The sequence below is a fragment of the Cibotium barometz genome, chromosome 2 (assembly GCF_041138505.1).
Source record: "Cibotium barometz isolate CiBa-2024 chromosome 2, ASM4113850v1, whole genome shotgun sequence".
NCBI lineage: Eukaryota > Viridiplantae > Streptophyta > Polypodiopsida > Cyatheales > Cibotiaceae > Cibotium > Cibotium barometz.
In genome coordinates this window covers 44,593,947-44,666,035 of record NC_141047.1, presented here as the reverse complement: position 1 = coordinate 44,666,035, position 72,089 = coordinate 44,593,947, and the positions used below count along the sequence as shown (strand labels likewise).

Sequence of the window (72,089 nt, the reverse complement as noted above, 5' to 3'; positions counted from 1 at the left end):
GCAGCCTTTGTAGAATGCCTCGGTAAAACCATTGGAAGACTTCCTTCAGACTATTTGCCTTTTGACTCCCTCCATAGTGTTGTGTGTGTCTGAAAAATGCATTACGTGCCATGTAGTGAGACTTCTCCATGCCTTGGGTAGACCAAATTGCTGGGCATCCATACTTTTTGACAAAATAGGGAAGGTGGTTGTAGATGATATGCTGTTTTCACAAAGACATAAGAATGCATAGTAAGTTATAAAAGAAAAGAGGATCACACTTAAGTAAAAGAAGAAGACATCACTTTACCATGTAGTGAGTTATATTGCAGGCTGTCCATGCATCTTTCATTGACTTCCCAAAATGTTTTATTGCCTCTTCAAAGTTCTTGTAATCACTCTTTGTCCATGTTACATTGTCACAGAACATGAAGAGTTGATCAAGAGACCTCCACACCTCTGCCTTCACATTTCGTGCTTCCCCATCTGCCTCATGATCTTTCACGGCATTATGGACTTGCTTCCACAATCCATAACTAATCCTTGAAACTGTTCTACCTTGCCTTACTTGCTTACTATTGTGTTTGGGTCGAGACAAGAATTCGTCTCTTTTGTGCTGGAGCATATTGTTCTTCTAAGTCGATGTGAAGATGATATAATCGCTTCTTCTGAGATTGTACTTCACTAGTATCGGCCATTTTTGTGCTTCTGAGGTTGCAAAGTTGGCTTGTCAATCTCATAGTCTTTTTGTAACATGAATTGTGGAAGTGCGGCGGTATCCATACAATCATTAAGTTCAGTGATGGATTCTTTATGAGAGGCCTGCACACGTCGTCAAAAGAGATGCGAAATCTTCGAGAAACAAAAAAAAATTAAGGAGATATTTAATGCAAAATCGTGTTAGACAAAAGATTATCTTATTCTTTTCTGAACTGACAGTTCAGTGGTCCTTACTGACAGTTCTGAGCCACGTTTCCATATTTTATTATTTTTGAGATCTTTTAGGAGAGAAATAAATCGAAAAATAGTGAATTTCTTACAAGGCCCCAAAATGAGCTCCGTTTTTCCCTAATGATTATTCTCTATCTCATCCACCCTCATTCTCACCCTTTCTCTCATTATCCCTCTCTCTCATTGTTATTCTCTATCTCACCCACCCTCATTCTCACCATTTCCCTCATTCTATATCTTTCTCTCACTCTCATCTTCCTTATCTTCACTTAGAATGTCTTCATTAAATGCCCCTAACTCTACTTTTAACGATACACTTGAATCTGTGTGTAAGGATTTGTGCAAGAAGTTAGGTAGATATGTGAAAGAGCATCTTATAATTACATTAGCATGATAAAGGGCAAGCAATGTCATGCAAATGCAAAAAAATACAAGTGCATGCAAAGAGTATTGAAAGGCATGTACTTACATACAAAGGCATGTAATGACATACAACACTATACGCAATCACATGCAAAGATTAATAAAGGGAAAATCCAATCATACATGGACATACAAGCGTATGCAAAGGATAATAAATGGTATGCACTACTATAAAAAGGAATAGAAAAAGGAAATGTAGTAAGAGAGGGATAGAGAGATAGCAAACAAGAGAGAGAGAGAGAGAGAGAGAGAGAGAGAGAGAGAGAGAGAGAGGGTAAGATGAGATTGGTAATATGGGAGAGATCGAGATGAGGTGAGAGAGACAAAAAGGGAGGGACGAAGAGAGAGAGAGAGAGAGAGAGAGAGAGAGAGAGAGAGAGAGAGAGAGAGAGAGAGGATGGGAGTAAGGTGATGTGAGAGAGTGACAGAGGGTGGAGAAAGAGTGAGAGGGAGGGTGGGAGCGAGGGAAGAAGGGGAGAAGGAGAGACAATGAGAGAGAGAGAGAGAGAGAGAGAGAGAGAGAGATGGGAGTAAGAAGGGGAGAAGGAGAGACAATGAGAGAGAGAGAGAGAGAGAGAGAGAGAGAGAGAGAGATGGGAGTAAGATGAAGTGAGTAAAAGTGAGAGAGAGGATGGGAGAGGGAGATAGCTAGGCTAGAGGGGAGAAAAAGGGCTAGGCTAAGAGGTAGTGGGAGGAGATGGGAGGAGGTAGTGGTGGAAGGATTGGACTGAGAATGTTCACATCTAATAGAAAGAAGGGTTGCCAGCAAAAGCTCCCTCCACCAAGCTCCCCCAAAAAAGAAGGGTTGCCAGCAAAAGCTCCCTCCACCAAGCTCCCCCAAAAAAGAAGGATTGGACTGAGAATGCTCACATCTAATAGAACGAAGGGTTGCTAGCAAAATGTCCCTCCACCAAGCTCCCCCCCCAAAAAAATACTCTTCCTAATTGTGTAGCAAGTTGTGCTCTTCTTATCTTGACTTTTTGGGCTTGTCCTGGCCTCTTCTCTCTTGCTCTTGGTGGTTCCCCTTGTAAGAAATTACGAAACAATAGAAGCCAAGATCTTTGTAGACAAGAGAAAACACAGAGATATGGAGAATCAATAATTTCTGATTACTGTATGAAATTACAATAGATAGCTACCGCTTCCTAGCCGTGTGCTTCAGTGAAGAAGCTTTGATAGCTTACTAGAAGAAGTGAGAGTGAAGGCTGTAAGCAAAAAGCGTGGGTGAAGAGTGATTTTAGTGGAAAAGACCGTCTCGCTAAATAGAGCTTTGCGTGCATGATTTTTCATCATGCAATCATAAATGACCACCGAATCTATATTCCGGTTGGCCCGCAAAGTCCGCATGGAGTTTAGCGTAAACGGCCCTTCAGATGACTCCCCCCCGGACCCCCTATAGAGAGGGGCTCATGCCCCCCTCCACACCTTCCCCCAAGTAGGCTGGTGTGAAATTGTGCGTGGCAAAACGGACCCAAAAGTTACAGCCCATATGTAGTAGGTGTATAATAACTCACTGCATATGCATGTAGCTTGGTTGGCAGTGTGCCAACCTTCTCTAGAATCATCTCATGCTATCTGGCCACAATCGGCCACCATGCGGTGTTTAAACCGAGACCTACCAGGCGACCCGTGCTACTCATAAATGCCTTCTCCTCATATAGGGGGAGCTCACAAAGTAGAGTTAGCTGGTGCCTACGTAGTTACCTGAGGGTGGAGCAGTGATATCCAACACCCCTTCTCTAGGCTCTTTTGGCTTCTCTTTAGACTGTTGCCATCCTTTCCATCTATCTAACATGTCTTCTTTGTAGGTTCGTTTGGCCTCCTTCTTTCCCTTGCCTTGCATTTAATTGAGTTGTTCCTTTAGACTTGATTAGTTTCCTATCTTGCCTTGGATGCTAGATTGCCGTTCCTTTCGAGTCTTTATAAAATTTTTGTTCTATTAAAAGCAAAGCATCTGGGTGGCTATCTTCATCCCCTGCAGCGTGGCAATTACCTATATTTCCACTTCATCTAAGGTAACTACAAGGAGGTTCATTTGCTCTAGACAATAGTGTTTACTAGTGGGATCTTTGGTTTGTACCAAATAGTCTTGTGTGAAGTGCCTTGCTTTGTGTAAAGTAAAGCATCTAGGTGGCTATCTTTATGCCCTAGGTGGCAATCTATTATGTCTATTTTCCCTTCCTCTAAGGTAACTACAAGGAGGCTCTTTGATTTTTACTAAATAACCTCCTTATAGTGTTAGTTTTTACTACTAGGATCTTTGGTTTGTACTAATAGTCTTGTGTGTGAAGTTTCTTGCCTTGTTGTAGTTACCTTGTCTTGAAGTGTCTTGCCTTGTTGTAGTTGCAATATATACTTCTTGAAGTGTCTTGCCTTGTTGCTTTTGCTGTAGTATATACTTCTCCCTAGTCACCTTCCCTGCAAACATGACCAATTTTACCACATTTAGCACACTTTTATTCTGGAAACTCTTTCTTTTTCCTTGTCATCTCAACCATTTATTTCCTTAAGTTGCCACTTGTTTCTTTAATTTGCTAAACTTTTCTTCTTTTGTACTGCTAGAGTGAGTTTCATTCCTCTTCCAATCTTTCCTAGTCTTATGCCACCTTCTCTTTTCCTCTTCCTTACTTCCGTAACTAGAGTTGCATCATTTGTTCTTCTTATACCTTGTGGTTTTCATCTCTAAGTTCCTTCACTATCTTGGCTTTAGCAAAGTATTCATACTCCTTCACCCACTGTTTCTTTAGCCGCTTTCATCATCAATGAGGATCTATGTGGCTTAAGTGTAGGTGGATTTGTTGTTCTTCCACAATTTCTTAATTTATATTAAGAAATTATATTACTGAATCTTTTCTCTAAACCTCTTCATGAATTATTTCTTCATTAGAAACTTCTTGAGCGGGTACCCATCATACCATTTATTAGCTTTTGCCTTCAAAGATTATAGTGGAAAATATTCGACTAGCTCATCTTCTTCCTTTTTTGTTAGACTGGCCCATTCTTGCATGCTTATATATGGATTCCTAAGAAGAATGCAGGGGAGAGGGTGATCTTGAGCTCCTTGTAAGCAAACACACACACACAAGAGTAGACAAGAGTAGACAAGCACACAAATAAAATGGATGGCTGAATTTTCTTTTATTCTCCTCTTCTCTACAACCATAACATAAAGGTAAGAGTATATACTATATAGGAAACTAGTCTCCTACTCCATAACATACAAAGGTTGGTTAATAGTGTGAACCCGACTGCATGAGTTGGCATGCTATGACTATGCCATAACTCTAGTAAACCAAAATGGTTGACACAACCTGTAAATCACTAGCGGCATATTACCCATAAGCTCACCAACCATGCCAGTCATGTAAGTGTGGAGTTATCATCTTGGAGCGTATTACAGGACCTTTTCTCCAAGTACAAGATTTCAACAAATTTTATAAATTACTTTAAATAAGTTAACTACAAGTTAATACATCAACCTTAGAAGAAGCATTAAACGAAAAACTTAAACAAAAAAATATTTATAAACACGAGACAAAAGCATTGGTCCAATTTGACCCCCATATGTAAGACCCGCGGTCTCACATAATATGAGTATTTCAATGATTTATTAAGATATGAAGTAGTTTGATACAATCATACATCTCATCAGAGGAGAAAAGAGAAGAGAGAAAGAGAAGAGAGCTTCATCCAAGGAACCTATAATTCTTACAAAGCATGTTTAATCTCTCTCTCTCTCACTCACTCATGAAATAATTAAGCCATATAAGGAAAACAATAAGTGAACTAACACTCCCCCTGTAGACATTTGCCTGTCTCAGCCTGTTTTGGCTCCCTGTATATAAGTACAGGCTTGCAACTTGTAGCCACTGTATCTCTCTGGTTTTTCTTCAGAATATAGTCAAGTTGGTATTTAAAATTACGGGAATAGGCCTGGTCCACAACTCAAAGTAAGCCGTTTCTCTAAATTCGATCGTCGTTTCTCTAAGTTCAACCGTATACAAAAACCGACCTACTTTTTGGGATCTCTATCCACATAAAGATGCTATTTTTATCTGATACCACTATTACAGGATCTTTTCACCAAGTATAAGATTTCAATAAATTTTACAAATTACTTTAAATAAGTTAACTACAATTTAACACATCAACCTTAGAAGAAGAATTAAATGGAAAACTTAAACGAAAAAATATTTATGAACACAAGACAAAAGCATTGGGTCCAATCTACCCCCCCATATGTAAGACTCGCGGTCTCACATATGAGTATTTCAATGATTTATTAAGGTATGAAGTAATTTGATACAATCATACATCTTCTCAATCAGAGGAGAAAAGAGAAGATAGAAAGAAAAGAGAGCTTCATCCAAGGAACGTGCAATTCTTACAAAGCATGTTTAATCTCTCTCTCTCTCTCTCTCTCTCTCTCTCTCTCTCTCTCTCTCTCTCTCTCTCTCTCTCTCTCTCTCTCTCTCTCTCTCTCTCTCTCTCTCTCTCTCTCTCTCTCTAACTCATGAAATCATTAAACCATATAAAGAAAACAATACGAGAACTAATACTCCCTGTAGATGTTTGCCTGTCTCAGCCTGTCTTGGCTCCCTGTATATACAAGTACAGGCCTACAACTTGTAGCCACTGTATCTTTTTGGTTTTTTGTCAAAATATAGTCGAGTTGGTACTTAAAATTCCAGGAATAGGCATGGTCTACAACTCATAGTGGAGGGGCGTTTTGCTAAATTCAATCGTATGCAAAAATCGAACTACTTTTTGGGGATCTTTATCATAAATATGCTATTTTATCATAAATTTATTTTCTTTATATTTCTCTAATTGTTTAGAGATATTCATATACTCTTATCTCTAACTATATTTTTATTGAATAAATATAATTAAATTTTCAAGAAAGTTCTCTCACATAACAGTCCTCCCCAGTTAAGAACACAATTGCCCTCAGTTGCGTAGCTTACAATACCTAGTTTAGAAATTTGACAAAAGAAAAGTCCAACAAACCAGTAGGGTTGTGCACATGGTACATTAAATCATACATTACCAATAAAATGTGTTTGGTGAGTCTTACTAAAACCATCAACAATAAAGTATGCATGTTGTTAAATATATTTCTTTTTTTCTTTAAAAAATAATAACAATTGATAAGAAGCATACCCGTTATACCAAAAGCCCGATATTGTTGTTAAGATATCAACCATCTTGATCCATTATCTTATATTCATACCATATTCACCCTGGCTAATGAGAGCAACACATGCTCACACTCTCTCCAACTATACTAGTTGTCCACCATCACACAATGTCAGCAGCTCACAACTACTAACACCGACAGCACAATCATGAGTACTAACCCGTACTCAAGTCCAGTTTTCTCTAAGCCATAGGCATCCCCAATGACCCCAAAGGGTGATTAAACACATCAGATCAGTGCCTCTTTCCCAAGAAAACAACTGTCATCCAGTGTGTGGCTGAGAAAACCCTTCCTCGGTAATTACTCACATCATATCACCACCATCACATTCCAGCCATTTCTAGCTTACGAGCACAAAGCCCGTCAATCTCACCAACCTACACAAGGTTGTCCATTCAAATGCATTCACATTAGCAACACATGCTAAAGTTACACGGCATCACATAAGTATTAAATCTAACACTTAGTTCCAGCCATCCCTGATTTCATATGTCCTACACATGGAATATTCAGAATCACCCAAGTGTCATGCTTTGAACATAGTGGTAATTAGGCATCCCCAATTAACCACAGAAGGATGGACGGACAAACCGTGACATCCCTCCTGCCAAGAATAGCAACTGTACTTAGTTGCATCATATCAACTGGCCTGTGTTTGAAAGTAAGATTGGGTGAGGTTGGAATAAGTGGGACAAAACTGTTCAAGTATCCATTTAAGAATTGACAAATGGAGTATAACTGTTCTGGAAGATAATGCTTATTTTATTGTAAAAATAAAAGAAAATTTAAATGATGTGAATGGTTGGTTAAATAAAGTCAACCCATACCTCCATTGTTGTGGTGTGATTGAAATTATATGTCAAAACAATTAAACACTCCAAGGAGACGTGAATCATTATGGTTTCTATGAATAAGCAATATAAAGTTCTTGAACATAATTCGTAAGAAACTTAACATCATAACAATGAAAGATAAATTGATTATGGATACAAAATAATAGATACTAACCTTGAGTGTTGAAAAGTTATCTGAGGAGGATGTGAGATTATAAATAAACAATAGACAAAAATGACTTTGCAATACATTACAAGTTTAAATACAAATATAAATATGAATGACTAGTAACAATTCTAACAGTCTTGATTAATAAAATGAAAACTTGAATTTAACTATTTAATAATAACTCACTCTTATGAATGAAAAATAACAAAGTTCAAGACATAAAAGAAAGATAGGTCAAATTAAGCCGAACAAAATAAACTTTTACAAAATGTAAGGCATAATTTCAATGAGGCTTGTATAAATACCTTTATAAGATATTTATAGCAAGAATCTCTCAAATTTGAGGAAAGACATCCTTAGGTTTGAAATGACTCAAATCAACAAGTCTAAATATATGTGCTTACCTTAATGTGTTTGGCAAGTCCAATCTGCCCCCCCATATGTAAGACCCGCTGTTATGTGAGTGAACTTTCTTGAGAATTTAATTATATTTATTCAATAAAAATTATAGTTAGAGATAAGAGTATATGAATATCTCTAAACAATTAGAGAAATATAAAGAAAATAAATTTATAATAAAAATAGCATATTTATGATAAAGATCCCCATAAAAAGTAGGTCAATTTTTACATACGCTTGAATTTAGCAAAACGGCCTGCACTAAATTGTAGCCCAGGCCTATTCCTGTAATTTTAAGTACCAACTCGACTATATTCTGAAAAAAACCTAAAGAGATACAGTGGCTGTAAGTTGCAGGCATGTACTTGTATACAGGGAGTCAAGACGACAGGCTCAGACAGGCAAACGTCTACATATATTCTGATAAAAAACTAGAGAGATACAATGGCTGTAAGTTATAGGCCTGTACTTGTTTATAGGGAGTCAAGACAGGCTGAGACAGGTAAACATCTACAGGGAGTATTAATTCTCTTATTGTTTTCCTTATATGGTTTAATTAGTTCATGAGTGAGAGAGAGAGATTAAACATGGTTTGCAAGAATTACAGGTTCCTTGGATGAAGCTCTCTTTTCTTTCTATCTTCTCTTTTCTCCTCTGATGAGATGAGAAGATGTATGATTGTATTAAATTACTTCATACCTTAATAAATCATTGAAATACTCATATGTGAGACCGCGGGTCTTACATATGGGAAGGCAGATTGGACCCAATGCTTTTGTCTTGTGTTCATAAATATTTTTTTGTTTAAGTTTTTTGTTTAATTCTTCTTCTAAGATTGATGTATTAACTTGTGGTTAACTTATTTAAAGTAATTTATAAAATTTGTTGAAATCTTGTCCTTGGAGAAAAGGTCATGTAATATGGAGATTGCACCCAATCTTGTCCTTGATGGTGATGTTATTTTCTTTCCTTTGCTTTTGTGTTATGCTATGTTAATTAATTTTAATTTAATTCAAGTGTTTGTTTTAATTTTTTTGATGTATTTTGTGAGTATTTAATTATTTCTTCAAGAAGATTAAAGGGTCTCATGATAGTGGTATCAGAGCTTTGGTTTAAGAATATAGTCAATTTGGTACTTAAAATTACGGGAATAGGCCTGGTCTACAACCCATCGTGGGCCGTTTCGCTAAATTCAACCGTATGCAAAAACCAACCTACTTTTTGGGATCTCTATCATAAAGATGCTATTTTTATCACAAATTTGTTTTCTTTATATTTTTCTAATTATTTAGAGATATTCATATACTGTCATATCTAACTATAATTTTTATTGAATAAATATAATTAAACTCTCAAGAAAGTTCACTCATATAACAGTTCTCTCGGTTAAGAACGCAACTGTCCCCAGTTGCGTAGCTTGTAAAACTTGGCCTAGAAATTTGACAAAAGAAAAGTCCAACAAACTAGCAGGTTTGTACACATGGTACATTAGATCATACATTACCAATAAAATGTGTTTAGCAAGTCCCACCAAAACCATCAACAACAAAGTATGCATGTTATTAAATATATTTCTTTTTGTTTTAAAAAATAACAACAGTTGATAAGAAGCATACCCGTCATACTAAAAGCTTGATATTGTTGTTAAGATATCATCCATCTCGATTCATTGTCTTATATTCATGCCATATTCACCCTGGCTAATGAACAACACATGTCACATGCTCACACTCTCTCCAACTATACTAGTTGTCCACCATCACATAATGTCAGCAGTTCACAACTACTAACACTGACAGCAATCATGAGTACTAACCCGTACTTAAGTCCAATTTTCTCTACGCCATGGGCATCCCCAATTACCCCAAAGGGTGATCAAACACATAACATTAGTGCCTCTTTCTTGAGAAAACAATTGTCATCGAGTGTGTGGCTGAGAAAACCCTTCTTGGTAATTACTCACACCACATCATCACCATCATGTCCCAGCCATTCTGGCTTATGAGAGCACAAAGCCCGTCAATCTCACCAACCTACACAAGGTAGTCCATTCAAAAACATTCACATTAGCAACACATGCTAAAGTTACACGATAGCACATAAGCATTAAATCCAACACTTAGTTCCAGCCATCCCTAATTTTATATGTCCTACACATAGAATATTTGGAATCACCCAAGTGCCATGCTTTGAACATAATGGTAATTAGGCGTCCCCACAATTAAACAGAAGGGTAGATTAGACGGACAAACCGTGACATCCCTCCTGCCCAAGATAGCAACTGTCCTCAGTTGCATCATATCGACTGGCCCGATGGTTTGAAAGTAAGATTGGGTGAGGTTGGGATAGGTGTGGAAAAACCGCTCAGGTATCCATTCAAGAATTAACAAATAGAGTATAAATATTCTTGAAGAGAATGCTTATCTAAAAATGAAAGAAAATTTAAATGACTTTGGTGAAAATGTGAATGGTTGCTTGAATGAAGTCAACATATACCTCCATCGTTTGTGGCGTGATTGAAATTATCTATCAAAAAAATTAACACTCTAAGTAGACGTGAATCATTATGGTTTCTATGAATAAGCAATATTAAGTTCTTGAACATAATTTGTGAGAAACTTAACATCATAAAAATGAAAGATAAATTGATTATGGATACAAGATAATAGATACTAAACTTGAGTGTTGAAAAGTTATCTGAAAGGATGTGAGATTATAAATAAATAATAGATAGAAATGACTTTTCAATACATTGAAAGTTTAAATACAAATATAAATATGAATGACTAGCAACAATTCTAACAATCTTGATTAATAAAATGAAAACTTGAATTTAACTATTTAATAATAACTCGTTCTTATAAATGAAAAATAACAAAGTTCAAGACATAAAATTGAAGATAGATCAAATAAAACCGAACAAAATAAACTTGTAAAAAATGTAAGTTATAAACTTGTACAAAATGTAAGTTATAATGTCATTGAGGTTTGTATAAATACCTTTATAAGATATTTATAGCAAGAATCTCTCAAATTTGAGGAAAGAAATCCTTAGGTTTGAAATGGCTCAAATCAACAAGTCTAAATATATGTGCTTACATAGATTCGATTGCAATGATGTTCTACAAAATAGCAAAAGCACTATAGTCCAATTATTAATAGGTTAGTCCATAACCCACATCATTGATTTTCTTTCCCTAAGCATGTGAAAAGATCTTGTACTTGGCATGTAGCTCTGATACCACTATTACATGACCTTTTCTCCAAGTACAAGATTTCAACAAATTTTATAAATTACTTTAAATAAGTTGACTACAAGTTAATATATCAACCTTAAACGAAAAACTTAAATGAAAAAATATTTATGAACACAAGACAAAAGCATTGGTGGGTCCAATTTGCCCCCCCATATGTAAGACCTGCGGTCTCACATATGAGTATTTCAATGATTTATTAAGATATGAAGTAGTTTGATACAACCATACATCTTCTCATCAGAGGAGAAAAGAGAAGATAGAAAGAGAAGAGAGCTTCATCCAAGGAACCTGTAATTCTTACAAAAGCATGTTTAATCTCTCTCTCTCTCTCTCTCTCTCTCTCTCTCTCTCTCTCTCTCTCTCTCTCTCTCTCTCTCTCTCTCTCACTCATGAAATAATTAAACCATATAAGGAAAACAATAAGAGAACTAATACACCCCGTAGACGTTTGCCTATCTCAGCCTGTCTTGGCTCCATGTATACAACTACAGCTCTACAACTTACAGCCACTGTATCTCTCTAGTTTTTCTTCATAATATAGTTGAGTTGGTATTAAAATTACGAGAATAGGTCTGGTCTACAATTTTGCGCGAGCCGTTTCGCTAAATTCAACCGTATGAAAAAACCGACCTACTTTTTGGGATCTCTATCATAAAGATGCTAGTTTTATCACAAATTTATTTTCTTTATATTTTTCTAATTGTTTAGAGATATTCATATACTCTCATATCTAACTATAATTTTTATTGAATAAATATAATTAAATTCTCAAGAAAGTTCACTCACATAACAGAGTGTCACCCATATCCACACTAGTTGATCTTGACATCTCAACACTCCCCCCCCTTAAGCTCAACTCCACACCTTGGAGTCTAAGTAAGCTCATAAACTATGGAGCTTCTCTGTATCTAATACCTTTGTGAGCTCGACATCTCAACACTCCCCCTTAAGCTCAACTCCATACCTTGCAATCTAAGTAAGCTCAACTCCATACCTTGCAATCTAAGTAAGCTCATAAACCGTGGAGCTTCTCTGTATCCAATGCCTTTGTGAAGATGTTAGCTATCTGATCCTCTATGATTACATATACCAAATCCACATCACCTTCTAGAACCTTATTCGTCTCACAAAGTGATAATGCATCGCAATGTGCTTTGTCCTAGTATGATACATAAGGTTACTTGTTGTTACTCGTTGCCACCCACTGCATGTTGTCACAATAAATGATAACAACTCTATCCATGGGCTCACCCATACCTGCCACCAATAGCTTCTATAACCAAGCTACCTCACATGTTGCCATAGAAGCACCCCTATACTTAGCCTTTATACTTGACAAATCTTGCTACTCTATCTAACAGAAACACTCTTAAAAGAAAACATAAAGCTGTTAGTAGATCTCTTGTTTGAGATACTACTAGTCCAATCTACATCTCTATATCCATGTACTTCATTAAGTAAAATTTGGACTCCAAAAGGGCCCGCTAAGAAGAAGAGCCATGTCATTACTTTGCTAGAAAAAAGAGGGTCATGGTGGTAAACCTTATGTTTCTTACATCCCCAAAACCCCTACATGTGACGTGTCATTGGAAATTCTAATCTACCAGCTCCAACAAATTTGGAGTTGATATGCTCAAGTCAAGCTTTCCCCCTGCACTAAAAGGTAGATTCCAACAATTATGGCATCTACCTTTCAATGTGGGGAAGGTATAACTTGAGCATATCAACTCCAAATTTGTGGGAGATGGTAGATTTAGAATCTATTTTTCTGGGGTTTTCCAACGGTATGCCACATATGGGGGCTTTAACGTAAGATTTTCCTTTTTTTAAAGCAAAGTGATGACATGGCTCTTTTCATTATGTTCAAGTATGGAGTGTAGCATTAACTCGATATATATAAAGAATTATCTCTCTTATCATTTCTTGATAATTAATCATCAAGAAAAACATGGATGATAGGTCTTCTACAAAAGGCCATCATGCTTGTCCTACTTATGGACCAAAACTTGATTTGAAATGGATTGAGAACTTAAAGAAGTGGGTATATCCATTTTATAGGAGGTTTTGCCCATGCATCACTCGTTTAGGACTATTGGGGAAATTTAATGGCAAAATAAAAATCAAGCCCTGCCCATTTTTGCCCATGGATCACCCGTTCATGACTATTGAGGTACTAAAGTTTAATGGCAAAATAGAGAAACGAGCCCCATCTATTTTTGCCCATAGATCACTTGTTTAGGATTACCGAGGTACTCAAGTTGAATGGCAAAATAGAGAATCGAGCCCCACCTCATAGGATGACTCCATATGATTGGTGTTTAGCATGAAAAGAATTTGAAATTTGTAGACATAAAATCCAAGGAACTAATCCAAATGAAGCTCAAAAAGTTGATCTTCTATGGAGTAGAGTATTGGAATAAGTTGAGACTATGCACATTTTTAAGAATGTTGCAGGTTCCCTCTGGAGGCATCTTACAAAGCTGACAAGGTTTAGAAATGATCTTGTTAAGTCCAAAAATAATATGACCTCAACAAAAATCAAAAGGGACTGGAAGATTTTATCACCCTCCTCCATGGATTCTTTCGAATTGAGAGCACATAACAATATTAGAACGAATCAAGTAATTCCAAACACCAACTAGATATGGAGCTTTTTTTCAAAACCTTTTCACCTCAAAGAACAACAAGTTATCGAGACTAAAATCCCATGATTCAAACCTATATTTCTTACAATTTAAGCATAACGAAGCCCTAATCAAACCTATATTTTTTGTTTTCTTATGTGTGCTAGTCTAATTATCACTCACTTGATACTTTATTTTGCAGCATGTTCTACCATTGGTTATTCAAGGCTGCTTGACTCCTAGGATATGTGATATTATTTATCGATTAGAAGCACTTTCTCGGTACGAGAAATACTTCTTCAAAAAATGTTTTTTTAACATACATATTATTTGAAATATTTATGATATTGCCAATTATTACAAGTTCATTGTTGCCAAAAAGATTGACCTCATTGATTTGCCGAAGACGAAAGAAGATAATGTAATACTTTTGTGCCTTATGAAAAGGAATTACATAGAGGCTTCTTCGACATATACAAGTGCATGTTTTGATCCATCTTGTGGATGAAATATCACTTGTTGCAGGTGTTGAGACTAGCCGATGGATGTTTTTTTTAGCGGTTCATGAAGGTGGTCAAAAGTTATGTTCGTCAAAGATCACAATCGGAGGGATACACATGAGAGAGTTGGCTTTAACAAACACCATTTTACATAACCGAGTACATGGTATGGATTGTATTGCATCAAGATTATGGACAAAAGAACAATCTAATAAAGTCATGAGGGAGTGCTATGTGGAAAATGTAAGGCGATAAAGTTCTCCTATGAGCTTCACCAACAGCTTTGTATTGTATAATACGTAATACATGGCAAAGTGGGTTGACTTGTACAAGGAGGAAAAGAGCACGAGATTCCTTGCGAGAAAGATACTAAGACATCGCCACTACAAGCATGCCTAATGCACTTGATTGGGTTTGTTTGACTTTGGACACAGTGGTGACAGTGAGGGGACAAAAATTTCTCGTGAGACAAAGTTGAGAAATCTCATGGGTGCAATTTTCGCGTAAGATACATGTATTTGCAATTTCTATCATTATGTAAACAATTTTACTTCATATATAATGCCTAAACTCATACACTATCACTGTTTGGACAGGCATGATGATATTTTAATATATGGGCTTATGCTTGACATCTTTGGATCACGAGAATTGATTTGCGGTGCATCACAATGGATTTTAGCATTGTTGCCTGATTTTAACAATAAAATCGTGCTAACAGTATGTAAACTCAGCTATGTTGGTGTGCTCAAAGACATCATTGAGGTTGATTATAGGTCCTTTAAGTAAGTGTTGCTATGAGTTAAATGGTTCCAGACATAGTACCACCATGGACATAATTCATCTAAAGTATTGCATCAAAGAATTGAGCCATTCGTATGAATAAGCATTCTTTTTCCCTAATGTACATGATGAACAATGGATGTATGTTATCCACATGTCACCTTGTGGGGGTAGGCACATATTTTAAGAAAGGCCAAGTAAAGGGGATGAGATTATAGAACAAGATAGCATGAGAGAGAGGAACATATCTAGATGCGGAGCAAGGACCGGAACCCCTCAACAACAATGAAGAAATTGCTACAATATAGACATAGGCCTACCTAGGACATTGAGGATGACTTACCACCAGAAAAGCTGATGAAGATACTAAAGTACCTGATGAAGAAGATAGTTCAGGCTTGCATGTTCTTCTTCCCATTGAAGTATATGAGGCTTCACTTGATAAGAACAAAAGACTTTGAGCTAGAGTGATTATAGGCCTTATTTATTGTCATGTGCACCATCATCCTAGGGTGCCATGTGGGACATACTATTGCATGTAAGATATGCAAATCAACTTTTTTGATGGCCCTTAAGCATATTGTGAGCCCTAGTCCAAGGACTTGTTTCCAGGTGCCATCTAGGTCTAGGGTCCATTTAACCCTCTTTGTAAGTTGTATTTTATGTCGACTCAAATGTGTCACGTGTGTCAGGGCATGTATAGCCAGTAAGTTAATCATTATACTTAAATTTATACCTTATAAGAAATAAGAAAATACACCAAAAATGGTGGGGTCCCTTCAGAGGGTTATTAGGAACGACCCAATCTCATGTTATGATTCTCTCTCCCTCTATCCCCAATCTCTCTAAAACTCTCTCTTAATCTTTCCCATCTCTTAAGGCTTCAATGTAAACTTAAGATCCTAGTAGATTACAAAACTACTTTGATTACAACGTGTCATATTATTAAACTTTGAAGATTGATGCAAAGCTACACACACATATACATTTCTACTAATTTTTAAAAAAAGATTATTCTACCTAGCGTTATCATGCCTATGTCTGACGAGACACACATATACATTTCTACTAATTTTTAAAAAAAGATTATTCTACCTAGCGTTATCATGCCTATGTCTGACTAACTCGCGCATCTCTTTGTTTATCATCTTTTTTAACTAGCCGCCTCTAAACTCAACCTCCAACTGCACGACTACTTTCCTTTTTTCCCCTACATCTTGTTTCTTGCATTTAAAAGTAATCATTTTGTTAGACTATAGCAAGAACACAAGATTATCAATTAAAGAACTTATATCTAAATTTTTAGTCTAACAGGGTTCTAATAAGTGAAGCATCCCATTAATTGAGGTTCATGTCCAATTATCCCATGATAATTTACATAATTGATGGAGACATAATGAAAGAGTTGTGAATATAAGTTTAGACAAGTTGGAGTTGGCTTAACCACCTCTAGTAAAAATAGTCCCAAAAGTCGCTTCAAAAAGTGATCTTTGCGCTTACATGTTTAGTAAGAAAGTAGTGACCATGGGATATTGGATATAAAAGTACATACCAAGGCAAGGGTGGCAAAGAAAATAGAAACCTTCCTAGATCAAAAGTAGCCTTAGGCCACAATGCTCAAAAAACGTATTACGAATATATGACTATATCATTGCTCTACTTAATTGGACAAGGTTCCTCCAATGTTTCTTTTGTAACTTATAAGAAACCCTTTGCTAGATTTTAAATCAAGAGTCTACATGGGACTTTGCCTTGGTTCTACTATAATCGCTTTGAGCTTCTTAATGATATACAATATTTAATGGACTCATGTGTTTGACCCCATCTATTGCCTTAAAAATTTCAAAGCTATCTCACAGCAATAGAGGGATCCATCACATTGCTAATTTATGGTTGGTCCACTCCTTAGGTGGAGGGATTATGATCAACTTTCCTGTTTGATAACTCCAAATTTGATAAAGAGATGTTACAATTTGTTCACTAAAGAATGCAAGGTGTCCTACAACACCATCAATAATTAAGATACTTGGATCAAGGACTTGGACTAGGTATATAAAGCTCCCTTCTACCTCCATATGATTGCTAGGGTATACAAGTGGTTGATGGCTAAAGAAGATGATTCTATACATGTCAAAACGAGGTCAAAACCTAGGTGTTAGTAGGCAAGCAGATCTGTAAGACTTTGGAACTTTGAAGCTCCATGACAATATCATGAAAGAATTTTGTTATGGAAGGTAATGGCATGAGCCTTACACATGGGATGCAAGATGGTGGCCAAAAATGTCCCTTTTGGGGGATGCCCTAAATGCTTGACTACCAAAAAAACCTAGTGTGGCCTTTGGAGCTATCTAGCTCTAAGGCATTTCGAGTCTAGATGGTGTAAAGAGGTGTCTAGGGCTATGATATCTTGGTCTCAATGCTTTCTAAAAATGGAATCCTCAGAGGATTGCAACTGCTTTCTCATAGTCAGATTCACATGTTTATGAAAAGGGTGGATCTTTTGGAATGCACTGGTCTTTAGAGTCTCTCCTCAACAGGGCCAGCACTTTGAGGCAGAAGTTTATTTGATCAAATCCAGCATTCTGAATTTTGTACAAGTGAACAATATACATATTCTTCAATAAGAGCCCACGCTGCAATCTAAGTTAAGTAAAATGGGTGCACTAATGGGGAAATGAGGGTTGAGAGATTTATTTGCTTAGTGGATTAGGCCCAAAGGCTATGTCTTCTATCTTTGTAGAATGATAGGCTACTATAGGGCTATGATATCATCAATATGTCAGTACCGATCACTGAGACGTACTAGTTTTGTGCTCATTTTGATCTTGGATAGGAATGCTTTTCATGGTGGTGTATTGCTTTAAATGAGAGGAATGTTTTGATTCTTTAAAGTACTATTCACTTGGATTTGAATGGTGTATTGTTCTTAAAGATGCATTCGCATGTACCAATAAGATGTGTACTTTTATATTGTTTGGAGATGTGTATGCATATACCAATGAGATGAGTATGGGACAAGTATGTAATACGTATGTATCTTTTCAAGTTGCATATGTGCATATTCATGAGATATGTACATTGTATGCACTAGTGGAGTGTGTACATCTTTGCTTTGGTGCTTATGCGGTGTGTACATTGAACTAGGACCTAATTTGGTATGGGATGTGATGAGCTACATACATTGTATGCACTTGCTAGTGGAATGTGTACATCTTTGCATTGGTGCTTATGTGGTGTCCATAATAGAACTAGGACCTAATATGGTGTGGCCTACTAGATGGAAAATGCCTACTAGATTGCATTTTCCATCCCTTCCAATCACATTTGATGGACAAGGGTGTCCGTGAGAAGGAAACCAAGGTCCAATAAGGACAAATAAAGCTACAAAAGCAAAATAACCATATATTTTATGAAAAGCTGGGATACTACTTCAAAAGTGATGAAATAACTTTGTGTTACATGTCATTTATAAAGGCACGATGGTCTTTATAATCTTGGATGGTGGCCTAGTGATTATGCTGTGTTAGCATAATCACTAAGGATTATTGGGAGACCTAGGGAAGCCCAGTAGTAGGAAAGCCTACCACTCATAAGCACAAGCCTCATGGTCAAGCTTTCTATGATAGGATCATAACTAAACATTTGGGAGTCCATCAGGATGCAAAGATTAAGAACTTTGGGCTAAGCTTCCACCACACATTTGTGGTGATGGACTTTCAAAGAAGAGTATCGTACACCATGATCCTCGAAAGGCCTTGCATGAGAGATACTAGGTTGGATGCCACTAGCTGAAAAGTAAAGCTAAAACAAAAGAAAAAGCTTGAGTTGTCCATCTTTTTTGTAAAAAACGTTATTTTAAGAGATTGTGAAGTCATGATCCCTTCACGTCCTTTGTTTCCACATGGCTAATTTTCCTCATTTAAGATTGTGTGTAGACATCTCTCACATTGCTTTTGTTTTTCTTTCCATGTGGACAATGGCCCTCTTTTTGTACCCATCTTAACCCATCTGTCACATTGCCTTTGTTTTTCTTTCTATGTGCACAATGGCCCTCCTTTTGTCACCCCTCTTAACCCACCTACAAACATATTGAGAAAAGACTCTTCTAGGTTGAAAATTTATATCTTCAACCTCACAACTATGAGAAATGAACTAGCATAAAGAAAAAGTTATGTTTCTTGATTAAAAAAGCATATTTTGTACTTTTGGTTTATCTAGTTCGTGCTTAAAAAGAAAAGAAAAGAGAGAATTGATGATGTATATACATGCATTCTAAGTTCTAAGGCTGTAAGCATATGATATGATGAAGGAGGTACCCCGAGTAGTGATGAGTGGATTGATCAAGAAATAGTGGCATGCAATAGATCAGGGTTCAGGAAGAGACGAGTTTGCTTCATCCTAGAGTGCGTGAAACCGCTGAAAAATCGACCTCATCTGAAACGAAGAAGGAGAAATGTGTTCCAAATTTTCAAAAAATAGTAGCAGATGTGGGATGAAACTATGAAGAAAATACTTGTTCAAAAGTGCATGGATTCATGTTAAGTTCACTCAAAAATGTATACTAGGGAACACTATGCAATAAATGCTACTTGGAGTGGGTTGAAATTTGAAAAGCTAAGTGACAGGAGAAGCTTTTGAAGGGTTGATTGAATTGAAAACAACAATAATTCTTGTGCGAGCCCTAAGCCTGGTACTAGGAGTAGCACTTGGAAGTTTGCATGTCATGTGCCAGTTGCAGAGATGCTGGGGAGGGGGGACTATCGTCTGGTAAAGCAAAACCATGTGATGTCACACCAACGGCTGTGTGCAGAGAAGCTCTAAAATATCAATACATATCTTTGCAGTAAGCCGTCCAAGGTCTAGAGCGGCCGCTGAAATAGACGACGTAACAATTCATGTGCGACTCTGCAAAAGGAAAAATCATAACACTACAGTGAGTGACCCGACCAGTGATCTCTACTTCTACAGCTGAATATGGTGTCTCTCTACTTCTACAGCAGCTGATGGTGTCACAGTGGTGCAATGTCAGATGTTGAAGAAGCTGATGGTGTCACAGTGCGTGATTTCCAATCTCAGATGTTGAAGAAGCTTACTCCTAGCTCTCGTGCAGCAGTGCTCATCCACTGTGTCTCCGTCCGTCCGTCCGTCCGTCCCTCGAGTTGCTCCTCATTCTGACGTATCACATCGTTAAAGTTAATGGAAGTGACCTTTGAACCCATCCATGATCACCATTGCTCTTCTTCTTCTCCAAGTTGATCTCTACTGTAGCAGAAAGTCTTTCCCTGACATAGTGGTAATGCACCTCAATGTGCTTAGTGCGAGCATGAAACACTGGGTTCCTTGCAACTGCTAATGCGCTCTGGCTGTCAGTGAAAATCATAGTGCTAGAGACGACTGTCCAACACCCAAATCAACCATAAGACATCTAAGCCACACACACTGAATTGTAGTTGTAAAAACTGCCCTGTACTTAGCTTCACAGCTAGAAGTGGGGGCCACTGTAGGTTGCTTCTTGCTGAGCTAGGATATACATGAATCACCAAGGCGAAAGAAAAACCCACTAATGGACACTCGTGTGTCATAACATCCAGCCCGATCTGAATCACTGAAAGCATGCAGCTGTGACTCACCCCCCTTTGTATAAAATAATCCAAAATACTGAGTGTCATGTAAATAATGAAAAACCCGCTTAAAAACCTACCAATGCTTCGTACATGGGCTATGCATATATCTGCTCAACTATCAGACCGCATACTATATATCTGGCCTCATGTTGCACACATAAAGAAGGGATCCAACAGCCTGTTAATACAAACTAGCATCAAAAGAATATCCTACATCTTGAAGACTAAGTCTAGTACCTACCTCCATAGGTGTAGCCACAGGTTTACAGTCTTCAAGATTAAACCTCTTCAATAGCTTTTGTATATATTTAGACTGCAGCATAACAATGCCATCATTGCGCTGCATAAACTGAATCGCTAAATAGTAATGCAAGGGCCCCAAATCTGACATCTCAAATGATGATTGCAAATTAGCCTTAAAGGCTAATTTGATCTATATCGGGAAATTTGATCTATATCGGTTCCCATGGGCAGCATGTCATCAACATATAGAACGATGACCAAAAATGTGTCCTTACTTCTCTTCACATAGAGGGTACTCTCTGTTGGACTCTTGCAAAAATCATTTGCAACCAAGTATGCATGAATCTTCTCAGATACCATGCTCTAGGAGCCTGCTTAAGGCCATAAAGAGCCTTTTTCAACCTACATACTTTAGAATCTTCTTCTTTCACAACAAAACCAGGAGGCCATATACTCCCCCCCTCAATCTGAATGAAGGGTGCCAACTTTAGATTCACATGAATTTTCAGCCACCATGGATACAAAGTGCCTAAAACACATAAAAACCTATGACTTCTACTTTAATGGATATACCCAGCTATATCTGGAGTAATCATCAATAAAAGTGGCAAAGTAGAGATATCCCCGAATAGATGGTGTCCTCATAGGATCACATACATCACTATGTATTAGTTGTAATTTCTTAGCAGCTCTCACAGATCCATCCTTTGCAAATGATGCCTGATGCATTTTACCAAGAATATACCCCTCACATACATGTCTAGCAAGGGTCTCAAGAGTTGGAAACTCAGACACCATATCATGCCTTTGAAGGCATAACAAACTACCATAATTTAGATGGCCAAATCATGCATGCCATAATTCTTCATCACTCATAGCACGAGTCATGGAGACTGAGCAAACATCATGCTGCAACTTCTCAAATACATCCATCTTGTATAGGTCATGAAAAGAAGGTACCTGAGACAATGATAGAATAACCATCATTTCTATCCTGAACTGTACATCTATCATCCACAAATTTCACCCATCAAGCCTGACAAGGCTAAGGCTGATGCCTGGCACATATAAAACTTTAGAAAGAGTAAATGCGTCCCCATTTGTAGCAATGAGGACAACTCTACCAACTCCTTTGACAAGATATGAGGAACAATTTGCACATGTGATGGTTCCTGCACTTGGGACAAATTCCAAAGATGAGAACAAATTTTTTTGTGAAGTAATTTGTTTACTAGCACCGTTGTCAAAGTACCAAGCATTCGATTCTGCCAACTAACATGCATACATCATGAATAGAAGGGTCATTGCTGTAATGTACAGTCCATGCCTGATCATCTTGAGCAAAATTTATAGATTCCTTCTTCTCTACACTTGGTGCAGATGCATCAGCCACACAACCATGCTCGATTCCTTCTTTTTCTCCTTCTCTAGCCTTTTTTTGCACTCATTTATGTAGTGCCCTGGTTTCTTGCAATAGTGACACTTGCCCTTCTTTTTAGGCTTATCACCTTCTTTCTTTGCATCCTTACCTGAGGATTCTAATTTTGGCTTATAGCCACCATGCGAAGAAGCTTTACCTTTGCCTTTATGACTAGCAAAACAAAAGCTTGGTCACCAACTCGCATAACAGATCTGTTTTGCCTAGACTGCTCTTCTTGCAAGAGTACTGAAAGTAGCTCATCAAATGTAAGGGTATTTGGATTTCCCTTCATGATGAGTCTAAGGGTAGAGGCAAAACTCTGATAAGAATCAAGTAATGCATTGAGAACTGTAGGCACTAATGTCCTATCAAGATATATCTCATCCACACTAGTGAGCTGCTCCTTAAAATCTTTGATCTTGGTCAAGAAATTGTGCATTGAGTCTCTCTCATTCATGTGCTCAGACTCCAACTATTTGCGCAAATATGTAACACGTGCTTCATTACGCACCTGGTATAATGCAGCAAGTGCATCCCATGCCTGTTTTGAAGTCTTATATGACCAAATATGAGAAATAATGCTTCGCTTCACAGAAAGTGCAAGCAATGCATGTGCTTGTGCATCTCTTCCATCCCATCTCATTTGAGTAGTAGCAGTGGGAGGTACTGGTGGTATATGTGGAGGAGCCACATTTGTATCAGATTCTACTTCAGATGTACCTGTTCAGATGTACCTGCAGCACTTGGTTGCACCTGGTTGCACTCTGGTAGTTGTGAAACAGGACGAGTTTCACTACCACTGACCACATTCCAAAGGCCTTTAGCAACCAGTATATGCCTCATCATATAGAACTACAATGGGTAGTTAGTCCCATCAACAGCAGACAACATGTTGAATACATCACTATTGCCAGCCATAACTATCTACCAAATGCAAAATCTTTCAACACATTGTAAGTGCTTAGTATTCACTGAATGCAACCTCGGATGGCTGCCAACTAGCTGAATCACCTGCAAAGTGTATGAAAAATAACACAGAGTAGAGAATAGAGTGTTACTGTGGTCGATGTTGTTGAAGACATTGTAGATGCTGCTGCACACCAAATCTTTGCTGCTGTTGTGCACAACCTAAACATCCAAAATCGAGCAGAACCGATTCAAAATGACACCTCTCTAGAACGTCTATAGAAACCTTGCGGTGCCCAAAACGCACCCGAATCACGTCGCGGATCCCAAAAACGTTGTATACTTTGTCTACAGAACACTATAGTATATACCTTTTTCTCCTAAGAGGGTATCTCAATCGAGGATAGAAAAATAGGGTCCTGAGGAGGGAGGTAGACTACTAGATCAAATGTCAAGGAAGCTAGCTCTGATACTAATTATTGGAATTAGGGTTAGGGTTGCAACAATGCACACACAAGATAGAGAAGCTTGAGAGCACACAAACTCACTAGAGTAGAATGAACAAATGTGTACCAGATACAAAAGATAAGTACAAACCCCAAAATGAGTAGATAAGAGGGTGTACATACGCACGGGAAAAAAACCTCCTAATGAGGGAAAAAGTACCCCGATCGTCCTAAGTGTGTTCACACACATCACTAACATATAATGCTACAAGCTTTGATACCAATGTTGGATGAGATAGAAGATTCTTTGCACACACACACACACAATGTGACAAAGAAGATCAGAGAGCAAGAGAGATGAAATTCGATTCTAGAAAGTACTCGATAATAATGATGATAAGAAATGAGTGGAATACATGAATAGAAGCCCTAGCCCTAGGGCTGATGTGGCTAAGACACAAGAGTGTGTTCATGAATAGAAATGAGTGGAATACATGAATAGAAGCCCTAGCCCTAGGGCTGATGTGGCTAAGACATAAGAGTGTGTTCACATAGGGGAAAAAACCCCTGCCAACCAACACAAGGTAAAAAGTGCCCATGTGTAGGGTTGTTAACACTAAGGACTGTGAGGCTAACCAAGCTAACAATGACTAGTTAATGCACTAGATCAACCAAACTTAATAGTAGTCCAACCTCTATTCCTAGTCTTAAGCAAGCATGTACAAGAAGTCTTTAGACTTTCCCTACTTAACATTAAGCATAAGATAAGGCTGCTTTATATATTCTAGTGCAGATAAGTGCACGTTCGAAAAAATTCAAATGGGTAAGATGGCAAAGCACCTTATTGTTGTAGATCTCGGGCAAGTGAAACCATGTTAACCTATGGAGTGTAGTTAACATGGTCACTATACTTGTAGCACTTCTATTTTATAGCTTATAACTCTCATAAACTATAGGATATTTAGCATATATATCAAGTGTTAAAACGTAACAAGATGCTCTTTACTCTGCTATGAAATGCGAGATCTATTTGAAAAATCTAGTCATTTAAATTATCATGTTTTTAGATTACTAATTCTCTAACAATGTTAGAAAATATTTTACTTGTCGCGCTATTTTCAACTAATTTTATCTAAGGTCATGTTCACCAACTTCTACTATCTCATAAAGTAAACTCGCTAATAAGAATATGCAGTCCAAGAAATAGGGTTAAGGATACACGGTTATTGTCTAAATAACCATAGGGTCAAGGATATACAATCATTGTCTAAATAACCAATGGATTTTTTTCAACTCTTCAAATCAAATCAAGGTCTCAATGATGGATATGTATGAGGTTTTAGGCCTTATATCATGATAAAGTTTTTAAGGACTTTTTTATACCTCCAAAATGATAGCATATATCTAGCTATAATGAAATCACAAAATCACTATATCTGGGGTTTTATTAGATTGTATAACATGATAAAATTTCTTCAAGACTTATATTATACTTTCGACAATATCACATATCTAGATATATCGATGAAATCGCAAAATCACTAATATAATATAAGGAAAGGATAGAAAGCCCCCTTGTCATCTACTACAAATTTAAATATGTTGGAATGCCGTTAAGATTAGCAACAACTACACTATGCAAAAGGCTTAGTATGCTTCCTACTCCACATTCTGATAAAATATAATATCAAGAAAGTGTGAAATCTTGGTATGGTATCCTACCACTATAAGTGCCTTGATGTTAATCACATACTAAATTGAGAGTTATATACACTAGCCACTAACAATCTAGCAAAGATTCAAAAATATGAGTAAAGTTGAGAAACTAGTAAGCTTGTTAGTCACAGAAGCATGAAAGTATTCTCTTGATCAAATGTTGTGCACAACTAGAGCCACTTTTCTTACTTTAAATGTATGGAGTAGCTATTGAATAGTGGGTGGTAATGGATTGTCCCATCGTAGTAGGGAGAATTGGCAACATATTTGCCTACATAGATGCTATTAATTGATGGTGCTAGAGTTGAATAGGAGGAAGAGGAGAAAGTTTTTTGAAGATAAATCCCATTATGTTATTAGATTTTTAACCTTCCATAAACAAAGGTTAGAGTTACACATTCTTTTTTTGTCCAAGGGCCCTCCCCTTGCTTTTCCTTTGCCCAAAGGTCCAAGCCTTGTTGCCTAGATGTCCTTTTCTTCACACAATATGTGTTGCAAGTGTTTTCTTTTCCCTTGCTATCTCTAAGCTCCAAACGTATGGCCTTCTCTTTGTTATTTCAAATCCTTGGTTTTTCTCTTCTCCATGTGAGCGTACGTAACTCTAATATCACTAAAACATCATTGGGGTTGTAAAAAATAATAATTATACATAAAAATATGCAAATACAAACCATAGGCAAGAGATGAAATCAAAATATAGAGAGAACAATACAAGAGCATTGGGTACAATCTCCCTCCCTCTATGACCTCTCTCCCTCACATGGATATTTAAATATTGTATTTTTAAATTTTACTCTTGGAGCCAATAATATTGAAAGAAAGCTACCTTTAGATTAACATAGATTAGCCTGGATTAGAGAGAAAGCCAAATATGTCTAAAGGTATCAAAAGATATCAAAGGTCATAAGGTGTCAAAAAGGTGAAAAAGGTATAATAGCCTAGACGAAGGTCACTCATAAATTGTGTGGCCATTTCACACTAGCTAGCAATATGCCCATGCCCCAAATCTATGCCCAATAGACCCAAGGTCCATGTGCCTAGGCCCAAACTCATACATGTGAATTTATAATTGCTTCTTTTACAAATATCTTAAATATCTAAAATTGGGTCTTTACTTTTACAAAAATGACCTTAGTGCCAAGCACACTTGTTTAAGCACTTAAAAGTAAATATGAGACAATATACACATGGCCTATAGATGTGATATGTATCACTTATAACATCCAACTAAATCCAAAATAAGGTGTGAAACCAAATCAATTACTAAGACTGGCACGTGAGCGGCTTAAATATAACGCTATGCTCGACACCATAAACGATGTTCATGGGCTATGTACAACACCACTATCCATGTGACACCTCAATCAAGAACATTGCACTACTCATCACCTATTACTCACATAAAACATTATTTAGAACAATTAATTAGACCCCTAACCCAACATGATTACGTTCAATAGGCACCAATACATAATACCAATAACACTAGCTCAATATTTAATAAAGTCTCCCACAATACCAATAACACTAGCATGGCCCCAAATTTGCTCATTGTATTAATGTAGTATCGCTCACGATACCAACTACCAACATGTTATAATAGTATCTCAGGCACCCCGATCAACCATAGAGTAGTCTATCTATATATATACTTACATCTACATGTATAGTATGTATGTTAACCATGAATGTTTACTTACACTATTTGCACTTGGTGTATGATCTCTATATGTATAATATATATGTGCATTTGCTCCTCCTAATCTCAGTTTATATATCATGTGTAAATCTTATTCGGTGTGATATATCCTCCATATAACTATGTATGCATGCTATTGTGTATCTTGCTCAATCGGTCTACATGATGATACATTGCTCAATCTGTCTACATGATGATACACACACTACCATCTACATGTATAAGATACGTTTACATATACTTATGGGATGTATGAAAACCATGTCTACGTGTTTGCATTATTTATACTTGGTTTAATCTCTATATGTACCATGTATGTATCTTACTTGTTTTCTTCTTTTGATCTCAATTCATATATCATGTGAAAATCTTACCTAGATAGATGCATCTTCTTATACTACTATTTATGCATACTATTGTGTGTATCTTGCCTAGTTTGATCTTTGAATGTATAATATTTATCTGCATACATACACATCATGATATATAGAAAAATTTTCTTCATTTTTCTTGCACAATAACTCTATTCAAATGCATCATGTCATAAAAGTATAATGGTTTAAGGCCTACATTTATTTAGTTTTTCAGATAAAAGAAAAGTTGTATATTGTATGGTTAAGCTTATAAAGCAATGATCTTATAACATAACATAAGCTTAAAAAAAACAAACCCCTTTATACATGGCATTTTTTGCATGTTTAAGAGTCAAGCATTAAAGTTAGGCTTTGGAAACTCTATGAAATAGAGCATTCTAGCTATGCAATATAAGAAATATTTTTGCTCATAAGAGGGAGACTTTACCCCTTCCTATGATGTGTTTGTTGAGATATCAAGACCAACTAGTGCTACAGCGAACATTGATGACCCGCGTGGGTGATAGTATCCACACTTATACCACTAGCATAGTTGGTGAGATTATGGTTGATATGCCACCAGTGATAACAGGCTATGTGACAGCCACTTTGGAGTACTAGAGTTATGGCATAGTTATAACGCCAACTCAATAGTCGGCTTCACACTATAGATCGACTATTGTATGTTATTGTTGTAAGAGAGTACTTCCCCCTATGTATGTACTCTTATCTTTTAGTTATATGTTTGTAGAGAAGAGAAGAAGATAGAAGAAAATTTAGCCATCCATTACTCGTGTGTGTGTTTATTTGCTTGCAAGGAACTCAAGATCTCTCTCTCTCTCTCCCCCCCACACTCTTTATGGTACCAAAGCTCCGGTTAATGTGAGAGCTAAGGAGACAATCAAGAGACAAGAACAAGCAAGCAAGGAAGCGGTACACGAGTAAGAGCATCATCATCTCTTTCCCTTCTAGTTTAGGTATAACACTACCTCGGTAGCCCTAGGAGCTACACATCTCTAATTGAGCAGCTAGCTTCATAGGCTTGGAGATACATGTGTGGTACGCAGTACTTTGTACTATAATTTTGTGGCCAAAATCGCATTTCTGGCACATTTAGGTCTCCGTTCGATCACTGCAAGGTGTTTTCGATATTTTTAAAAATTTCTGGTAGAGAACTGTCTCTGGTCGTATTTGGTTATTACGATGCAGCAGTGCATTTGGGGAGTGCAGACAATGTTTGCATATGTATCCTTGATATTGGATATATGTACATGTACTTTGGTCAAATTTGGTGACATACAGATTGTGCTAGGTACCGCTATACAGTCACAAAAGATATTGTTGTGTTGCAAGTTGTATACATAAATTGTTTGTTTCAATAAGAAAAATTTGGGCTCAAATTGAGCCCTTCAAGGATTTGTACACATTCTCTCTCTACAAACGTGGGCTCATGGTAAAAGTTTGGCAAATAAACTCAAAAGTAAGCGGAGTTTGGATATTAAGAATCTACTATTCAAGACCTTTCCAATGATATATAGCATGATAGATAATTTTGCATATTCAAGAAATCTCCAAATTTGGTATGACCATATGGCATGTAAAATTTGGTGATAATGTGACATGTTACATGCCACATCATCACCAAATTTGGAGACTTCTTGAATATGTAAAATTTTCCATCATGTTATATACATTGGAAAGATCTCGAAGAGTAGATTGTAAATGTCCAAACTCCGCTCACTTTTGAGTTAATTTACAAAATTTTCACCATGAGCCCATTTTTATAGAGAGAGAATGTAAACAAATCCTTAAAGGACCCAGTTTGAGTCTAAATTTTCTCTAATGGCAAGTTTTTGATTGTTGCGAGCTAATATGTCAGATGGAATCAACCACATTGTTAGTGAGAAGCTGTGGACAAGAACAACTTCTATGCCTAGAAGTTCAAAAAGATCGATTTTCTAATAGGTAAAGGATTTTGAGACTATGTCAAAGGAGACAATGAGAAGCCTCCAGAGTTATCTGAAGAGAATGCCACTCTAATAGATATAAAGGCATTCAAGGATTGGAATCACGATGCAAGGAAAGTCATGTATTTGCTTTCGATAAGTGACACAGACACAATGATAAGACACATACATGATGCCAACACTCCAGCAGTTGCATGGTAGAACCTGGTGTAGGTGTTCAAAACTAATACAAAGGCAAGAAAACTGTAACTAAAACAAGAGCTGCATATACTGGAAAAGAAAAGCATGTCTATTGATATGTATGCTTTAAAGATCAAGAGTATTATTGGATCCCTTGGGTCTATCAATGAATATGCTTTAAAGATCAAGGATATTGTTGAATCAAGAGTATTGTTGAACCCTCTGGGTCTATCAATGTATAGATAGAAGATGATGATTTGATAAGTGTCTATTTGAATGAGCTTAGCAAAGAGTACAAGCCATTTAAGACCCCCATTGCAGTTAGAGAGGAATATTCCCAACTTTCGGGACTTCGTATCTTCATTGATCATAGGAGAAAAGTCTCTAGGTGAGGACTCCTTCACAAAGCAAGAACACATCAGAATATGACTTTTACTCTAATTCAGGTAGAGACAAAGGCAAAGGTAAAGGTCGTGATTAAGGCCAAGCTAGTGCCGTCAAGGAAACCATAATTCTGGACAACAACAATCCAATAATTCGTAACACCAGCAATCACACAGGTGGAAGAGGCCAGACACAGTCTAGAGGCAAGGAGAACTAAAGGGACCGAGGTGGTTGGCAAAGAAATCAAAGTGCAAGTAACATAGAGTGCTATTATTGTGACAAACCAAGGCATATGGCAAAGGACTGCTATAAAAAGCAAAATGATATTAAAAGTGAAAAGTTGCAACAAGACAACTATGCATCATCTAGTAAACAGGGCGGTGATGATGGCATAAGTAAGTAGCTGTTTGTGATACAGCACATGCTCAGTTCCACAATATGAGATGTGTTAAGAACAAAAGATATATGGTATATGGATTCTGGTGTCTCTAATCACATGACCAATCATGGTGAGTGGTTTAAAGACATGTAGAAAATGAAAAAACCAGGTTATGTAGAAACATGTGATGACACTACCCATCTCATTGCGCATTGTCTATGTAAGATGACAAAATTAAGTACTTCGGAGATATACTTCATATTCTGAATATTACAAAGAGCCTAATTTCTGTTGGACAGATAGTTGAGCAAGGTCTACAAGTGAGGTTTAATCCTCAAGGATGTTTTGTGGAAGACTTCAAAAATCAGTCACTTAGTTGTAAAAGATAACAGAAATGACAGGATGTTTACTTTGGATGTGAATATAGCTAAAGTAAAGACGGCCACGTTTGCGCATGGCACAGGTGTCATTGCAGATATTGACATAACATTGCTTTCTCACATGAAAAGCATGTCAAAGCAAGGCCATTAGATGTTATGCATTCAATTGTATGGGAACCTACCAAGACAGCAACAATTAGAGGTTGCAGCTGTTATGTTACATTCATTGATGACCACACTAAGAAAGTGTGGTTTTACTTCATGAAAAAGAAAAGTGAGGTGTTTGCTCATTTTCAGAGATTTAAAACCTTGGTCAAGAAAAAAAAAAGCATACAAATAAAATACTTGAGATCAAATAGTGAGAGAGAATGTTTCTCCAATAAGTTCAATTGAGAAAGTACAAAATCAATAGACAATTTACATGCAGATACACTCCGCATACAGTTTACATGCAAGTATACTTCGCAACAGAATAGTGTTACAGAAAGAAAAAATTGATATATTGCAAAAGTGGCACATGCCTTTACGGTTGAAAAGAATATGCCACATTATTTTTGGACAGAAGCAATAGCAACTGCTCTATACATTATGAATAAGACACCCACTGCAAGTGTTCATGGTATAACGCCTGAACAAAAGTTTACAAACATAAGACAGGATACGTCTCACTTAAAAGCATTTGGGTGTATTGCATATGTGCATGTTCCTAATGAAGTAAGAACAAAAGTTACATCCAAAGACAAAGAAATGCATCTTTATTGATTATGCTATGAAATAGAAAGCTTATAGATGTTATCTTTGATGAGATAAGTAGCTAGTATACACCAACAATGAAGGCGACAGAAGATACAGCTTGGTTTCAGAAGCTACTTGGTGATATAAATGAGCCCGTGGTGGATAAGACAGTTGTCATTTATTGTGACAACATGAGTAGTATACAGTTGGTCAATAACCCAATATACCATATGCTAGAATGAGGTGCACTATCACTTTGTGAAGGAAAAGGTTCTCGCAGCAAGTGATGTAGATTTGGTATATATCAACACAGAGGATCATATGATTGCTATCATAACAAAAGCATTGGACATAGAGAAGCTCCACAAGTTTAAAAACTTACTTGGAGTTCAGTGTGTAGAGTTGAGCTCGAGGAAAAGTATTGAGATATCGAGTATTGAGATATCGAACTCAACTAGTGCTAAACAAACATTGATGACCCGTCTTGGTGATAGCTTCCGCACTTATGTCATTGGCATGGTTGGTGAGATGATGGTTGTTGCCGCCAATGGACAGATGACAAGCTGTGTGACAACCACTTTGGAGTACAGTACTATAGACCGACTATTGTATGTTGTAAAAGAGTATTTTCTCTTTATGTATATACTCTTATCTTTTAATTATATGTTTGAAGAGAAGAAGATATAAAAAAATTCAACCATCCATCTCGCTTGTCTTGCACCCTCTTGTGTGTGTTTACTTGCAAAAAAGGAACTCAAGCTCTCTCTCTCCCCCACATTCTCTTTCGTGTTGACACCCATGCCCCTCTTCTCCACCTCTACGTGTGTCAATTTTTTCTTGGGATTTGTAACTTCGAGAGTTGGTATCAATGAATCACTAAAAATAGAATGCATAGTGCTTGTTTGATAGTTTCTATAAAGGTGATATATGGTGATAGAACTCTCCTTTAAAAAAAACACATACACACACTTTTCCTTTCCACATTTTTTAAAAAGCAAAAAAGATTGGGATATCCTTGATTTGTATAGAAAAGTGATTGAGAGGAATCGATCTGATGTACAAAGCTGTAATCGGACTTGTGGACGGTATTACAAGAATATATCATGTCATCACACCGGACAAGATGTAGGTAGGTTTATTCATTCATCTATACTCCTAGTTTACAGGCCTAGAGCATCTTGGTTGTTCAAGAAGCTAAGGCAAAGGCCAAGGGGAAAATGCCACAAAAATGAGATTACACAAGCTTCTCCTGAAGCTAACAAAAGAATAATGGCAGAGGAAAGCTTGAGGTGTGAAGATGATATGTACACAGGATGCAGGTGTCTGATTCCACTGAAAATCATATATATACCAGTAGGTCTGGTAGCAAGCAGCCCTCTCCTCTTAGTTTTGATTCATGTGCTGTTGGAAAAATAGAGAAGACAGACAAATTGAGGGTAAGACAAACACGAAACCATCCAAAAGTAATCAAAAGAGCTGTGACATGACCTTAGTATCCATACCTTAACAGTCATTTAAGAGGTGAAGGTTATGATCCTATCTGCAATACCACTTCTGCAAAGTGGGCATTCTGTACATGCTACTGCACACGGTTTGCACACTGCATCATATCCAACCAATCAGTGCAAAATCACATGTGATATGTCACTTCTTATTACCAAACAATATGAAGCAAAAGTGAGTATTTGCAGAATTCTGCTTACAGCAAAAATGTCTGCAAGGAAGGAGAACTGCAGCAGTTGGTGCTTCGAAACAGACTTTACAAATATGGCCGTTTCTCTCCTCGTAATGTTGATCGAGGCTAGAAGGCAACCCATGTTCTCTTTCTTTGTCCAAGTCTCTGCTTCTTGCCTGATTGATTTCATAGAACATGGTGTCAATTGCTTGAACATAGTGTCAGTTTGCAGCCAATCATGGAGTGCGACATATGTGAAACAGTGCAATCTTGTTTGTGAAGTTTCCCTAAATTTCTTTGCAATGCTAAGTAAAACTTCTCTCTGCTCTCTCTCTCAGCTTGCAGATGAGAGAGACACCCAGTGTTGGTATGCCCAGATGCGCACATGGCTGGCCTTGCATGGCATGAGTATCGATGCACTCCCGCCTTTTGCTTACAGCCTGGACTGCCCGTTCTTAGATCTCAGCTGTTCAGAGCTGAATCGGGTGATCAGGATGGACATTGTGAGACTAGATACAGAGAGGACATGGGTCAGGCCCCCGCAGCCGTTGGGCATGAAAATGGCACACTACCATAGTCATTTTCTACACCTCTCTTCGGACGGGTTTATTATACGCCATGCTTACATGGACACACACCTCACATGGTATTCGGAGTGCTATTGGACATATTCGCACCTCTTCACACCGGCTGAGGATAGAGACAGGTCGATATGAGGATATGTCACTAGAGGACCGCATATGCCAGCTTTGCCATCAGGAGGTGGAGTCGGAGGAACACTATATATGTCTTTGTACTGTCTACTATGAGATCCGAGGGAGGTGCCACTGCCTGTTCCGTGAAGGCATTGGACCTTTGCGTCGGATCATGGACTTTGAGGACCAAAGGTGCTTACGGCTCTTCATACTTGAGCTTAGATGCCACAGAGAGAGCCTATTGAGGGACAGGAGGGCAGTGGGACCGGAGCCACCTAGACAGAGAGCCCTCACAGATTTTTTCAGAGCCAGCACTGTAACTCCACCAGCCTCTACTCCCCCATCTACAGGCCTACCTGGCAGACCACCCTCCAGAGGAATCACCCTGGACAGAGCCATTGCCATCTGTAGAGCGAGACGCCCATGACCACGAGGATCGCGTCCACGACTCCCTCACCATCACGGCAGATTCGAGCCATCATTGCCCGCCACCAGAGGAGTTTACCGCGACGATTCAGCGGTTCAGCTTTCAGCTCTTAGCTCTCTTAGGATGTTACTATTTTCATTCTTTCTTTCAGATTTGTTATGATGAGATCATCATCATCAGTTGTACCTTGTTTTGGTCCCATGGGCCATTTCGGCCTTTAGGAGACGTTACTATATCTTTCTTTCTTTCTCTCTCTCTCTCGTATGTCCTGTTAGGCCGGCCTAGATAGGCAACAATCAAAAGGCCCTAAGATGAACCCTGACAAGGGAGGGACATAATACAGTAAGCTAGAAAAGTCCCTTTATGGTTAGAAATCATGATGGGGCTCTAAAAGTGCACCTGAGAGGAGCTTCAATGGGTGAAAACAAGGAAAAAAACAGTGACTAAATGCACCTTACCAATTAGCCCCACCTCAAAAAGAGCTCCTTATTATGGCACCACATACATACAGAGATGAGTCTCTTAATGCATGGCTAAGCCAGCAGAAACCATATGATCCGTATGAAAGCACCACATTGCAAGAAATGGGACTTAAGATCCAGGATCTCTTGACTAGGAGCCTGATATGAGAGAGAGAGCGAGAGAGAGAGACCTTGGCTTGGCATAACTTGGTCAGAGCTTCCATATGAAGATTTTGGAGTTCTTCAAGAGTGGAAAAATGCAGACCCTCCAATTCTTCACCCTGGAAAGAATCATAAATGGATTAACCAACATTACATTGCCTAACAACACAAAAAAAACACACTATAAAAAAAGGTATTATATGAAGCTTTAGCCTTACAGCCATAAAGATAATTATCACCAGTGTGCTGATTGCTGTTACCCATTGATTAGATGGTGTGCGTTTGGTGAGCTTAGAATTCCACAAGACTTAATTTTAAATCTATGAAATCTTCATGAAAGAAGAATGTTATAACTTGTACCTATAATTTTTTAACTCTGCTTTCTACGAGTGCACGTCACTCTGTTAAGTGGTGTATTGGCATCTTCTTGTGCAAATTATATCATTCTAAGTAGCTGAGAGCCCCTTCCTAGTTACTGTTAGTACACAAGAAATATGAACTGTGGCGAGCTTTTATACCTGAAAAGAAGACTTGCAACAAGGAGAGTTTTAAACACTCAAATCTTTCACCAATACACATAAACATTGAAAACGCCTAACTCACTTGAAATAACTTGAGTGCCTTTGGGTCATAAGTTAAAGATGTAGAATATTTGTGTCATTTTGTTACACATCAATAACATCATTCTCTTCTTTCGAGAGCACTGTCGAGCTGCTCCTGCGAGCTCCGCCTCATCCCCCCTCCCGTCTACCTTCCCCCTGCTGCTTCTCGCCGTCGCGCGCCCCCCTCTCCCCCCCCCCCGCCTGTCCTCCGCCTCTCTCCCCCGCCTCCTTCCTCGCTTCCTCCCCCGCCATCTCTCTCCCCCCCCCCGCCTTCTCCTCCCCCGCCTCCTTCCTCGCTTCCTCCCCCGCCATCTCTCCCCCCCCCGCCTCCTTCCTCGCTTCCTCCCCCGCCATCTCTCCCCCCCCCGCCTCCTTCCTCGCTTCCTCCCCCGCCATCTCTCCCCCCCCGCCTTCTCCTCCGCTTCGCGGCTCTTCCCCCCGCCTTCTTCCTCACCTCCCCCTCCGTCTCGCGGCTCTTCCCCCCGCCTTCTTCCTCACCTCCCCCTCCGTCTCGCCCCTCCTCCCACCGCTAGCTCCCCCGCCTCAGCTCCCCCCTCCCCCCCCCCCCGCTCCGCCCCCACTATCCTCTCTCTTTCCGCCTCTCCGTTTCCTCGTAGGGCTGTGTCCCTCCCGTTGGCGACCCCGGTCTCTGGCCTTTTCCCTCTGGAGGACTCCATGGAAGCCGCTCCGACTACCCCTGCCGATTCCGGTCTCCGTCTGGAGTTCACAGATGCAGATCATCAGTTGTTTGTTTTCACAGTATCCGCTCTTGAGGCCTCCTCCTTGGTCTGCAAGATAGTGGGTAGCCGTCCGATGCGGAGAGAGATTCGCGACCTTCTGCAAGGCAACCTCGTTGGCGTGCCTGCCAAGATCGTCAGCGTCGATTTTTTGGGACGTGGCTACTACCAGGTGGATTTCGAGTCCCCCCAGGCAGCTCAGACGGTGCTGGCTCGGAGCCCCATTGCCCTCCGCTCATCCCGGGCGTTCCTGGCGCGATGGACTCACGGTTTCAACCCCGCTTCTGACCCGCTAGAGCAGGCGCGACAGGTTTCCCCATCACTATCTGCTTTCTTGGACTCCGCAGGGAGTACTTGCCCCTCTTGTCATCCATTGGCAAGGCGTTCGGGCAGGTGGTGGAGACGCCTCAGACAGCGGCTTCAGTGATAGCTCGGGCAGCAGGACTCCCGGCCATTCGTGTTGTGGTTCCGTCACCGGAGTCCCTCCCGAAGACGATCCTCCTCCCTTGTCTTTCTGGAGGACATCTGATACAGCGCGTGGAGTATTCGGGCCTCCCCGGCCAGTGCTACATCTGTCGGGAGATGAGCCACCTCGCACGCGCCTGTCCCCGCAAGGAGGTTCATCATTCACGCTCTGCCGCCTCTGGACCCCCTTCAGGAGGCCCGAGGGGTGGCCATCCACCTCAGAGACCGGACATCCCTGGCTCGTCTCAGCAGGCGCCATCACTTGACGAGCAAGCCCCGGCGGAGGATGCCGCGCAGACCCAGGAGGCTGGCGGATGGCAGGAGGTTCGCCGGCGGAAACGCCCGGCCCGCAGGGACCGTCGCAGACGCCAGCAGGCAGCACAGGCTGGCGGACAGGCTGGCGGGACAGGCGACTCCGGCTGGCGTCCAAGCACCTACCCGCACTTATGCTCCAGTCAGGGGTAGGCGGCCAGCAGGTCCCACCCCGATGGACGAGGATTCAGTCTCAGTGCCCGTTGAGGCCGCCGGTGGAGCCCCCCACGTGGAGACCCCATTCCCGCCTCCCCCCGCGGGGGGCCCCGCCCCCTCCATGGAGCAGATTCCTGAGGATCCCGGGCCGCACTCTGCGACCCCCGGCTCCTCTTCCCCTCACTCGGAGAGCACTCCTTCCACCACCCCCCCCCTCTCCCCCCCAGGGCCCCCCCTCCCGCCTCCCCCGGCGGCCCCCCCTGACACCTCTCCTCTAGCAGATGCCTCTCCATCCTCTCCTCGCTCTCCCCCCTCCTCTCCGCGAGCCACCATCCCTCCCTCGCCCTCTCCAGGATACTCCTCCAGACCACCCACTGCCCCGGGGCAGCGCAGCTCGGTAGGCCAGAGTTCAGTTCAGCAGCTGTTCCACCGCCACTCCGGGCCGGTGGAGATGGCGATCCTAGCTTCGCCCGCCACAGAGTTCTCTCTAGCCTCCCCTGGGGGGCCCCCGCGAGTGATGGGGCTCCTAGTTGATTACGGTTTTTTCAGGTGTCTCCAGCTGGATGCTGGCCCGTTCGAGACACTGGTCGCGCCCTTGCGAGTTTGCGTGGTGTGCCATCCCTCTCGTTCTCCTTCAGTGTGGTGAGCAGCATGGTGGCCTTCTCCTTTCCTCTCAGTGTTGCCCCAGACACAGCATGGGATTGCAACTCTGTAGAGGAAGTTTTGCGTGATCAGATACCGGAGTTTTCTCACCACTTCAGTGACTTGGGGCTCACAGACCTATTGCAAACCCGATTACACTCAGCCCGCATGAGCTTGTTTGGTATAGGAGATTGGCGGGCGGATCCGGTCCACACCTCAGTTGAGGCGGTGCTACTGATTCTCCTCCACGCCGCCCCGAGGATGCAGCCTACCTTTAGATACATATATGCAGAGGATTGGTCTCACGCCTATGCCCTGGACAGGGCGAAGGTGGAGTGGGGCTGGACACAGAGACAGGTCACCCTCTTTTTGGAGAGACTCCGCACCCGGACAGACAGTGACTATTCTCCCTCCAAGCTGGCGCCCAAGACTCACAGAGTGGAGGGCAGCTCATCCGGGCCGGCTGAGAGGGGTGAGCCAGTGGCGGCTGCTTCACTTGCCATAGCTCATCCATGAGGATGCTCTCATGGAACATCCAGGGTCTTGGTGGACCTCGCTGCTACATTGGTCGGGGCAGACTTCGCCAGGAGATCCAGAGGGCTCTCGTTGGAGGACCCATAGATATCCTTTTCATCCAGGACCACCACCTTTCTGCCAAGCGTACCCGCACCTGCGGGAAGATCTTGCCAGGCAGGAGTCACACTTTTTGGTCACCGGCATATGGCTCCCAGGGGAACCACGGTGGAGTATGCATCTCAGTCAGCGAGCAGCTTCTATCCGAGGTTGTGGATTCTGGCACTCTGGTCCAGGGTCGAGCGCAGTGGATCATCCTTCGGGTTGGGGAAGACTGCATTGGCTTCCTCAACTTCTACGCCCCTAATGGGGCGACCGGGAGAGCTGAGTTCTGGAGCACCATTAGGCAGTCCCTCCCCATGGCAGACCATTGGTGCCTAGGGGGGGATTGCAACATGCTCGAGGATGCAGAGGACAGGATGGGGGGCAACCAGGAGACCATTCATGGGCCGGAGCTCGCTGCCTGGGAGGAACTAGTGCTGCAGGTGAGAGGCCAGGATCCGTGGACTCTCTTGGAGTTTGGCAGGTTGTAGGGGAGTTTATCTTTCTCGCGCTCGGATAGACGGGCCACAGGAGTTAACCTTTCCCGCATCGATAGGTTTTACATTGATGAGTGGGCTTGCGATAGAGGTGGCACTGTGGGTATACTTGCAGGCTCCTCGTTTTCAGACCACTTTCCAGTGCTTCTCCAGATCGAGGACCCTACGAGAGGAGAGCGAGGCCAGAGCGTCCGGATTCCAGATTGTCTCATAGAGGAGCCCGAGATTGCGACCAGAGTTGAGCAGGTCTGGCAGGAGCTTCAGTTCAGGAGAGGATCGGCAGCCAACGATCTTGACAGGGGTTTGCAGGAGATCAGTAGGATGCTCAGACAGGCTACCCTGGACCGTCTGGAGGCTTTCAGAGAGCAGGAGAGGAGCCTGCGGAGGAGTCTAGCTTCCATTCAGAGACTTCAGGAGAGGGATCCTACGAGCCCTTGGATTTCAGAGCAGATGGAGTCAGCTCGCACAGAGATCAGATCCATCGAGGAGAGGAGGGTGGAGTTCCGATTCCATGCTCGGACTTCTTTTTGGACACAGGCTGGAGACAGAGTGACTCGAGATTTCTTTGAGGCGACGGGGCCTCGCTTCAGACGAGAGGGTCTCAGGCGTCTTCGGCAGGCTGATGGCCAGGTAGTGGTGGATCCCCCCAAGGTTCGGGCGATCGCCACAGATTTTTACAGGGATCTGCTCTCTGCTGAGCCAGCAGATGACAGGGTGAGAGAGGCTCGGGAGGCAGTCTGGAGCTTCACGAGACCGGTTGTGCCGGCCCATTTGCAGCACTCCCTTCTCTCCCCCTTCTCGGATACGGAACTGGAGGCGGCTCTTCAGGCACTTCCTCGGGGCAAATGCCCAGGAGAGGACGGTCTCTCAGTGGCTTTCTTCCAGAGGTACTGGGGTCTCTTGCATAGGGGTTTCAGATTGGCATTCCAGGAGATCATGGAGTCGGGAGACATGCCGGACAGCATGGCAGAGCGGTTGATTCACTTGATCCCCAAAGAGGGAGGAGACAGACTGGAGATTAGACAGTGGAGACCGATCACCTTGCTAGGCACGGCCTACAAGGTCCTAGCTAAGGCGATCAGCAGGCAGCTTCAGCCTCACCTTCCGGACATCATCCACTCCACGTAGACAGGCTTCATCCAGGATAGGAGCATCCTGGATAACATCTTCTCTTTCTGGGAGGCTACGGCTTTGGCTAGATTTCGGCAGGAGGATCTGGCAGTGCTCCTTCTCGACTTCGAGAAGGCATATGATCGGGTGGACTGGGCCTTCTTGGAAGGCACTATGGAGAGGATGGGCTTCCCCCCTCAGTGGATCGGTGGGGTCTCTTCACTCTACACATCGGCTCATAGCCAGGTGCTGATACAGGGCGTGCGCAGAGAGAGGTTCCAGCTCTCACGCTCGGTGCGGCAGGGGTGCCCCTTGGCACCCTTTCTTTTTCTTTTTGTGGCGGAGGCCATGAGCACTTTCTTGACGGCACAGGATACAGGTTTGCGGGGCCTCCAGCTCCCCATCCGCACCTCGGAGGAGCTCCTAGACTCGGAGTTTGCGGATGACACTGCTGTCTATCTTCAGGGAGGGGAGGAGAACCTCCGTCGCTTCGCCTCAGCCATGGACAGGTTTTGCAGAGCTTCGGGCGCTTTGATCAACTGGCACAAGTCATGTGGGTTGTGGGTCAGTTCTGTCCCCCCCCCCCCCCCCCCCCCCCCCCACTTGGAGGCCAATTGATGGGTTTCAGTGGCTGCCCCCCGGCACTACAGTACGCTATTTGGGATGCTATGTGGGCATTGACATATCTCCGGAGCAGCAGATAGCCCCCCTTCTTCTGAGCATTCGGAAGAAGCTTCTGTATTGGAGTACCGCTCGTTTATCTCTGGCTGGCCGAGTGGTTGTGGCCAGCCAGGTTCTGCTTGCTACCATGTGGTACATCACTTCTTGCTGGGCCTTCTCTCGGGCGTGCATTGGCCAGGTGTGCAGAGGCTCATCAGGAACTTTCTTTGGTCCGCTGGCGACGGGCGGCCCGCCAGGGCCAAGGTGGCATGGGCTGTGATCACTCAGCCGAGGGAGAGAGGCGGCTTGGGCATAGTTGATCCTATTTGTCAGAGCCGAGCTTTGCTTGGCAAGTTGGTGGTTCGTGGCCTCCTACCAGGCGCTGAGCCGTGGAAGGAGTTTCTTGTTTCCAGGATTCTCAGCCGCACTCCTTCTCTTAGCGGCCCCTGGACCCCCAGCATCAGGTGGATCTTTACAGAGCAGCGATCCAGAGGAGTGGGCCTTGGCTTCGAGGAGCGTTTTGCAGCTAGCCTTCTGAGGGCCTGGGAGCATCTGAGGCCGTCACTCTTCCAGACTCCCCCGAGCATCGATGAGGAGCGCCTGAGGCAGCCATTGATCTGGAACCCCTTGATCCGACTTCCCAGTGGTCATATGGCTGGATCGCGATCTCACGTGTCGTGGGGCCCGTTGAGCTCCGGGCCAGCCCAGTCCCTAGACGACTGGATATGTTTTCAGCAGCTGCCTCTAGAGGTTCAGGAGAGGAGACTCAGCGGGATGAGGGGCAGAGAGTTGATGAGGCAGGACATTGAGGCGGCCATCCCCCGGGAGTGGCGGACTCCAGTACAGGACCCTCCACCTCCACAGTGGATGGGCGTCTTTACTCGGCATGAGATCCTTCTAGCGGTCTGCGGCTCAGCAGAGAGAGTCGCCCCACTCACCTTCGAGGTGGGAGAGGGAGGCCAGCTTCAGAGGACCCGACTAGATTTGGATGAGTTCCAGGGTTGTATCTTTCAGAGGGTGCGGGTGGTCGGCTTTCATCAGAGACAGTGGCATGTAGACCTCTCACCGGCCTCGATAGGGGAGGACTATTCTTGGAGATTATGGGCTTGGGACAGCAGGCCTCTTATTCGCCTTCAATGGGATCCAGGCGAGTGGCTTTGGCGAGATCCCTACTCGGCCCCTACCAGCCCAGGCACCCCCTTTTTTCAGTACACAGCGAGGCTGGGGCGGCGGATCCAGAGGCACAAGATAGCGGGCACCCCGGCGGCGGCCGAGCATTGGCAGCGACAGGGGCTCTCCCCTGCCTTCCTTAAGGACTTCTGGCAGCGCCTTTGGGCTAGCTTCCGGCCCCGGAAGGTGACGCTTTTTCTCTGGCTTACAGCGCATAGAGGACTGGCTGTGGGGGCTTGGCTAGCTTTTGGCAGACACCCAGCGTCCTGCCCTCGGTGCGGCCATGCACAGGAGTCGCAGCGGCACTGCTTATGGGATTGCCCACAGGCACAGCAGGTCTGGCAGCGCGCTCTCAGGATGGTTTTTGCAGGCTCGCCAGGTGAGCTGATGGTGACGTGGGGTGCGGTGGCTTGGGCCACGGACAGCGGCCCGGCCCTTGGATACGAGGACGTCCCTGGCAGTGTGACCATCTAGGTCTCTGACAGGGCGATGGCGGTGGTTCCGACGCCAGACTTCTCTTCGGCAGTCTCCCAGGAGGGGGACGGGCACAGATGGGAGATGATCAACAGCATGACGGCTTGGCACATATGGAGAGCCCGATATGCAGGGAGGCCATAGACCGCCAGGCGACTCCACCGGCGGAGGTCATACAGGCCCTCTCGGTGGACATCATTCACACCTTGAGAGGACAATGGGGGAAACTTCAGGGCGACTCGGATCGCATGAGAGATCGCCGCAAGGCGTTCCTCCGCACTTGGCAGCCTGGCCCTTTCCTCATCGCGAGGGGCGAGGATGTCACTTGGCACTACAGGCCTCCAGTTTGGCTCTTCTCACCTCCCGCATGTACTACTAGGTAGCCCCCCCCAGAGAGCGGCCAGCCACGGGGGTGGAGCTCCGGTGTTCACTGTGTTTATTATCCCTCCTTGTGAGGTAAGCTTTGTAGCCTTATGGCGTTTTCTCATTAACTAATAGAAGGATCGTTTTTCCCAAAAAAAAAAAAAAAAGATGTAGAATATTTTAAGCCTTGTCTATTTTGGCAAGACATCCTTCGCCTTCTACAAAAAGATTGATCTATTACCTTCAGCCTAGAGACCAGGCTTTCAAGCTCTGTAGTCCTTTGTTTCTCCTCTTCAAGACTTGCTTGCAACTCCTCTATGAACCTCTGCTGTTTGTCAGGTTCGTGTCTGTCCATGCTGTTTTTCCGCACCTTATCATCACCGTTCTCATGAAATCCATTACAATCCATGCCATTGTTGACAGAGTCCTTCAGAGGTGAGTCATCAACTTCCAGCTCCAAAGGTTCATCTGAAACTCCCCTCTCCTTCTTCAACTTAGCCACCACAACCCACATTCCAGCTAAATCATTTTCCAAGTCGGCCTCCCTTTGTTTGGCTTCTTCGAGCTTCTTCCATAATTCTGTTTCCACTTGCTCCTTGTCTACAAGGGCAGCCTCTAAGCATGCCTCTCTCTCCTTCCTAGCATGCAGCTCCCTTTTCACATCTGCTGGATCAAGCTCCCATGAGTCAATGTCAGCATACTCATTGTCCAGGTCAATTCCCCCACTTTTCCATGCTTGCCCTACCTGGTTCAGCTTAAAAATTTGAGCTTCTACTGTTTGACGATCAGGACACACTACATGCTTGGCATAGCCGCCATTGGCACCAGAAGCTTTGCTTGAAATTCTGGAAAATGCTGCCTCTTGAACTGCCACCAAATCATTTGCAAGCTGCGAATTTTGTAAAGATAGATTTTTCACCTCCTCAGTTAAAATTTTCAGCTCCACAGCAGCAGCTGAGGCCAGCTCTTTAGCATAGGATGCCTCCTCCGCTAGCTTCTGACTCTGTATTTGTAAGCCACCGTTTTCTTCCACCAAGTTGTCCTTTTCTTGCTTGAGTTTTTCAATCTCAGCTGCCTGACCATGGTAAACTCAGTGTTAGTAAACTACTAATTGGCAAGGATCGCTACAGAGAAGTTCAGACAAAAATAGAAAGGAAACCTGTTTGAGCACTTGACTCTGCAAGCTAGAATCCGGCACAGTGTTACGAGAAATCGCCTTCATATCTATACATTGAGCATCACCTGACATTTTGGCAGAGTTTAATGTCCCTTCATTTGGCTGTGAATGTGAGTTCCGGTAGGAGTCGAGACTCAAGTTTCTTGACTCCTCTCCACCTAACAGATTAGGCCGCTGCTGCAATGACTCTATGATGTCTTGCAACTGCTTTATCTTGGAGATCTACAACGAAGCCCATATGAAACCTTTTACTGGTACCATAGAATCTCCTAAACTGGCCCTTCTATTCACATGTTGGTGGGTAATGCATTAAATTGGTTGACATAAATATACCTTTGTTTGTAGTTGTTCTTGAAGAATTCTGTTATCTGCAGTCTTTATCTGTACAAAAAAGGATCCATTGCCATTGACTAAGTGAGCTATTACAACACTTTTTTGGTTTGATGGAGTTTTCAGAGCAACAAGAAAGCAAAGGGCAAGGCACATGCTACAAGTTGAACATCTTTGGAGGTCATTTAAGGATCACCAAACATGAGAAAATAGTGGATGTAGTTGCCTACCTCCAACTCGAATTCTTTCTCATTCAATTGGCCCATCAGCGTGGAGATTGTCTGAGACCATGCCCAAAAATCACAAAACACCAAATTCCTGGCTCAACCCAAACCTTATCTATGTATAACAAGCAGGATAAGCAAGACTGCAAATCTGATCCCTACCATTGGATGGTGGTTAGAAGAAAGCACGACCTAACCTTGGTCATTGGATAGTAGGTGAAAACCATATTTGGTAATATTATATAATTGAAGCAGGATAAGTACTCCACACATTTGATCCCTACCCTTAAATGTTGGTCAGAAAGCAAGGTATAAGCCTGATCGCTAGACAGTAGGTGAAACAGCATATTTTGTAATATTTTTTATAGATCACTTCTATCTTATATATATAATAAAAGCAGAGTAAGCTGGACAGAAAATCTGATCCCTATTCGTTGAATGGTGATACGAAAGCAAGGATCTAATCTTGATGGTTGGATGGTAGGTGAAATAGCACATTCTGTGATGATAAAAAATAATTATTCCTGTCCTAATGCCCCAGTGATTGCATTGGGTATAATGTTACAAGGCATGTACATCCATCAAAAGGAAAGATTATGAAAAACCTACATATCATCATGATTCTAAACTAGATGCCCTACCTCTGACATTTCCATAGGAGATGCATTGTTCAAGGAGGCTTGTCCAGCCTCGACAATACGCTGTTCAAGGACCTTTATCTGACGTCTCTTTTCCTGAATCTCATCTTTTGTTTTCTTCATCTGGGCCTGCACAAGGCAGCATCAGACCAAGTCAAGAAATTATATTGAATTGACCATGAATATCCTATCACAATACAAGGCTTACTTGAAGCTGCACATCATCGATGTTGGCCATTGCCTGTTCTGACATTCTTTTTAATGAGCTAGAGCAAAATGCCACCTCCCCTGTGAGCATTTTCACTTGCTCCCTAAGCAGATCCATTTGGTCAGCCACTGTTTCTCCAGTCTGCAAGATTTCTGGAAACATCATTATCCTGGGGTGGATGGGTAGGTGTGCACGTGCACATGCATGTGTAGAGGTGGTGGTGGTGGGAGAGGGTTGGGGTTGGGTCACTATATAGAAACCCCATAAAGCAAGTACATTAAGGGGTGTTTTAAAAACCACAACCTTTTATAAATTTAAAGCTAATAGAAGTATTCCTTTTATCTACCCCCCTCCCCCCTTTCTTTTTTTATTTGAAAACCTCTTACTTGTGTACTTTTTCTGTAACCGTGATACCATGCATAGAGACTCTTGTAAACAGGGATATATAACATACAGGTGGCGGTCTGCGTCCACGCACTGTTGCACTAAAAAGTTCACCAGCCTGTGTGAATTGATGAAATGATTCAGTAACGGGTGCCATCTCATCAGCTTTCCTACTAAAAGACCTCCGACGCCCTCTCAATTCTGTCAATAGCTCCATGTGGGAGGCATCAGAAGCAGCTGAAGCAGGGGATGCATTTGGAGAAATTTCTGTATCCAAGCTCATAGTTGGATTAAAACTACCATTTCTCTGCATGAATGTCAATCTAGAGTTATAATAAATACACAGGCAACCTTTTTTTTGAAATAAATATCATCCAAATCTCACAAGAAGGCAGCAAGCATAGATCATCCTAAAAAGAGGTTACCCGAAGCTTGAACCATCCAAGCATACCACGCTGCTGCTTCTTGTCCTCTTTCGCAATCTCCTCACCCTCAATCTTTCCTTCAAAAGATGACTCTAGGTAATGTCCCACTGAACCCCCATCATCATCAAAATCTAATGCAGATGCATGCCTCTTTTCTTCGAGAGATTTCAACTGCCACATGAGTGTTTGAACCATAAATAAAACCTCTCTCTCTCTCTCTCTCTCTCTCTCTCTCTCTCTCTCTCTCTCTCTCTCTCTCTATATATATATATATATATATATATATATATATATTGGGGGCTGATGCTCCTCTCATGTTTCATGTTCTTGGTATTCCATGATGAGATTTCCATGGACAGTTTTGTATCACTCTAGTGAGGTAGTTTGTTTTGTTTCTATTTTATTTTCCATTCCATGATGATATATGCCATAGACATTATTGTATCAATTTGGTCTCATAGGCCCGTTGGGTCTTTAGTAGAAGTTTAATATAACTCTCTCTCTCTCTCTCTCTCTCTCTCTCTCTCTCTCTCTCTCTCTCTCTCTCTCTCTCTCTCTGCTCGCACTACGCGCTGGTGGTCTTCTCCCTGCTCGCGCCACAGCTTTCTTTCTTTCTCGCAAGGTCCATGGCATGACATCGCGCAAGCTCTCTCTGCTCGCGCTACGTGCTGGTGGTCCTGCCCTGCCTGCGCTGCGCACCCTGGCTGTGCTGCGCCTAGCGTTGCCCTGTTCGCGCTGTGCTATGCCTATCCCCACCCGAGCTGCCCTGCTTGTGCTGCGCACCCCCTGTGCCGCGCCAGGAGCTGCTGTGCTAGCCTGCTTGCGCTGCCAGAAATACTCACTCTCTCTCTCTCTCTCTCTCTCTCTCTCTCTCTCTCTAGCGCACCCTGCCCGTCTCCCTGTTCGCCCACCTGCATTCACCCATGTTCGCCCCTGTTCGCCAGCATTCGCCCCTGTTCTCCAGCATTCGCTGCTGTTCCCACCCACCCTTCCTCAGGCCCCCAAGGCAGCAACATAACTCTCTCTCTCTCTCATCGGTCACTTTGGCCTTTTGAAGACGTTAATATAACATTTCATTTCATTTCTCTCTCTCTCTCTCTCTCTCTCTCTCTCTCTCTCTCTCTCTCTCTCTCATATGTCTACTTGGGAGTTACTTTCACAAGACCACGTTTCTCCCTGAAGGAGGCAGCAGCAGCTAGATTAGCTAGAGGGCATGCAACCTTGGGGGCACTTGAGAGGCAATGTGCACACATACAGTTTCAGAAGCCACGCACCAAATTGTGGCTATTTGATACGCTTGTCACACCGACCCTCCTGTACGGAGCTCCAATTTGGGGGCCCAGTATACATCACAGATCTCACAGAGGGACAGATGAGGGATGGAGGCAAATGGAGAGACCATTGATTATGATGATTGCCCACATGATTCGGAGCAAATCATCAGTACCACATGAGATTGTTCAGGCTGAGCTGGGTGCCCCACCAGTAGTAACTGAGGCCCTATTCTAGGCAGTTACCTTTTTACAGCGGCTATGGGAGCTCCCTCAGCAGAGGTACTCCCGGTTGGCATTGACCTCATCCATACAGTTGGCAGTTGGCAGAGGATGGAGATACTCATTGTTGGTACGCTCAGATGAGATCATGGTTTGCGGATAGAGGCACTACCACCCTTTTAGTACAGTCTGGATTGTCCATTTTTGGATCTCACCCGCTCAGAGCAAAACATGGTGATCAGGATGGATATCATCAGAGTGGACACAGAGTGAACATGGACTAGCCCCCTTGAGCCCTTGGGCACGAAAATGGCTCATTACAAGAGCCATTTTCTACACCTCACCGGATGATTTTATCACCCCCCCGGCGTACATGGATGTACACCTATCACATGGGATACGTTGTGCCATTGGACAGATCCGGACCTCATAACACCAGCTGCGCTTGAGACAGGGTGATATGTGCATCAGATCTTGGATGACCGTATTTGTCAGCTTTGCTACCAGGAGGTAGAGACAGAGGAACACTACATTTGCCGATGTACAGTCTATTATGAGATCCGAGGGAGATATCACTGCCTCTTCCGAGAGGGTTTTGCCGTTACGCAGGGTCATGGAGTTTGAGGATCACAGATGCCTGGGATTGTTTCTACTTGAGCTCAGGAGACACCACAGAGAGACCCTCTTGGCAAACAGGAGGCCGAGCCATGATGTACCTAGGCAGAGGACCCTGACAGATTTCTTCGGCACCAGCACCAGCAACCCAACCCACACACCTCCTGATACCTCCTCCATTGGGCCATCAGGGCACCGACCATGCTCCCAGGGAGTCACCACTGATAGAGCAGATATCTTATGTCGTGCTCGTCGGCCACGCCCATCCCGACCACGGTATCCTCACCATCACCAGACCAGAGCCATTATTGCTCGGCATCGAAGGCGCCTACCTCGCTTCTATGACCTCTCCATTCTAGACAACCCCATGGCGGAGATACTTGATCTAAGGAGAGGGCAACACTTCAACTGATCAGCATACATGGATCTACCTGATATACATTTTTCAATATTTTCCAATATTTTCTACTTGGTATCATCTCGGAGTCTTACAGTTCTGTTCTTATAACTCTAGGACAATCAGTTTATTGTACTTTTTAGTCTCATTTAGTTGTTCTCTTTGATGAGACACCAACTTCAAATGTACTCTCAATTTTGGTCTCATAGGCCACTATGGTCTCTTAGAGACGCTAATACATATCATTTCATTTCATTTCTCTCCCTCGCTACTCCCTGCCTGTGGGAAGAGCTGCAGAGTAATCTCGAGGAATGGCTCCGAGTCTCCAAGAGAAGCTCGAGACCCTCGAGACGGCAATGAAGACACTAATCAAGGAGAACAAGAAGACATCCGATTCCAACCTCAATGAGGTGGAGAACAAATTACACCGGCACATCATGGCCCTCGAAGCACGGGTCACGGACCTTGAACAAGAGAACACGGCACTCAAGGAGGAGGTGAGTGCATTGAAAGTGGAACTGGTAGCCGTCAAGAACACCGAGAAGGAAGAAGGGGAGATCAATGACAACACTCTCACGGCCATCAAAGAAGAGATCTCCAAGGAGATCACAAAGGACATGGAGGAAAAACTCGAAGCCAAGCAATCAGGATGGGTTGAAGTGGTGAAGAAGAACATCCGTAAAGAAGTGAGGGAGGAGACTCAAAGGGAAGAACACCAAATCATTCACACCACCATTGAGGAGGAGAAGATGAGGCATGCCCGCCACCTCAACGTTCGAGTCACAGGTATAGCCGAGACACCCGACTCCACTCCCGAGAAAGATGGACAGCTTCTATGCATGAAGCTCGGCTACAGGGAAGAGGACCCTCTCCCCTTCACCAAAGCATGGAGTGTTGGGAAAGACTCAACACGCAAGCGAGCCCTCATCCTACAGTTTGCAGGAGAGACGGAGAGGGTCACCTTCATGAGGAAGAGGGTGATTCTACGAGGATCACAGGGAGATCCCATCTATTTGGATGACGACCTTACAAGGATCCTAGAGGATCGAGATATGCCATGACAGCAGAGGAGGAGAGTAGAGGGGAGGAGGAGGACACAGAGTAGAGGGGAGGAGGAGGACACAGGGCCATTGGGAGAGTGGTGCACCATATGCAGCCCTTGAAGATGAGATCATACACTACTCCAACCTGGGGGAAGTCCTCCTTATGGGGGACTTCAATGCATGAACACAGAGCCGACAATGCGACATTTATGATTTCAAGCACCTCGAGGTGATGCACACACTAGAGGTGGAGGACACGGGAGCTTGCAAGGTGTTAGAGGACATGGGGCCGGATAACACCAGATATGGTCATCACTTACTTGAGCTGGGAGCGCGACACCATCTCGTTATTTATAACGGGATGAGACAGTGGCAGGATTTAGGAGCACTGACATGCTTTCCACGATAAAGGGGGGCAGGGGGGGGGGTAGCATAGTGGACTACATCATGGGGTCCATGGAGACCACACAGGCAGTGACATCTTTCACCATTCCCCCCTGTCCTATTGGTGCGGATCACATGTACCTCTTACCGTCACTGGCGAGCTCCACACCAGCACCCACACAGCCCACACAGGCATCGCATACAACTTTCTACTTCACCCATGACTTGGCAGACATATATGAGCATCATGTATATGATGGGCTGCTACTCCAGATGGATCCCTTGTCACCTCTAGACACACTCACCACTTAGTTGTCATCTCTACTACATACGGCTGGCCGCTGCCACCCGCAGCTTCCCCCATCATACACACATTGCACACACAGATAGATCTGGGAGCATGCCCCAGAATCGGTGGTATGATGATGAGTGCAAAGATCTATATAGACACCTCCGTGCCCAGAGAACTTTGGGGACCATTACACAGAGACAGGCGAGCCGACAGATGAGGACCCTCACACGCCGTAAGAGGCGTGCATATAAGGAGGCACAGAACTGGGATATATACCACCTACTCATGAGCAGAGATGCAACCACTGCATGGCGCAGGATGAGAGCCTCGCCCTCGTACCCCGATTGAGGATCCACAAACATGGCACACATATGCAAAGAGCCTCTACCATATCCCTCAGCAGCCGCCCATACCACAGTTCAAGTCGATGAAGAGGTGTTGGGCAGAATAGCTCCAAATCACAGGCTCATTTCCACCTTCACTGGGTGGACACCTGCCTTTCACTGGTCTTTTGGGACCGTGCACCAACAGGCACGCCCGCACTAACGCAGGCCAAGGGTACACCGCAGAAGAAACATGGTCTGGTTCTCTCCAATGAGCTTCGCTCCCAAATTCCCTGGTGAGTCTAACCTTCACTGGCTCTCAGAAGCTCTGAGAACGCGGTTAACAACACCACACAGGGAAATATACTAGCCACACCAGGAAGAATCTCCTGAACATGGTCAGCATATACATGCCATGCTTCTGCACTACACAACTTAAAGCATTTTCTGAATTTAAATTAGCAAATTTCAGATTTATTCAAATGAGAAAAAGAGCTACAATCCAGATACAACCGGTACAATTTGTACCAGGTACAATCAAGCACTTTAGGTCCTTCACACATGTGCAAGTATAATCAGCCAGGTACAATGCAGGTACCTGTACTTGCAGCAGGTACAGCAGGTACACAAGGGCAACCAGCAAGTACAGCAAGTACAGGGCAGCCAACAGGTACAGCAAGTACACCAAGGCAGCCAACAGGTACATGTGGGCAGCTTCAGGCAGGTACAACAGCTGGTACAAGCATGGGCAGCCAGCAGGGCTGTGTGGCGGGTACTGCAGGGCTGCCAGGCGTGTACAGCAGGGCTGCAAGGCGTGTACAGCAAGTAGGTACAGGGCAAGTACAGGCGGGTACAGCAGCCAGGTACAGCCAGCAGCAAGGAGGCATGGGCAGCTTTAGGCGGGTACAGGCGATGGATAGAAATAGGCTGCAGGCGATGGAGAGAAAAGAGGCCACCAACCCACCACGTGGGGAATTTTCAATAATGTTCCATGCAAAAGCCTTATCAAAGGTTATAAAACCTTAATACATAATTAACACTTATGGGCACCCACACTAGAAAGTAAATGTCCAGCCCAACTTTAAATGTGTGTGAACACATTAGCTTATAAAAAATTAAGGTTTACTCTAGTTTATGGATTTTACCTTTTAAAAAGGAAAAAAAGAAAATACTTACCACCTGTTCACACGCCACACCACCAAGTCAGCAAACAGCATTCCACGGTACGCTGGGGGCATCCCCGTCGTGCAGTGTCCTGGCACGGCATAACAGGCAGACACACGCAAACAAGTCATGCAAAAGTAAATTTATGCATGCAGGCATAAATGCATGTGCACAAATAGTGGACGAAATCTTCCTTTCATGAAACTTGTACAAGAGGTTCTTGTCGGGCACAAAATTGACGCGACAAATATAAATAAATATGTCTTGGTCTTCCTATGGAGTGACAATCCCATAGGTAAGACACCATCCTGGCCATACACGGGTGGCACCAACAGGCTCCCGTCCATACAGCACGAAGCAAATCACACACGGGTGACACAAAATTGGTTCCCGTCCATGTGACGCAGCACTGGTCGCACACACGGGTGGCACTGATCTGGCTCCCGTCCATGTGACACCATAAAACTGGCCCTTTCACATGGGACACTGGCCTGGCCCCATGTGAACATGGCACAAATCTGGCCGCTCTATGGAGTGACAGTCCCATAGAAGTGGCTCCAGAAATGGAGATGGACCAAATGGTGACATCTCCCCGGGCTTCTAAATAGTTGACCTCAACTGAAAAGCCTCAAGATATGCTTGTAGAAGCTGAGGGTGGTCAGCAAAATAATCCTCATCTACCCACTTTGCATCAATTGGTAAATAATTTTTAAATTTCACAAGGTATCTCCGGAAAAGCTTCCCATGTGGTAACTTTCTCTTCTTGTGAAATACAATCTGCTCTAGCTGAAGAATCTCCTCAAGCTAATCAACGTATGGCGGATCTTCTGTGACAGGCTCCTCTGGATTTGGCCCCACATACTTCCGCAAAAGACTCACATGAAAAGCATTGTGAATCTTCCAATGGCTGGGTAAAGCAAGCATGAAGGACACTTCATTGATCTTGTCAATCACTTGGAAGGGTCCATAATATCGAGTAGAAAGCTTTGGATATGATCCCTCTCGTCCTCGCCTCTTCCGAAGCCTAGCTTTCTCAAATTTCAACAATACCCAATCACCTTCCTTGACTTGCATGTCTCTCCTATGCTTGTCAGTAGCCCTTTTATGCTCATCTTGTGACCTTGCAATGGCTGTCCGCACCTGAGCAAAGGCTACATCCAAGTCACGCACATACTCATCAGCTGCAAAAATCTCATTCTTTCTACGAAGGATGGGTGGTAAGACCACTCTACCATAAATAATCTCAAACGGGGCCTTTCCCGTGGAGGCATAAACTGTGTTGTTGTAGGCAAACTCTACAAGTGAAAGATACTTCTCCCATGCAGTCTTTTGATCTACCACATAACACTTCAACAAATCCAACACGGCTGAATTTGCAGCTTCACTTTGGCCATCCGTTTGGGGATGATAAGCTGATGAAAACTCAAGTTTAGTGCCCATGTTATCAATTAAAGCCCTCCAGAAGAGGCTCGTAGTCCTGGGATCTCTATCCCCAACAATGGACTTAAGCATATCATGATGCTTGAAGATGTTAGCAAGAAAAAGCTTCACCATATGATCAACTTTAATGGTTTTCTTGACGGGCAATAAGTGAGCTTGCTTACTAAACCTATCCACAATGGTCCAAATAGCATCATTCCCATGCTGGGATCTAGGCAAGTCCATAACAAAGTCCATAGTAATACTTTCCCATGGCTGCGAGGGAATAGGCAATGGCTGAAGCAAACCTGGAGGCTTTTGCCTGTCAAATTTCACCTTTTGGCAAGTAAGACATGCACGTACATATGCCTCAATGTCTTTACGCATGCTTGGCCAAAAGAAATATCTCTCAATCATGCGTATAGTAGGCATGATACCTCTATGACCAGCATAAGGTGGAGCGTGACATTCCTCCATAACCTTTGGACGCATTTCCTTCACCACACATAAGCAGTTATCCTTCATAAGATAACCCTCTTTGATCAAGCCAATCCCAAAGATCCACGCCACGCAAGGCCGATTTCACCTTCACCTTCCATAGGGTGTAGTTAGAACCATCCAACTTGGTAGACTCAGCAAACATATGCAAAGAAGTTGGTGTAGCCATCACAAAAGCTTGGGCTCAATCTCAAAAAATGCACAAACTCTGAAGAAGAAGTGTCCTCCACAGGTACCAAGAGTGCCACCAAAGCCTGCAACACCACAGACTCCCTCTGCAAAGGGGAAAGCCCACTGGAGAGGAAAACGCAGCACACAAAAGGCTGTTGTCTTGAAAAAACACGCTGCCTATGTCCAATCTCAACGTGGAAAAGAAAACGCTGGTCAACAAGTACCTGATGGCTGTGTTGATGAAGCCAATCTGTAGGCGAAAAGACCAGCAGGTGCTGTCCAGAAAACGCAGCAGCAAAGGGCTGCAAATCTGAGAGAAAACGCAGAGGAGAGGGTGCTGAGAACAATGCTGAATCTGGGGCAACAAAGAGGTTGCTAAACCGGGAGCGATGATACCATGAAAGAGTGCACAGAGCGGAAGCAAAGTGGCACTAGAATGTGCTGAACAGAGAGTGCGAGAGAGAGAGAGAGAGAGAGAGAGAGAGAGAGAGAGAGATGGAGAAAACTATGCTGAATATACTAAAGCAAAACAGTCCCAAGCAAGAGACACTACAAGTCTCATAAGTGAGGGAGCAAAATATGTACAAGACTGAATGAGAAATGAGAGGCTAGCACCCACTATTTATAGTAGGGGGAAGCTGGCCGACTGGAGCTGCAAAACAGGCCGATTGGAGCTACTGGACAAGGCCGACTAGAAAATGCCAGAAAGGCTGGGAAAAATCCCAGAAAAATACTAGAAAAAGGGGTGGCCAGCCCACAAGCAAGGGCCATGCAAAAGGGACCAAATGGGCACCATAAAAGAGCAGAATCTGGGGATGAATGTGCTAACAGAGCCATCACAGATTTCTTTGTGGTGCACACATCCACATCGGAATCCACTGCCCACAACAATTCCTCTACTAGGACATCAGAGCCCACCACCCATACCCATGCTCCACGCCCCAAAGGAGTTCTTAGCGCAAGAGCTCGATCCATTCTGCGAGCCAGACCTCCCTGACCCAGAGCATTGGGTCCCAGAGCATTGGGTCCCTCCACCACACACAGACAGATTCGTGAGGTTCTCCGCCGACATGACACGCTCCCATCACAGAGGCTTGAAATTCACTCCACCATCAGATCAGTTCTGGCCAAGGTGAGTATCGTCATTAGCTGATCACAGCATATCTCACTCTACACAAGATCATCTATTGATCACATGTACTGTCAAATGTTTTCGTTTTACTTTTTCTTTCAGTTTTCCATGGCTCAATATATCCATGGTACCATTGTATTATTTTTGGTCTCGTAGGCCCTTGGGGTCTTCCATAGACGTTAATATAACTTTCTTTCTTTCTCTCTCTCATACTTACATCATGGTTCCGTCATTGGGATTCTGAGTGAAAAACCATTCCCTCCAATTCAATTCTGTCATATGGATCATGAAGGTCACGGGCTTGACTATGACGGCTCTACAGCCCTAACAGGCTTTGGCGTATCATGCCTTCATTGTATGAGTGTCTTCTCAGCGTACCTTGGAGTTATCGTTTATTTTTTATTTTCATAATGATTTGTTTAGGTTATAGGGGATGACTTATGCATCCCCCACCACCAGACAGACACATCTTGCATCATCATCGGTCTCACGGGCCATTTCACCCCCTGAGGACGACATTAATAATCCTCTCTCTCTCTCTCTCTCTCTCTCTCTCTCTCTCTCTCTCTCCCAAGTTAGTGTTGAAAAATAAAGAAATTAATATGATGCCAGATGGCAATTTTGTAAGGCATATGCATTCAGTTTGACGTGGAAAAACACCAGGCTTTGCTGGATCAACTTACATCTTCTTCTCCAAATGAATGCCGTCTCCTATGACCTTGTTGCTCCGGCTCTTGTAATATAGTACTGTTTTTGGTGGAGACAAGGATCAGCTTTGTAAGTCTCTGTATTCTGCCCAGCAGAGCAGCCTTTGCTTGTTCTTCTTCCTCCAACCTTGATTGGAGCTTCACTTGCCCTGCCTCCAACTGCATGCGTATAATCATTCAGTATGAAATTCTTCCATCAACATGCTCAGATCCAAGCACTCATGCCTATGCACAAAGCATGCATGCAGACAGGCTGGCAGAATCTTAACAAGGGCAGTCCAAAATGAGGCATGATAGGTGAAAGGGAGACTTAGGAATGCATAAGATCATGACAGAACTGGAGGATTACAAACCTGTTGGCGAAGACTAAGCAAATCTTCCTGAGTAGTACTAAAATGGTACGATTTATCAAACATACCCCTCCTCAATTGATCCAGCTCCTGCTTCAGGATAGAAATCTCTTTTTGGTACTGCTTTATGAGAGATTTCTCATCCATGATCTTCATCAAACAGCAGAGGTATAAGTGCTTTAGTTTAAACTCATTTTAGTGTTCAAAAGAGCCTCTCTCTTTTTTTTCGTGACATGGTGTTTTATATTATATGTAAAAATGCAAAAGAGCCTCCTCTCTCTCTCTCTCTCTCTCTCTCTCTCTCTCTCTCTCTATATATATATATATATATACACACACACACACGCACGTGCATATATGTGTATATATATATACATACATACATATACATAATACATATAAGTGTGCGCATATATACGCATCTATATATGTGTGTGTACATACATACATACATACATACATATATATATACACATAGATGTGTGTGTGCGCGCGCATGCGTGTGTATATATATATTTGTATATGTATGTATGTATGTATAAATGTGTTGTGTACACACACATACACACACATATATGTATATGTATATGTATAATGATATATATGTGTGTGTGTATGGTATGTATATAGTATATATATGTATACGTAATATATACACACACATATATATACATATAAATAAATGTGTGTATGTATATATATACGTACACACATACTCGACATGCACACACCTACATGATTTAGTTTCTACCACATGACCAGCCATATAGAATAAGCAAGCGAAAGGTTAAGCTTCTCACTCGATTGGGAGCAGCATAAATGGCCACACGTTTGGCTCTATGAGCAAACTTTAGAGTGTTGTGTGTCTCCTCAATGTTACTTGATGCTGGAGTAAGGGTGCAGATCAACTGAACAACCAAACTTGAATAAGAATCTAATGTTCGTCCGAATCATCCTTAATGTAAAAAGAGTAAAGAAATCAAAACGCCTGAGACTTGATTTTTTGGTAAACAGTTCAAAATTGAAGAAAGGAGAGAAAAAGCCACAAATGGGCGTTACCGATACGCGTCCATGCCCGCTCAGAGAGGATTGCAGCAGGCGAGTCAACTTAGAGTCCCGAAAGGGAACATGTGAAGCTTTCAAATCGCTCAGCTTTCCAATGACCTGCATGGTTCCCACAAAAGCTAGCACAGAAGTCCCTTGCTAGATGGTGCCCCCCCCCACAATAATTTTAACAAGAACTTTGTAAATAAGGGCAAATGAATAGCTCACAGTGCCAAGTGTCAATAAACTTTTGTTGATGTAGGACCCTTCTTTCCTTCTTAGTCCAGTGGTTTCTGTTTTAGAACTCTCTGATCCTGCTAGATCAATCAGGTTCTGCAAAGGACTTATTAGCTTAAACTCAAAAGATCGCATTTGTTAGAAATCAATGCTCCACCCTCATTATTGTTATTGTGTACTTGGATTCCGCTAGCTAGCCTCCTTTTGGGAGGAGCAACCATGTTTAAGCACCAAAACATCTTATCCTGTGTCTAAACCAGGATGCCAAACGTCTGGGCTGCTCAAACATGAATGCTCCTCATAAAGCAGGCATTACAGTTATGAGCTAACCAAATCCCGAGGGCACAATAATCAGTATGGAGCATTGATTTCTAACACCCCCCCTCGATGTCCACATTACTAATCTGCGCACACACCTCTACCGGACCAAGGTTGGAGCATTGATTTCAAACAATGTAAACTAATAAACGGAATGACAGTTGTTCAGCATTACCAGTTGTGATAGAATAGTTTCATCATCATAATAATCTCCTGTCCGTGAACTGCTCTCAATCGTCTGAACAAGAGAGAACACAGTTGATTACAAGTTATTGGGAGTGTCACATATACAAGGCCAATACACTAGTCTTTGTTAACAACAAAAATTGGTGCCACTACCAGAACATACCAGTGTGAAGATTGTATGACTCCGACTGCTGAACAAGTTAAAATTGTTTGAACCCACATGGCGATGTTCTATATCCACAAAAACCATTGCACCATTTGTAAGGTGCATACAAATAATGAAGTATAGACATGATTAAGTTAAAATTGGCAGAATGAATGACCCACATAAGGTGGTTAAACTGGGTCTTTATTGTTGTATATTAAGTTTGTTGACATTTGTGAGGGGCTGAACATGAGTGTCACAAGACACACTGCTTAATACCTTCTCCTGCTGCAATCAATGAAAGGGCATGGGTGGGAGATAGGACCACCTCCTCCTTCACCCCCTCCACATAGGTTCCCTACATAAAAACCAAAGCATGATTGTTTTGCTACACATTTATCCCACTAGATTGTATATACAAATTTCAGGAACAGAGACAATCACACACAAAATTCTACCTGCAAATCTTCCCTTATTCGAAGATTTTGTCCAGCCGGATCTAACAGATCGTTAATGACCTGCACGAAACTGACCATGTATGTTAAAAACAAATTTCCTCCGCCTTCCTTAAATTTATATTCATGTTGTAGAAATGCACTTATGGAAATATAATTAAGGCAAAGAACTGGCCTCATTATAGATTTCCAAGTATGAAACCCTTAGAAGGTACTCTCGACCTGGAGTCTGCACACATAAAAATTTCCTTTAGGCAAAGATTAAACCCCGACCCTCAGCACCAGATTGTCTAATGAAACAGACATCAAATTTAGGCTTTTCAAAGGTTTCATGATATCTACATCTTGAATGATGCTGAAAACATCTTTCACAGCCAGAGGTATGATGCCTGGAGATTTTTGGTCGCCCTGTCATCCACATCCAATGCAACCAGTTTACACATTTAGGTATCCAATTTATGCATTATGTCTTGATTTTACACCTGGGCATTCAGCTCTTTGATGCATCAACAAGAGGCATCAAGGGAAGATTTTGGAAACTGGTGCAGCTAGTCATCTAGAAAGAAAACTTGTGCATTGGGAAAGGCATGTCCTACAGATAACAGACTGACTCATAACAGGTGTGCAAAAAAGGCTACACAGAACTTACTAAGGTAGAAGCTCAAGGCTAACGATTTGCTTACATGCATGGTGTGTGTCTTCCCACTGCTTGTGACTCCATATGCAAAAACAGTGCCTGTAGCAATGCGGCAAGCCAGGCTTTCAATGTATATACTAACCAGAGTCATAACCTTCCATGCTATGATTGCTTGTAAACGTGCAATTTTGATTAAAGGCCTCTCAATTCCAAAGGCATGCTAAAAAAAACAGCAGAACACCTTTGAGCACTTTTTGGCTGTTCATAACACTCCCACCTACCATTCACACCTTCCATAGCACCACGAACAACTTGCCTTGCAGCTGCATCATATACAGCCCTAGTTGTCGTAGCTGGACCGAAAACTCGATCTGGACATCAAATTCAAACCCATTACTCTAAAAACTTAAGGTTACTCAGTCATACCAGCAAGGCAGCTGCACAGTGTAAGATGGCATTGTTCTACTTTCAGATAGTACAGAAGTGCACAAGATTTCAATTTACATGTTCATCAATACATTGAAAAAAAAAAAAAGAAGCCCAAGTCATGTGGGACAAAACACAGGCATGCTTCAGCATGTAAAGGATTAGGGATAGACCATTGGAGGGCCTTTCACATCCCGAAAACGGGTGAGTAGCGGGAATCACATCCTTTTCCAAGGAAAACGCCTGCTGAGGCCTTTCCCAACCATCACTGTCCTCAAGAGATGCAGCCATGACAGAAGGAAATCGGTAGCATAAGGACAACTCAGCTCTGCAAGAAACCATTCCAAGGCAAGCCAATGTTTTTCTTACAACTGTTGATGTGTCTGAATCCGGTGTGAATTCCCGGAAGAAAGGAGCAGGATTCCATGACTCTGATTCATGCTCTGTTGACTGAGGACTATGACAGAGCCGAATGGTCTCATGGTGGGAAGCAGGTCCAACTTGGAAAGCGGGGAGCCGCATCAGCTACGACCGATTTTTCCAAGGTGGAATTGCTGACCCATGACCATTCCAGGTCATCATGGTCTTCAGGAGCCAGAGATTTTCAGCTGTGATGTGACCTGTGAGCTGCACCAGCTTTGGCATCTTTGAGAAAGAGATCCCAGCAGTCAAACACACTATATGTTAAAGGCTAAAGCACATCATGAACCCATCAGTATTGTGGAGATGATTTTGTGGGCGATGGGCGACGTTATCGATTGAGGCAAGGGATGTTAGAGATGCAAGCTACAAAGAACCTTACTTCTGATAACAATGCATCAGTTTGTTGGGTTTCCCTCTTGTTAAACAATATAGGACAGCTTTTAGAGGGTCATGTACTCTGATGGGCTATCAGGATCTCTCCACTAAAGCTATATTGCCTATCACTAAATTAATATATTTAACTCTCCCAAGAACTGTGGTAGAAGTATAAGTTTGATTAGATATGTAAGAAGAGATCTAACTTCTCTGGATTGAATCAAAACTTATGTAGATTAGGGTTCGAGCCAAATCACATTATACACATACTAATACACTTATGAAAGATTAAGCTTACCGAATCCATAGGCAGTCGAGGGGTTGTATTCGCTGCGAACTGTTGTGTCCCCATCAGCGTACCATGCAACTTCATCGCCTCTGTGGATCTCCCTCAAACTGTCCCCAACCCAAAATAAATAAAAATAACAAACACCCCAAATCGCATAATCTCAACAAAACTAAAATGCCAACCCCTAACAAAGTAGAACCACTAGACACTGTGTCCACAATTAGCTAGCTTTTAGCAGTTTTTGTGATTAAGGTTCCCACTAATTGGGGTTCCGGAATCCGTCATCGAGAATTGATGGGCACAAGAATCCAGCTAAAGCATCCCGTTCCTTCCCAGTTTCTCACAAGAAAATCCATAGCCAACATCTTACTCAGTCGATTTCGGTTTAATCCACACCAGATTTGGGTGGGTATTTAGCTTAACCTAGCTACGCAAACTGGTAATGTACCTGACCAAATTGACCCAGCTTCTTCCACAAATTGGATCAGCCGATAGTTAGCTTAATCCAGCTCAGTTAACATCAATGAGCTAGATTAAGCTAACTGTCCGCCATTAACTGAGCTAGACTTAAGCCAACTATCCGCCAGTCCAATTAGTTCCCAAAAACATGCTTGGTAATGCACTTTGCTGGGAAATCATCTGCCCAACTGCCTCATTAATGCAGGCACTATCTGGGAAATTATCTGGCCAAACATCTTAAGAATGCAAGCACTGGGTAGATTATCTGCCAAATACCTTAAAGGCCTGAAACGGACTGTGACGAGGACATTCTCTTTATTATCTCCTGCTGCTTGCTGGTGATGTTGATGATGATGGAACTCCATAGCTGAAGAAGAGAGGGAAGGTCCGCCATGGAAGCCAGTGGGGCGAGAGGAGGGGGAGCCGAATTTAAACTTGAAGGTGGGAGGGGTCATGGCTCGAACCCGGGTGGGTGTGAGCGATCTTCCCCTTGGGATGGGGTTAGATCCAGCAGCAGAGTAGTGGGTTGTGTTGGTTGCTAAGAAATTTGAATATCCTTGTATGTGCCCGTCCACTGATGCTGGCTTGTGAAAGCTCCTGAAGGGTGAGCTGGACCTCTGCCTCCTGCTGTATGAAGATGCCATTGCCCCTTTATACCCCTTACACAAGAATCATGAGAGCCTACAGATTGCCTATATTATGTTGCACCTCAAGTAAAGGTTTCGTCACAAACGCTGCTTTTCTTTTCATGTTTCGTGGGCTTTTTTATCAGTGTATCTAGAGCAGTCAGCTGATTAGCTTCTCCCCTCCTCCTGATGGATTTTAGACAAAAAAGCTGCTGCTTCAGCTTGCTTGTACTTGCACAGGCGTGGGAACATGAGAGATATTGCATGGAGATGGATCTAGAGATGGAAGTAAAGCTTATTGGGTGTTCATGCAGAAGCCTGGCAATGCAGGAGCTTATGAAGAGCCTAATCTTGGAGCTATGGAGGTGTGGGAATGGTGTGACATTTGTGAAATGTATATGAGAGAGAGAGAGAGAGAGAGAGAGAGTCAAAAGCTTCTAGAGAGAGAAATTAGCTAAGCTTAGCTTACCCATGAAGCTTGTGGTAATCGAGGATAGCTTACAGAGAGAGTTAAGCAGAGAGCATTAATAGCTTAAGCTTGCCAAAGAAGCATGAGGCGATAAGAGGCAATAGAGTGTGCACTGTGGAACTCAAGTGTAAAATGTATATTGAAGAGAGAGAGAGAGAGAGAGAGAGAGAGAGAAGGGGAGAAACTCGGGAGGGGTAAGTAGCTTGGCCTTAGCCTTACCTCAGTTAGCCTTAGGTAACAGCTTGGCTTGCCAAAGAGACTGTATGAAAGTTAGCGCCTGACCAGATGTGATGCCCCCCTTTTGGTGAGGCAAAGCTTTTTGCTTTTTACCAGACTCAGACCAGCTTATCGCAATCTCTCACTCTTAGTAATTAAAATTGATGATGATGATGTGCATAATCGAAGTCACAATCTAAAAAGTCTGCTCGACCACCTTGAGCTCGCTGCAGCCTGCAGTACTTCTTTTAGAGAGAGACTAAGAGAGTGTGTACACCGTCCAACATCAAGACCAGTTGACCAATGACCAACTCTGATGTGCACTTTTAATGAAAAGCAGAAGCTTGCTTTTTGACATGAACAAACATCCACGTTTGGTGACAGAGCTTGTGCTAGTAATGTGCATGTGATATGTTGAAGGTGATGGGGTGGCAAGAGAGTGATTATGAGAAAGGCGATACAGGGGAAGGTGCGGTGGTGTGGGGGGGGCAACGAGCTTAGAGAGAGGTGGAAGCAGGCATAGCGAGGTAGAGGGCAAAAGAGAGAGGTCAGCTCGGAGGGGAGAGAGAGAGAATGGCCTCCACCATGGTGGGGGAGGCATGTGGGAGGCGAGTCCTTTTGTCATATGGGAGGTGGCCTTAGGTGGGTAGCTTCTGGCATATGGTAGGGGGATTTTTGGAATGCACAAAAAGGAGGGTTGGGGTTGCGAGGGAGGGTATTCCTGCACATGGGGAGTAAAAGAGAGTGTGTGGCTTGGGGCGTGTGAGAGAGGATGGAGAAGAGTGTGGCTTGGGGCGGTGATGTGTGTGTGTGAGAAAGGGGATGATATTTAAACCGTCCAGGCGAGAAAAGAAGGATGAACTGACCTCACCGGCAAAAAGAGGGTGGCTTTGATTGAAAAGGAGCCGTGGGAATAGTGGGCAGCGATTTATCCAAGGGTTGTTAAGAACAGCAGCTGGGTACCTTTGCACATAGGAGGAGAGAGAAGCTTTCTTACGTAGCAGGAACAATCCCAAGAGATCTATTTGACGAGAGGTGAGATTCGAAGAGGGGGCATTTTCGAATACAGGTGAGCTTCTTTAAAAATTTTATTTAAAAAAATCGGAGTGAGGGGATCTGTATTATTCAGAAACAATACTATTTGATGATATTAAAAACATACAATAATGTTTGCGGGGGGCGCGCATTGGAACACAGGTGAGCTTCAAACACAGGAAGTGTTTGAAGAATATCAACTACAGAGACACACAAATGGGCTTGGAAAGATTGATAAATACTGCTTCCGTCGTCAGTACACATACACAGAGAAATGGGCTTGAGAAAGCAAAGGGGAGATTAAAAGATGATAAATATTGCTTATTTTTTTAAGCAATAATGTTTGTATTGGCTGGGAGCCCTGTGACTCTAGAAAAACACCAGGCTAATTTGGCATACAATGGAAAGATGAAGAGTATTGGTAACTTGTCCGAATGCAGCAGCAAAAGAGGTATGTATATATATATACATGTATATGGATATATACATACATCATACATGTTTTTTTCTTTTTCCTTTTTTAGGGACGAATCGATATAAAGAGAAAGGTACATAAAAGCTTTCTAAAAAGCATAACTTCTGCATGATTTTTAAAAAAATTTGGGGGGGCGGGGGGGGGGGGGGGATCAGCATTATTTCATCGTGACCTTAACAAATCACGCCATCGCGGACCCTCACGGATTGCAATTTTTGCATTTTAAATTTCTCATTTTTCGTGCTCCCCTCTTTCCCGCGTTCCACGAAATCATTTTTTTTTTTCGCAGATTTTCGTAGTCTGCCACTGCGAGATTCCCCCTCTTTGTTGCAGATTTCCTCATTTTTGGAAAATCAATTAAAATGTGTGTCCGATTTTCACACTAGTCCTACACTCTTTCACCAAATGCCGTCCACCAACATATAACGGCCAGTGTGAATAGTAAAGTGGCCTCCCTTAGGTTACGAACCATAGCTCCTCCTCTCAAAAACGCTTTACATTCCGCCCATTCCAAAGGAAAGCACATCTTGTTGTTTTTTTTTTGAAGTAAATATATATAATATTAACACTTAAAGGAAAGGAAAACACATCTTGTAAAAGGCTCAACACTACCAAACACTCAACAACCCAAGATCCACTAGCACACCTTTCAAAGCTCAAGCACCACCAAATGCCGTAGCACAACAATGGAACCATGACAAAAGCTCAAGCACCACCAAATGCCGTAGCGCAGCAATGGAACCATGATTTCTAAATTAGCACATTAGAGAATTGGAAATAAAAATGCCAACTTCAGATTTAGCACACTCCTCAGTTGTGTGTGTGTGTGTGAGAGAGAGAGAGAGAGAGAGACTTGTAACTCCAACAAAAAGGAAAATATAGAGACATGGTGCATACGTGCAAATAAAGATAGGTTTTCCTTGATTTTATACGAAAAAAGTACTATCAATAACTAAGTATTTTCAACCTTTGGTTTTTCCAAAGTCCAAAAATTCAATCGGCCTCTTTATTTAATGCGGACATAAAACTCATTAGAGGCACATATTTAGCACTCTTTGTAAGGCACATTAATTTAACGTGTTTTTTAAACATGAGTTAAGAGTTGGTCAAGATTTAGCATGTTATGTTTGAGACCTGAGTTAACTTAAGTCATGTTTGGTGTGTTCTTTCCATGTAGGCAATGCTCAAGAGCTACACATGCACCTCTTTCTTGTAACATGAACATAGCTTAAGAGACATATGTCGTCACATCAGTATGTTCTTTGACATACTTTAGTTGAACCATTTGTTGAATTTTGCAAACTATTTCAAGAGTTATTATTGAATATATTGTCCAATGTAACAAATGAACACCACAATATTGCCTTGGCCTTTATTCATAATATGACATTTTAATCATGCAACCAACAAACATCAAAATTGTATCCAAGGGATGTTTTGAATTCAATTAATTGTATGAAATTGTTTCCTTACAGCAAAATGAGAATCTTCCTCAATGAGTTTTTTTTTACCATTATCAATTTAATTCCATCTTTTACTCTTCTTATCATCTTTAACTTATACCTCAACATATAGAGAAACAAATACGATGTGGCAATGTTATGCTACCGCAAAGGCTAGCTCTTTAGTCATCTTAAAACATTTGCTTATTCTTTGAAATTAAGAAATAAGCTTCTGGAAGTTAAGAAATCTTCTTTCACAATGTTCTAGGAGCTTTTGAAAAACTCATCAATTGCAATGAATGCTTCAAAGTTCAAACTAAAATGCTTTACATGCTCACAAAACCCCATGAACACGTCATAACATTAATAGCCACAATGCATCTTTGTCTTGTATCAAAGACTTGAGTACACTTTCAACAATATATTTAGGCTTTTGTCCCTCCCCACTATGCTCGAGGAACCTTGGAACCCACTTCCATAAATATTTCCAATTCCAAAGAGGCACGCAATCTATTGGTAATTGTGTGAGTCTCTCTCTCTCTCTCTCTCTCTCTCTCTCTCTCTCTCTCTCTCTCTCTCTCTCTCTCTCTCTCTCTCTCTCTCTCTCTCTCTCTCTCTCTCTCTCTCTCTCTCTCTCTCTCACACACACACACACACACACACACACAAAAACACAAACATCCACATGTCATTGTCATATTAAAAAACCCTTCAACAAGTCTTTGATTTCATTCACTTATCCGTCTGATCATTGCAAGTCATCAAGTTATCAAGTTATCACCCTTTGGAATTTCAAGTACACCATCAATATAACAACCACCACCGACTATCTTGCTATAGTTAAAGTGTAGATTTTTAGAGTAGCTTGTTAGTTGAACTCTAGATTTTTAGAGTAGCTTCTTCAATACATGCATGACTTCATCCCAACAATAAAGCCTATTTATTGGTGTACACATTTCTCCACTTATAGACACAATTTGGTCAATAATGTACAAGTTAGGCTTCGTAATTATAATGACAAGTTGGGGTGAATATAAGATTAAGGCTACATTGGATATATCTCATGCTTTTATGTGTTGGGTTTTCAAAACAACCCTTCCATATTGAAAGAGAAAGGAAAAATCTTAAATAACTATAATAAAGTAAAAGGGAAGGTGGTGATTCAACACTTTTCAAAGTTCAACAAGGGTAAGATTGATGCATCATATCTACAAATTTGTATATACAATATAAGAACCAACTAAGTATGGGAAGATTGTAATTCACCATTATACACACACACATATGCATGCACGTACACGTACATGTACGCATATATATGTAGGTACACACACACACACACACACACACACACATAACAATGTCCATAGATAAATAGACAAAACTATTCATAGAGCCATACCATCTTGATTTTAAGAAATGTTATACATGAAACAAGTTCAACTGTGAGTCATGTACAGTTTAGGGTCAATGATGACAAGTTGCATCTAGTGGAAATAAAATTAAAATAGAAAGGGAAGCTTGTTTGAAATTAACCACAAGAGAAGAGAAGGTAGATCCGGTTACCTACATCCATACAAACAGACAAAACAATTTGCTAGCCTAAATGCGTATTACAGGTGTCAGTGGACCTATCTACATGTTATAGATGTCACCCTATCTCCGCAAGTTAATAACAAAAAAGCCTAACCAAGCTAAATTATGTAAGTCCAAGTAGCACTTAACACCTCATGTACTGATACATCCAGTTGTTATGTGTTTATCCATAGTCACCATTAAATTCATGTTGAAAGAACCTCCATTTAGCAAGTTCATTAATATCTTACAAATCTTATGATATTTTTATGAGCCAACCTGTCTCTATCAATCTTGAAATCCTGCTACTCTATAGACATTGAAGGAGGACCTGAACAGAACCAAATCAAATAGGTGAAAGGGGAGTGTACTTCCTCTCAATAAAAGTAGACCAAGTGAGGTAAAGATAGCAAATTATTCATTGCTATGTAACTAGCAAACCTGCATACAATTTCTAAGGGGAGTAGCACCCCTAGAGCTAAACCCTGTAGGTTTCAATAAGGTGTTATTATTTAAAACAAACTCTCAAAACTCAATAAGGCTGTAATAAACTCAGTAACACTGTAAAAACACTTGTGAGTGAAGATCTAAAGTATGTTGAGTTTGAGAGTCATCAGTGTCTCGACAGGGTCAAGTGAGTGTCAGAACCCGTCAATTGAGGGTGTGGTAGAATAGAGTCAATCTTTTTGGGTTGAGAGGAAGCTATTTCAGATCTAGTTTGACAGTCAGAAGTCGGTCTAAGTCAATCATCAAACATTTTGTGGGCTAAAGGATATCTAACAAAGTCAACTGGAAGATATTTGATGTCGGTTTAGGGGTTATAAGGCTCGATTTATTTTGAAAACATAATGTAGAGACCAAGACTAATGATGAAGGGTGTGTTAATTTTTTGGTACCATTTGGTTAGAACCAAAAACGCTTCCAACTGATGACCATGTCCGTGTGTCACCCAAGTAGGTCACCCAAGTTGGGTGATAAAGTTGTTGTCATGGTGGAAATGTGTGGATGGTCCAGGATACGTTATGAAGTTGGCGTGTGCAGTTAAGTGATATGGTTTAGGACTGATCTGGATTCAGATGTAGGACATCTTGCTGATAAGATTTGGGTAGCACTAGTAAGGCATCTTATCAAGATATCATGAAAGATTTAGGTGATATTGAAGTTCTTCATGCAAGGTCTCCTTCTATTGTGAATGTGTACAGTTAAGTGGTATGGCTTAGGACTAATGTGGAGTCAGATGTAGGGCATATTGATCATCGAATTTGGGTAGCATTAGTAGGGCGATGCAACATGAAAGATTTAGATAATCTTGAAGTTCTTCATGCAAGGAATCTTTCAATTGTGAGTGTGGCTTGGGTCCTGTAAATTCAAACAGCTAGTAGAAGCAAGCCATGTCTTGTGATTGGCATAATAAACATGAGGAATGATTTGCATGGCTAGATGGTGGTCTGGATCTTCTTGGTGTGCAACGTGATATTATATCTCAATCTCACATGTTGTGTTAGTGTTGAATTGGAGTCAAAGGCAGAGGTTGCACGCATTGAAGTTCTTTGAAGGTACCTGCAAGGTTGGGGGTTCTCTAGGCGATGGGCTGCACCATGGGCCTTGCTTGTGTCTACCATTGTCCCCCCGTCCACAAATGTACACAAAGGGATAGTGTTGATGAGGTTATTTGCAAGGGCAAGTGAGTGTGGGTGATTTGAGATGTAAGATGTGAAACAAAGTTGGATGTTCTTAGTGAAATATACAGGTGACTTGCATGGGCAATGGGTGTGGAAGGTGTACTGTATGTGTGTGTACACTCCAAACTTAAAGATTTTTGCAACTAACTGCATTCTTTGACTCTTTTGGTTGCTTTCTTGGAAATTTTATCGACATCCCTTTTATTGGGGAGTCAAGATTGTTAGATTGTTAATGTATGGCAGTGGGCCTTTGCCCATAGCTGATAAATGGAGCTAGTGGGTGCCCTCTCTTGTTCCGGGAATTGTTGAGAGCATTGGGGATATAGGAAATTCAGAGCAATAATTGGTGTGGTCGAAGAAGATGCCATATAAGGTTCCTTTGTTGATTTGAGAAGAAGCCAAGTGATGGATCGTATCATGGGCCAGGCTTGTGTTGCCCATGACCACCATTGCCCCCCAGTCCCCCAATCTAAAAATGTAGCTAGACGGCTATCCAATGATGAGGCTTAATGCAATTGGTTAATGGTGGGCCAGGCTTACGCCCACCATGGTGCCCCCATCCAAAAATGTACACTTGTGAGATGACGTGGCTTAATGCAGGTGCTTGAGATATCGGTGCATATTGATGTGTGCTACTAGATGTAAAGCCCTTGTGTATATTGCAAGTGTCATTGTGCATGGGCTATGGGCTATGGGCTATGGGCTATGGGCTAAAGGTGTGCCGGTGTGTAGAAGCTCCTTTTGGTTGAAAACTCTAACACACTTCTTTCTTTGACACTTATTTTCGATGCTTTCTTCAACTCTTACACGTGGTTGGGGATAGGAGCTTGAGTGTTGATATGTAACGAGGCTAGTCAACAAAGGCAGTTATGAATGAGGTTGGGTTGTCCATGAGAATATAAGAATTTAGGACACCCAGAATGTCCTATGGTGGATAGGAACTTGATTATTGATGTGTAATGAGGCTTGCTGAGAGACAAGGTGGTTGTGAATAGGTTATCCATGAGAATGGAAGAATTCTTTATGTGTAATGAGGCTGGCCAATAAGGCGGTTGTGAATGAGGTTGGATTGTCCATGAGAATGGAAGAATATGACACCTAGAATGGACTATGGGCTAAAGGTGTAGAAGCTCCTTTTGGTGAAAACTCCAACACATTGCTTTCTTTGCTAATTATTTTTTCTACTTTCTTTGACTTTTACACATGGCTGGCAATAGGAACTCGAGTGTTGATGTGTAATGAGGCTGGCCTACAAGGTGATTGTGAATGAGGTTGGATTGTCCATGAGAACGAAAGAATTTAGGGCACCCAAAATAGGCTATAGGCTAAAGGTGTACCCTTGTAGAAGTTCCTTTTGGTGAAAAGTCCAACACATTACTTTCTATTTTTTCAGTGTTATTTGACCCTTTCACATAGAAACTTAAGTGAGGCTGGTCGATAAGGTGGTGTGAATGAGGTTGGATTGATGAAAATGAAAGAATTTAGGATACCTAGAATGGCATGTACATTGGTAAACTGTGAACTATGGGTGGCTTGACGGACACGGTCGAATGGATCTGTGTGATTTTGCCTCTTTTTGTGGCTAATCGATCCCCCCTTGCTTGAATCACGATGATGTTGGTAGAAAGAAGTGAAGTGTTATAGAGCTTACGCAGCTTGGGGTGAAATTTTAGATTACTGGACAATAATGCTGAGGTTCACATGCAACTTTGCATAACTTCTTAGACATCTCTACCTTGCTTTTGATTAGCGTGGTTTTGCAGGCAAGCATGTTTTGTGCCTTGGGAGGGAGATGCAGAGCTCGTTTGATTCTGGGGATTTTACTAGCTTTGGTTACATTGTTGGTTGCTTGATGTCTTGCTTGACATGGTTTCTCCATCGTGTGCCTAGCCTTAGTTTCTCTTCTTGGTTCTCTTCTCGAGGGGGAGGGGGGGTCTCTTGCTCTCCCCCTCTCTCTTTCTCTTGCGGTTTTTTGATGTCTCGCTTGACATGGTTTCTCCATTGTGTGTGCCTGGCCTTAGTTTCTCTTCTTGGGGCTCTCTCTCTCTCTCTCTCTCTCTCTCTCTCTCTCTCTCTCTCTCTCTCTCTCTTTTTGTCTCTTTCTTTTTGTCTCTCTTCCTCTTTCTTTCTCTCTCTTTTTCATACATGTCTCCCTCTTCCCTCTCTTTCCGTTTTCTCCTTTCTTTCTTTCTTTCTTTCTTTCTTTCTTGCTCTCTCTCTCTCTCTCTCTCTCTCTCTCTCTCTCTCTCTCTCTCTCTCTCTCTCTCTCTCTCTCTCTCTCTCTCTCTCTCTCTCTCTCTCTCTCTCTCTCTCTCTCTCTCTCTCTCTCTCGCCACGTGTCCAAAAACCAATAATAATAATTTATTTTTTGGTGCCATGTGGCAAGGTAACCATGCATTTTTTGGACCAAAAAACTAATTTTATTATTTTTGTTAAGTTTTTGGATGTGCCATGTGGCATGCATTGCCACTTAACGCTACCATGTATTTTTTTAAATGGATGACACGTGGCCTACATTGCAAATGATACAACCAATGTAAAAAGTTTTAGGGGGGGGTTTAATTTAGGGGTAACGGAGAGGGGGGTTTCATAAATTTCGGGGAAGTAGGGGAATTTAAAACGTGTATGAGAGAGTTTTTCAAGGCAAGGACTGTGTGTGGGTGTACAATAGCGAGGGGATCTATGACATGATTCTGTGTATGCACATGTGCATGAAGGTGTGGGTGCATGTGTGAGTGTTGCATTTTTGAGGGAGTGCATGTGCATTTTGTGTGTGTGCACGTGCGGTTAGAAGGGGGTGGGTATGTGCACCTATGCGTGTAAGTGTGTTTTGTGCATGTGTACATGTGTGCAAGTGTGGGTGCATATCGTGTGAAGGGGTATGTGTGCATGTGTATATTTTTACATTTACACGAGTGTGCACATGCACATGTGCATGTGTGTGCTAGTGTGGGCGTACATGTGGGTGATTTGTGTTTTATGCACATGTGGGTGATTTGTGTTTTAAGCACATGTGAGTAATTTGTGTGTTGTGTGCACATGAGTGATTGTGTTTTGTACACGTGTGAGTGTGTGTACACGTGCATGTATGGGTTCATGCACGTGCACGTGTATGCATGTAAATATGTGTGCCCGTGTTTATTTTTTAGTATTTTGGTGTTTTGTGTTTTGTTTTGGTTTTTAAGTTTTTTATTATTCCTAGGTATATGGGTATGTACAATTAATAGGAGGTGCTATGTTACATGTATACAATGGGGTTTTAAGCTTATGGCTTATTGTGTGGTCTCACTGAATGAGCGAAGGTGGAGAATCGCTTGCACATCCACATGACTAAAGCCTCAACATCAACATCATTGGCTTTGCTGATGTGCTTGATTGAGGTTTTTTCTTCTAGTTCTGACTGGTGAGTTGGTTTGTGGGTGGCCCAC

General features: G+C 42.2%; 1 protein-coding gene across 1 annotated transcript; it reads right to left on the bottom strand.

Moving 5' to 3' along the window:
- Positions 1-32,498: 32,498 nt before the first annotated feature.
- On the bottom strand, positions 32,499-62,395 carry LOC147641127 (kinesin-like protein KIN-7C, mitochondrial). Its single transcript, XM_086818399.1, has 27 exons — positions 61,418-62,395; positions 60,692-60,789; positions 59,451-59,540; positions 59,216-59,268; positions 58,875-58,940; positions 58,708-58,761; positions 58,536-58,595; positions 58,357-58,435; positions 58,096-58,163; positions 57,922-57,984; positions 57,420-57,524; positions 57,207-57,311; positions 56,948-57,055; positions 56,151-56,297; positions 55,774-55,956; positions 46,160-46,330; positions 45,805-46,041; positions 45,351-45,491; positions 45,146-45,271; positions 44,511-44,561; positions 44,284-44,331; positions 43,933-44,172; positions 43,015-43,848; positions 35,000-35,089; positions 33,254-33,401; positions 33,053-33,150; positions 32,499-32,951 (listed from the first exon to the last, which is right to left on the bottom strand). The coding sequence occupies exons 1-26, from the start codon at positions 61,783-61,785 to the stop codon at positions 33,065-33,067; spliced, it is 3,819 nt and encodes a 1,272-aa protein (XP_086674525.1). The 5' UTR covers positions 61,786-62,395; the 3' UTR covers positions 32,499-32,951; positions 33,053-33,064.
- Between the last annotated feature and the right edge of the window lie 9,694 nt (positions 62,396-72,089).

What these genes read in the sequence shown, in the direction of transcription:
- LOC147641127 (XM_086818399.1), bottom strand. Translation starts at nt 61,785, where the DNA reads ATGGCATCTTCATACAGCAGGAGGCAGAGGTCCAGCTCACCCTTCAGG. An exon ending in TTTATGCTGCTCCCAATCGA is followed by an intron (nt 56,298 to 56,947) that starts GTGAGAAGCTTA and finishes TGTTTGATGAAG; the next exon opens with ATCATGGATGAGAAATCTCT. An exon ending in GCCTGGTCTCTAGGCTGAAG is followed by an intron (nt 35,090 to 43,014) that starts GTAATAGATCAA and finishes GATTCTTTCCAG; the next exon opens with GGTGAAGAATTGGAGGGTCT.